Source organism: Papaver somniferum, chromosome 9, assembly GCF_003573695.1.
Source record: "Papaver somniferum cultivar HN1 chromosome 9, ASM357369v1, whole genome shotgun sequence".
Taxonomy (NCBI): Eukaryota; Viridiplantae; Streptophyta; class Magnoliopsida; order Ranunculales; family Papaveraceae; genus Papaver; species Papaver somniferum.
Genome location: NC_039366.1, coordinates 14,375,758 through 14,442,320, shown reverse-complemented (window position 1 = coordinate 14,442,320; position 66,563 = coordinate 14,375,758). Strand labels below are relative to the sequence as shown.

General features: G+C 37.2%; 2 protein-coding genes and 1 long non-coding RNA gene across 3 annotated transcripts; 1 reads left to right on the top strand and 2 right to left on the bottom strand.

The window, feature by feature from the left end:
• Window positions 1-4,693: 4,693 nt before the first annotated feature.
• LOC113311193 (monooxygenase 1-like) lies at window positions 4,694-7,647 on the bottom strand. Its single transcript, XM_026560040.1, has 6 exons — window positions 7,486-7,647; window positions 7,232-7,378; window positions 6,904-6,954; window positions 6,447-6,615; window positions 5,581-5,809; window positions 4,694-5,472 (listed from the first exon to the last, which is right to left on the bottom strand). Exons 1-6 carry the CDS (start codon window positions 7,584-7,586, stop codon window positions 4,946-4,948), a joined length of 1,224 nt encoding a protein of 407 aa, XP_026415825.1. The 5' UTR covers window positions 7,587-7,647; the 3' UTR covers window positions 4,694-4,945.
• A 20,462-nt stretch (window positions 7,648-28,109) lies between these two features.
• On the bottom strand, window positions 28,110-30,646 carry LOC113308434. The gene is made up of 2 exons (XR_003339791.1): window positions 29,221-30,646; window positions 28,110-28,305 (listed from the first exon to the last, which is right to left on the bottom strand). It is a non-coding gene; the product is annotated as an uncharacterized LOC113308434 (long non-coding RNA).
• A 14,413-nt stretch (window positions 30,647-45,059) lies between these two features.
• LOC113311435 lies at window positions 45,060-45,626 on the top strand. The gene has a single exon (XM_026560274.1). The coding sequence runs from the start codon at window positions 45,060-45,062 to the stop codon at window positions 45,624-45,626; it is 567 nt and encodes a 188-aa protein (XP_026416059.1).
• Window positions 45,627-66,563: the final 20,937 nt, after the last annotated feature.

Genomic DNA, 66,563 nt, shown 5'->3' with positions numbered 1-66,563 from the left:
TGTCGCACAGAAGGTTCTTGAATGACGGCTATGGAGTGGCTTGCTTATAACTATTTAGTTTTCTCGGATGAAAAAAAAATAAAACTACCATTGTAAATAGTATAATAGGGCGTTGAACCTATTTCATGCTACCGGAAGGATTAGCCGCATGATTTTAGATTTCCCATTCTATGTGAGACTAATTAATCTTAACACATCCCTTAATGTAGCCTCTTAGGATTTAATACATGAACATCGAATCAGGTAAAGTGGAGTAGAGGTGATGTCGAAATGACTCGTCATAATAATTGCCTAGCTCTGGTACCATATTGTAGTCCATGCGCATAACAAACAAAAAATCCATGGGCCTAACCAACTAACCTCTAGAATAAGTTAAAAAATTAGTATTGTCCTAGGTTTATAAACCGCAGGATTTTAAACTTTTCATAATTATGTGAGACTAATCTCAACGCATGCTGAGGTGTACGAAAATTATTAACTCTGCATGTTGAGGTTCATGTTCATATGCAGCGCATGCATCACGACGAGGCTTCCACAATAATATTGTTATTGTTTTTTTTTAGAGTCTAGCGGTTTCTTCAATTGAATATCAGTTCTTCTTTTAGGTTGCAGGACATTAGATAACCACCTCATCAAGAGGGTCACTGAGATACAATAAAGAGTCGATTGAATAATTAACTGGCATCTGGCTAACCACCTCATATATCGGTCACCTCATTTACTTCGTTTCTTGTTCGGTGCCGGGTAGCTATTTAGCTAGCTAGCTAGCGTGTGTGTGTTTATTGCGTTATAACTATTGAGTACCTCGATTTGCGATCCTCTTACGATAGCGGATGGTCGAGATTTGGGATAAGACGTGGCACATTCTCAAAAGTGGAGAGCGGAGCGACTCTTGCATTGAATTGGTAGCGCGGTCAAGATGGAATGGATGAAATGTCTGGATTCATTGTCCACCATAACTTTTATCACGGCTTTAGAGTTTTTCCCTCGATGTGGGTCTCTGTAACTAATTAGGTACCACCTGTATATGTCCGCACGGGGTGCAACCACTATAGTACGGAAGCAAGTAATATTAATCATTATTTTTTAACCAACACCTATTCAGATATTTAGCACATCCAACTGCATCATTATCCGTATGGGGCCATGGGCCATCAACAAGAACGAAATTTACAAAGTTTCCAAAAGGAGAATCTTTTCGCAATAATGTAAGCGATCTTCTCGGTGACGGGATACGGATAATGAGACTTGGCGTAGTGCAAGGAAGATAGCAAGTATTGAGTTTCACCCATCCAGGTTTCGGAAGTTAACTACTGAATCGCTGGTTGAACTTGTTCATTCTCGATTTTTGCCGATGTCAACTCGTCACAACGATTGCCGGTTTTGATACCATATTGTAGCCCACGGGCCTAACGGGAAAAAAGTTAATAAACCTTACTAAGCTCGAAAACCAGTTTACAAAGTTAGGATTGTCCGGGATCTTATATTTCTCATAACTATGTGAGACTAACGGAAAATTGGTCATTGGTCCAAATATTTTTAAAACATGGTTCAAATGGACGAGTAAAAATTATTATGGGCGAAATGGACACCAAAAAAATAGCAAGGATGAAACTGGATTCATCCTGACTTAAACTTAAAAAATAACAAGGATGAAACTGGATGCATCCTGATGCAAATTAAAAATAAGATAAAGTATTTGAAAATGTGTAGGATGAAACTGTTTACATCGTGACTATTTTTACATTTTTATCCATTTAAACAGTATCAAAATCTAAATGTCTCTTTCATTCAGAAATTGTTGATTTTGATCTTTTTAACCAATTTTATGAATTATTAATTCTACCTGTTGAGATTCATGTGTTATATGTAGCGCATGCATGATATTGTTGGAGACTGTCGGTGAGGGGTCTCACAATAATAATGTTGGAGACCGTCGGTTTCTCCAATTGAATATCAGTGCTTCCTTTAGGTTGCAGCAGGAAACCTCATCTATTGGTCATTAAGTACTTGTGTTCACTTTCTTTCATGTTCGGGGCCGGGGTAGCTTTCTAGCTAGCTAGCATGTGTGTTCATTGCGTTATTAACTATTGAGTAGCTCGATTAGGTACCAACAGTATATGGCCGTAGGGGTGCAACAACCACTAGTACTGAAGCAAGTAATATTAATCATTATTTATTAACTAACACCTATTCAGATATTTATGACATCCAACCGCATCATAATCCGTATGGGCCATCAACAAACACGAAATTTACCAGATCTCCAAAAGCTGAATCTTTTCACAATTATGTAAGCGATCTTCTCGGTGATGGGGTTTCGGAAGTTAACCACTGAAACTGAATCATTGGTTGAAACTTGTTCATTCTCGACTTTTACCGGTTTTAGATGAATTAATCAAAAATTCTGCCTCAGTTGATTTACAAGATGTTCTTTTAAGACTAACTTTTGATAATGTATGTATATGCTAGCATTTGGTGTTGATCCTGGTTGTCTTGGGTTAGGTTAGCCATAAATTCCATTCGCTCGCGCCTTTGAAGATGCAACAGAAATGACGGTTTCACGTTTCATTACACCATCCTTTGTTTGGAAAACAATAAGATATCTAAATATTGATTCTGAAAGGAAACTTAAGGAATCAATACGTGAAGATAAATTTGCAGATAAAGTAATTCGTACAAGGAACAAAGAACTTTCATCACTGGATTATCGATAATAAGCCGAGTTCAGATATTTTAACGGCGTTAATGAGACTAAAAGATTAATTACGATGGGAAGCCATGTTCTAAATATTTCTTGACATATTCTGTGTTAACTTCATTATTCATTTCTTGCACCATACTGGAACATTATGCAAATGCACGGGCTACTTCATCGATAGATTTCAGGAATTTATGGGGCATCTGGTGTAAATGTTTCTTAACCAACATTTTAATATTTTAAACTTTTGTCTAACCGAAACTGTACACAGTGCTAGGTCCTTATGTGATATGTTGTACTAGCCATCCTAACCCTTAGACAGTGGTCATTTACCGATTTCTATAAATTGAGAAAACCATTGTTAAAGGAACCTTTGGTGTACGAAAAAAGGAAGAAAAGTGGAAATTCAATGCGTGATCAGAGTATTAAAGCACACATGTGTTCGTTTCTTTGATGTATTTCAATTTCGTTTCAATATTACTTAATGTTATAAATTAGTTTCAGTAGCTAGCCGGGGCGAATTCTTAACCGTTAGTACAGTGTGTTTTCTGTTTCTCTGGTTGCTTTTATGCTAACCCGTTTAAACCTACTTTCTAAGAACAATGAACTATAACAAATCGATTACCCCTGGTGTTAACTCCCTAAAGGACATTTTCAAACATTAACAACAGCTTTAAGCCCATTGTTAACAAGTGCATCAGAACTTCCACACTACATATAAGGCACCATTTATGGTAAAATTTAGACATTATTTGTTCAGGATACCGATCACTTATTCGATCCTTTAGAGGTTTTATATCCTGATCGTAAATATAGGTTATGCTTTTTGCATCGCTCTGACCATATTTCTTTTGGACATGGAGTCATTCTTCGTGCTCAAAGAGAATATTCTCCTAATATGTTGTAGGTACACGAAATAAGATCCCCACGTGTCACACCAAGAAGAAATGGAAGTGATCCATATATGGGGCAGATTAGTAAACTCATGACATTTCAGTCTCCGATTATCGAAATTAGGCGAAAATTTTTGATGGGGGCAAATGCAGATGGGGCATGGGGGACGAATAGGAATTCAACACTTATCCCTCTTATAGTTACCGTTTTTAACTAATTAATGACTTCAGTTTCTAAACCCGATATACCTTTCCACAAACGGTTGACAAATGGTGCCACAACTGATGATATTGCTGAAGTTGATTCTTCTCCTCGAACACAGAGAAAAGACTTATTTGAATTTGGGGTTTCTGTGAATTTAAAGGTGGGTTGATGTTTTTGTTTTGACTTATATTCGGTAAAGATTTTAAATTTTAGGTTTTTGTTTGCTACTGTTTTTAGGGTTTTATGCAAGAAATTGCTGATTTGTCGTCGTTTTAGTTTTGAAACGGAACAATTTTGGTTTGGATTATGTTTGGTTGGAATGCTGGATGAATATATTTGTTAGATTTTGAAAATTGGATGGGTTATTTTTATTTTATTGTTTCTAGGATTTGCAGATTTAAGGATTTTTTGTTGGGTGTTGATTAGAGTGAGTGATGAAATAGTGTATTTTGTTTCAATGATGGAATATGAAAGTTGCTTAAAGAAGATGAAAAATGATATTGATTTCTCCAGGGGAAGTTTTTTCCTGGAGAATATTAAAGTTATAGTAGAAGATAAAGATACTGAGTTATTAAAACTAATTGATAAAAGGGTTTCTTTTGATCTTATTATCTCAAATCCTGATAGGGAGACTGGAGAAGTTGTTCTTAATATTTTTTTCGCCGTTATCATGGGTTTCTTGTACGCCGGAGGCCCAGGACCAGTATGTTCTGAAGCTAATGGAACTGACCCTACTTCTCCTCAAACCCCAAAACTTTTCAATATTACGGGGAAGGGCAATTTGGATGTAAAAAAATTAAAATATTAATTAATTAAAAACAATAAGTAAAAGAGAGACAATGTTGAATTCCTATTCGTCCCCATACCCTATGGGTATTTGCCTCAATCAAAAAATTTCTCGAAAACTAGCCCATCTTTTTATTTTTATTTCTTAACATATATTCAAATAAGAAAACCACCTATTCTTTAGAAACCAAGGAAGTAACACATAACTTAATAGCGACGTAGACGAATTATGTTTGCAACAAAAATAACAACTAATACAACCTACACATGTGCGTATAACAGACGACCCACACATATGTAAACAAACTATAGCAGACTCAACGAAGATAATGTTTTGGTTTTGTGTACGCATCTGTGAAATTAGAGATGACCACAGTTGTACTTAACATGGCCACTTGGATTGCTAAAGAAAACAACTAGGGCAAGAATAATCAATAACTTTGTGAACTTGCCAGATGATGGTTCTAACAGCATTCCGATGAGATAAGTCTGTGAAGACAGCTGAATTAGCCTCATTCTACGTTCTTTCACGTAACGATCTATCGCTGCTCCAATCTCCACCTGCAGACTTTGTTTTCCGGTTCTTTCAGACCCGCACATTTTTTCTGCCAAATTTCTTGCTAAGACAACAGCATCTTCTAGAGCTGCGGAACCACCTTGGCCTAAGAATGGACCCATAATATGCATGGCATCTCCTGCTACAACAACTGTTCCTTTCCGAAAATTTCCTAGTGATATATCCCATGGTGGGCGGTATCGTAAGTTTGTAAGAGTCAATGAATCAAGATCAGTTTTCTTTACAAATTCTATAACGTCTGGAGGGAAATCCATGATCGATTTAATGGTTGCTTGCTTGATGAGTTCTGGTTCACTTGACACTCCTAAATCTGTTTTTATTCGTACACAGAATTGTAATACATTAAAAACATTTAGCAAGAAAAATTGATCCGAATATAGAATTTTTAAAGAACAGTAATAATTTTGTTTGAACTTACCACATGATGTGCATGGAAGGCCTACAAACCAATACATGAGATTCTCATTGACTGGGTTTCTACAAAAGATACGATTGCCTTTCCGAATTCGAATAAAATCACTGCTGAATCCATGACCAGATGGATAACTTGTGAAACCTCTAACTCCACGTGTAGAGAAACACCTTGTAGTTTTTAATCCAACGTACTCAGAGACAACTGAATTTACTCCATCGCATCCAATCACAACCTACTATCCAAAAAACAAATTTCGCATATTATTGGATTTAAAATGTCTCTCTATCTAAGACTGAAATTTCTAAGATATCTCTAAATGTTTCTTTAATAAGAATTAAGGTACTGATTTGAAATTATGTATATCATCACGCCCAACGAATCCCCTTTTGTAAAGTGGGTCTCCTAATGGAAAATGCAGCAAGGGAAGCTTGATAAGAATTTGAAGCAAACTAGGATGTCCACAACAGGAATTTGAAGCGGATATTGAGAATTGGATCGTGTATCCATTCTCGACAAATCTTAATGTCTTCCTGTGAGACGAACTTTTGTGCATTTTCCAGTTAACAAATAATTACTAATATTCTTTTTTGGCTTCTACAAGTAAAAAAAAGGAAAAAAAAATTCATATGGATCCTTTTAAAAAGAAGACTTTTTCTGGTAAAACTTAAATCAGTTTATCTGAGAGCCAAAATTTTGTTGTTCTTTTGATTTCTCCAGAACTAACATTTCCATTAGAATTATCATACAACTTGTTACCTCATTGATTTGAAAGCTGGTTGGCTTCTAACTACTTAAAATTGCTTCTTGTAATGTAAAAAGAGTTTTGTAGAACCGCTTCAGTATCCAAAAATAAGGTTAAAATCAATTACCTTACACTTGATGCTAGTCCCATCATCTAGTTGTACAATAGGTTGACAAGTTGAGGGATCCATCTTGACAGCCACTGTGTGACATCCAAAACGAATTGTATTAAGCGGTAAATTATCAGCTAAGACTTGTACAAGCTCAAGCCTTTTCAAGCATCGAAGTTCTTCTTTCCTGCAATAGCAAAAAAAAAACCTAATTAATTACGTACTGCTTTAATTAATGCGCGTCAATTGATGGTTGGAAACTAAACCCCTCTTAGCCCCTCAAATTAACCCTCAGATGTTCGAAAACATTTGGAAGGGCTCCATCTGAAAAAGGGTAATTAAAGCGCACACCCCTCGACAATCTCTTTCAAAATGTTAACTTTACATTTAACATTTTGTTCCAACCAATTGATGATGGGACCTTGCAGTTAAGTTTTAGTTAAGAGAGATATTTACCAACATCTCACAAACTTACATTAGTGATGCCTCTTCTTTTTTGCCATCATCGAGTGAAATATCGCAGTACCTGAACAATCCACAATTAAACTAATGGTATAGATGTCTAAATAAAATGCAAAGTAAATTAAACGTCCACCTAAGGTTGTGGACTTCATCCACGATTGGCGGGTTTTTAAACAGCAACCAGTATCATCTTATAATAGGGAAAGGATTCGTTATCCTGTTAAATTCTGGCCTAGTTATAAGTTTCTTGTAAGTGCTTCCTTAGAACTTCTATTTTGAAAGAATTTATTTTGTCCAAAAAAAAAAGAAAAAGAAAAAGGGAATGAAATAAGCTGTTATACGCTGTGATGAGATGGCCTATCTCTCTAAGCTGCTCACCCACGCCAAGTTGATCTAGTGCGCGCCAACCGTTGGAATGGATAAGAATAGTTGCTCCAGTGGTTCTTAGTTTGTCGGATCTCTCTAACACTACACTCTCGAGTCCCTTCCTGCAAGATTAATATATGATTGTAAGGTTTCAGAGATAACCGCATATGATTTATGGTATTGTGATAAGAATAAGATGGAGCTATATAAGAATAAGATATATACATACTTGTGAAGTGCAAGAGCAGTTGCAAGTCCACAAATTCCCCCTCCAACTATTACAATCTTATTCTCTGCTTCTATGTAATTGTTATTTCTAATATTAGACATCTTTCTCTTTCCTTCCCTCAAAATTTAAATTTCTTGATCTTATTCGTACAGGTGCTCTGGCTGCATATATAATTGCACAAATATGTACTGTATTAATATTGCTCGGACTGAGCAGTTGGGAGTTTTTCTTCAGTCATTCTGATCCATACAGCTGTCCTTACAGCCTGTCAATAGTTTCTAGCTCAGCTACCTCACTATTTTCTGTTAGTGTTGTCCGATTCTTTATTACAGGTCTATTTTCGTTTTAGATATGTCTTTTGGATAGTAAAAGCCATTTTCTCTTGTAACGGTTAAGTCCTCGTATTCTTCTCAAATTCTCTCGGAAGATAAAAACAGAAAACTTGAGTGAGCCTTAAGGGTGCACAGGAACCGAGCCGGACCGGTGGAACCGTACCTGGTTTTGGACCGAACCGAGGTACAAGGTACAGGTACCGGTCCAAAAAATAGGAACCGAGGTCTGGGGGTACAGGTACACGGTCCTGTACAAGTACCGTGTCATACCGGACCGAATGTCCCGAATGATTAGAGCCGTTAGATTTAGGGGATAAGGGATCAGTATTAGCCGTTAGATTAGAGGGGGTATATAAGCGAACATTATAGGGTTTTCGTTTCTCTTCTCTTTTTCTTCTTCTTTTTTTCCGTCTCCTCTCTGTCTGAGAAGGGACGAGCGACAATCTTCTCCATTACAAATGTTGATTAACAGAGACGAGCGACAATCTTCTCTTCTCCATTACAAGTGTTGATTCAAAGGGTAAGTGTTGATTCAAACGGTAAGTAATTAAGATTTGTAAGCGAACTGAACCTACTTTGAATCTCAAGTATTGATTCAAAGGGTAAGCGAACTGAACCTAGGGTTTTGTAATTGAGATTTGTAATAATTATGAATCTTCTGAGAATCTGAATCTAATAATTCTACCTTTAATCTTTTGATTTTTCAGATTTGTAATTAGGACTTGTTCATCAGATTTGCAAGAGTTGATTGATTTGGCTTGGATTTGGTAAGAATTCTATCTTCTTAATCTTTTCTTTTGATTTTTCATTATTTTTGTTAATGAAATTAGGGTGTTAAATAAAATCTGGGTTTTGCTTTAGTTTTGTTGTTTAATGTTTGAAAGATTGAGATCTTATCTAATTGATGTGTGTTTCATTGAATTGTGATGCTATGCTCTGTTTTATGTTACTGAATTTGTGATTTTAGGGTTAGGGTTTTGTTTTTGGATTTGTTTGGATGAGAATTGATCAATTGAATGATGTTGAGAAGATCCAAATGTTATCTTGATTTTGAGTATGAGCTGCAAAATCTTTGGATTGAAAGTTTAGCTGAATTGCTAATAACAAGCTAGTACTTGTCTTAATTCAGGGTTCATGTTTTGTTATTGATCTGGTAATGTGTATCTTGATGTGTGTAGTTAATTTGAGAAATTAGGGTGTTAATTTGTTTTGGTGGTGGTTTTGTAGTTCTCATCTTAATTATGAATTGAAGTTTGGTCTTCTGGATGTTGATCATTCTAGGATGTTTAGCTGATTAATGAATTGAATCTAATGAAGAGTTGTTATGTATGTTGATGGGTTAAATGAGTTGTGATGCAAGCTGAGATGATATTGAGTTACTAAATACTATTATTTGTTTGGCAGCGTTACTTGGTCCTATCATCACTGATGACACCAAAAGTGCTGCTGATATGGATTAGAAGATCAAGATTCAAGACTACTGCATCACTAGCTGCACTGCTAGTTGTTCTTTTTTCAGATTTTCTCATTTTCAAGACTTAGTGTGTGTGTCTGTGGCTAATGCCTACTGCTAATTGTTGTTTTTTCGGATTTCCCAGACTTTAGTGTGTGTGATTGTGAGATTGTCAGTTTGTGTGCTACACTGCTACTGCCTACTGCTACTCAGGTTTTCAAGACTTTGTTTGTTTGGTTTGCTAGTAATATAGTTACTTATTAATTGTTTCTTTGTTCTAAGTATGAGTTATTACTTAATATATTGAAAAACAGGTAAAAAACATGTACTTAGATTGTCAGAGAAAAAGACATATTTCTGTCTGGAAAAGAACCGATTGGAACCGGTACCGTACCTGGTACCGAATGGAACCGGAACCGAGGTACAAGGTACAGGTACCAGTCCAAAATTTTGGAACCGAGGCTAGGGAGGTACAGGTACTCGGTCTCGTCAAGAACCGAGCCGAACCGTACCGTGTGCACCCCACTGAGCCTACAGGGAGTGATTTTCAGATTTCACACGTAAGATAAGCTCAGTGGATGAGCGGAACTACGGAACGGGTTAAGTTTCCTTCATCTGGTCACATGTGATGTGGATACCGAAATACGAACCGCCACGTGGACATAGGAAAGAGGCGAGAATCCTTCCAAAAGATCTTATACCGTGTCCCAAAAACCTTCGTCAGTGAAATATGATCTGCGAAGAATCAATGAAGTACCCTGCAAGATACCAACCACGAAGCTGAAGTGGGCGAAATAAACTAACTTGGCAAAAAAGATAACCTGTGAAGTAGATATATTGGGGAACAAGAAAAGAGACAGGTGTCCCGACAAACCCATGTGAACATAGAGAAAGAAGGGGAAAAACTTTATGGAAAATGGCATGGGTGAAGCATAAAGCAAATCCCGAAAGAACTCGGAGAAGTAAGATGAGCTGTATCCCATTAGCGTTGATTGGTCTATAAATAGAGGTCTTTGGGCAAGGCATGAGGGATCGGATTTTGGAGAGAGAAAAGAGTATAGTGTGTAGAGTGAGATTAGGGTTTCCTTGTGTTCAAGAACTTGTATTTTGTTTCTTTTGAATTCATCAATAAAGATTATTTAGTTCATACAATTTAAACATGTCTTAGATCTTAGTTGTTTTCCTTTTGGGTGTACTACTAGATTTCCGGTAGTTACATTTTGGCGTCCAGAAACAGGGAACTTAGATTGGGGATTCATCCTCATCTAAGAGTTTGAGAGAAAGAAAATCATATAAGGACCGTAATAGCTTGAGATCCAAGCGAGTTATTTTATGTAGAAAGATTATTTAGATTTAGCAGCTTACCCGCGTCTGAAATATAAGATCCGGAAAAGAAAGTTGGAGAGGCGGCAGGCGGAAATTCAGATTCAACCGAGACCAAGCAATGGCAGGAAAAGCAAGACAAGCGAAACCCCTAGCGGTGGTGAGAAGGAGCAAGCGGTTGGAGGCCCGGAAGGGAGAAGAGAAAGGATAGGCATCCGTAGCAGATGAAAGACGAGAAGTCATAAGGCGAGGAAGAGACAAGTCGAGCGTTGAAGAGCAATCCGTGGTGGAACCTATCTGAATCGTGAAAGACGGGGCTATTACGGAAAGAGAAACGAGCCGAGAAAAGGTGGAGGAAAATGGTGGAGATAAGGACATGATACCGAAAGAACCAAATAGGACACTTCGTCGATAAAAGAGGCATACGAAACAAGAGGAATACGAACGTGACAACAGAATGGAGGTCGGAATCTCACAAGAAGAAAATGCTAATTCGGAAACGATAACAGCTTCGTCTCGGAAAATGACTTTATATCGGGAGGAAAATCCTTATGAGGATTACAAGGAAGAAGATGGACGAGGATTGCAGAAAAGAAGGCTTCTAAAAGGATATAACCGGGAAAGAGATCTAAGGAAGCTGCTAGTAGAGGCGAGATATGAATATCATAAGCTAAGATACGAAGAAGAAAAGAGATGCGAGGATGAAAATAAACGCAAGGGGAGGGAAAGAGATCTTACATGATCTATGAAGATTGAGAACTCAGATGGGGAATTCGCGAAGGAAAGATAGGTCGCAATGAGTGGAGGAGAAAGTCATTATGACCGCTGTGATACGTGTGGGGATGCAAACAAGCCCGGAGGAGAGCTGAAGTGGATTGGCCGAAAGAAGGAAAAATCATTGCAAAAGGGTCGAAAGCCGCGAAGTGATGAAGCCGGAGGAAACCAGCATGAGAATTCAAAGCCCACGAAGCAAGGAGTAAACGCATGGACAGAGTTAGGACTCCCAAATCTTAACACGACTGTGGAAAGGATATGGGAAGAAGTGATACTGACCGAGGAAATTCCAATGCCACCAAATTTGAGAAGAGAACCAGCTCATGGGAATAAGAGTCACGAGTTATGTAGATATCATAGCTTTCACGGACATCACACAAACAATTGCAGGAGCGTCAGGAAGATCTTAATTCGCCTCATAGGACAAGGAAAGCTCGCACATTACGTAAAAGGCCGGTAATTACCACCATTGACACATCATTATGGGGACCTGACAGAACGACATCAAGTCAAAGCAAGCCAGGGAGGGGAGTTGATTGTATGTAATCTTGTAGTGCATTCGAAGGGAGATTTCCTCAACTTCCAAGATAGCGTGCTCTCAAGGATACACAAGGTAGATTATGAAGGGAACGAGATATTTCCGGCGGAAAAGGAAGAGAAGTTAGAAGAATGGCAAAAGAGAGACATATCGTTTTCGGCACAGGATGCACCAGAAGGAGGAACTCAACATATGGACTCACTGGTCATCACCCTAACAGTTTGTAAACATTCGTTTAGGGGGAGAAAACCTACATAGTAAAGAAAGAGCATGGGCCGTGGACAAGATCTTAATAGACATGGTAAGTTCAGTAGATTTTATTTTTTATCATGTATTCAGAGCTTTGGGGTACGAGAATTTTGACCTGGATCCTTCGGCATATACACTATACAGATTCAATGGGGTGGCGACGAAACCAAAGGGAGATATACGCATGAGGATCTTTGCAGGAGAATTGGAGACGACGGTTACGGTATGTGTGGTGGATGTGGAGTCACCCTATAATGACCTCATGGGGAGACCTGATCAAATTTTGATAGTGGTAAATAGGTTGTCGTTCACTCGGACTTTGTTGAGATCGATTCTAGGCTTTAATAAAAGAAAATACTAAAAATAAGAAAATATATATACAAAATAAGGTCACAGTATGAAGAGAGACCGGGACTCGGGATTCCACTGCTTTTCATATTCATGGGATTCATAAATTTATCCTAGGCAATTATAGCTCAAAACAAAAGAAATATCAACTCTATTCTTTGCCAAAATAGATTTCATAAAACATCAATTGTAAATTACAAGCATAGTATATCTAAAGCACCTAAGACTAAGCATACACTATCTAACAAGATAACAATTGATTAATAGAAATCATAAATAATTTAAAATCGGTGCAAAAAGTAAATAAGGGATTAATTAAATTACCCCAAGGATGAAATACAGCTTCCTCCGTCGTCCCAGTGTTGGGGTCTAGCTCCACATGGTGAAAACATACTCAAAGGAATTTTTCATTGCTCAAAAAGGTGTTTACAAGGAGAAAAGGTATAAGCAGTGAGTTTGTAACAGAAATAATTGTTACAAAATGAACTGTTACAGAGAAACACTAACAGACTGTTGCGATTTCGAAATAATTGTTACAGAAACTGTTACAAAGATATTGAATCTGAAACTATAGGCAACGGTCTCTGCGACTGTTCTTGACTGATGTTATGTGTTCTTCTTCTTCTTTAATGGCAGCAGCAGAGACCAGCTCTGCAACTCCCGATTCTCACCCATATTCCGTCCCCTAACTCTCCTCTCCCCTTATCTACTTCCACAACTCCCTTTTTATACCCAGCAGCGACAAGGAAACACTGTAATAACTCCGGAATAATATGCTTTTACTCTTCATGCAAGATACATGAATTTCTTCCCTCTTTTAATTCCTCATGCATCCAGCTTGTGTTTACACGCTCCAAACACGTACAATGCAGGGTCGAAGGCCATCGAACTCTTGAAAACTCACCACAACTTCTGTTAACAACACAGTAACCCCGGGAGAATTCCCGATATTTTTGTGCCCTGACTTATCCAAACTCGGCGAACAACCTCCCTTCTTATTCGAATCTAAAGCCATTACCATCTTCATTTTATCACGACAGGTCATCCTCAAAGAAAAACAACGATAAAATCTCAAGGAAATCTTTTGTAATCACTTCCAGATATTTGCGTATTTTGCACGTCTCTGTTTACTTTAAACTAATGATTTTTCCTATTTCTTCGAGTCTAAGACGTGTATCAGTCTGTCTAGCCTTAACAGGCCCAAATATATCCAACTCAGCGACTGAATCTCAACAAACCACGTCCAATTCTGCTCTGGAAAATATCGCAGTGCAAAGAAAACTTCCCGCCAAAATCCATGTTTAAATGGTGAAGATGGATTGTCCCTAACCAGAGTAGGGGTGCCCATATCCTTGGGTGTAACTAGCTCAGCTGGGGTGAAAATAGCAGTAAGGTTCCCCTTAGTAATTGAAATACCCCTTATCCAAACTGAGATCCCGAATAGTAGGCGTCCTCCGAGTGCCTTTATCAACTTTTCGAGCCGATTTCTCCAAAAACATTTATTGCCCAAAAATACCTACAAACACATAAAACACCATAATAAGTACAAAATCGAGTGCCAACAATATATAGTATTGAGAAAAAATTAGACACAAAATGTGTCTATCAAGACCATGGATCCATGGAATAAAAGGAGTTGCCTCGACTTACCATCAATTGTTGCGGTTTCCCATGCCTACTGGAATCGGAGAAATACGTGGAAATAGCGTGCACGCGGAGGAATGCAACCAGAAAGACATTGAGAATCACGAAGGAAGATTGAAAAGAAAGAAGGAGCGAAAGAGAAAAATACTTGAGTTGGAAAAGGAGGAAGAGTTAAGGGTATACATGGCGAGAGCTAGAGAAGGATGGGCAATACCCAGCGAGATACCTGAAGAGGAGGGAAAGCCTGCGAAATCATTAAAGGAACCAACACCGTTAGGGGAACCGGTCTTAAACTTCGCCGCAGTAGAACCAACGAAGGAAATAAACTTAGGGAGTGACGATGAACCCAAGATCCTAAAAATTGGGAAGAAAATGGAAGAATAAAAAGAAAAAAGATTAGTTGGATTGTTAAAGGAGTATGCTGACATATTTACGTGGAGCATGGAGGAAATGTCGGGGATTGATCCACGAGCAGCGTCTCATAGGCTGGAACTAGATCCAACAATCAAACCGATAAGACAACGAATAAGGAATATCGCGATCATCAGACCAGCGAAGTATCCAGATTGGATTGAAAATATGCTGCTCGTTCCCAAGAAGAACGGTGGTATAAGGATATGTATTGACTTTAGCGACCTGAATACCGCGTGCCCCAAAGATATCATTCCCTTGCCAAACATCCCACAAATGGTAGAATAGGCATCTAGATACAAAAGGTTGTCATCTATGGATAGATACTGTGGATACAATCAAATACCGTTGGCTGAGGAAGACCAGGAGCACACAACTTTCTTCGCTCCCCGAGGATTATATTGCTACACAAGAATGCCATTTGGACTAAAAAATGCAGGGGAAACTTACCAACAGATGGTGGAGAAAATATTTGCAAAATGGGTACACTCGAAGTTGGAAGTTTATGTAGATGACATGCTTGTTAAAACAACAGACTCGGCGGATCATGTGGAGGATTTGAAAGAAATATTTGAGAAGATGAGGAAATACAAAATGAAGGTGAATCCAATAAAATGCATCTTTGGGGTTAAATCGGCGAAGTTCTTGGGCCACATAATTTCACGAAAAGGCATAGAAGTTGATCCAGCAAAAGTCCAAGCCATATTAGAAATGCCCTCACCCGCCACCATCAAAGATGTGCAGAAGTTAAATGGACAGTTGGCAGCACTGGGAAGGTTCATTTCGCGGTCGTCGGATAAATGTAAAGACTTCTTTGACATTTTGAAGAAGGGAGAAAAGTTTGCGTGGACTCAAGAGTGTGAAGAGGCATTAAAGGATATAAAAGAGCACCTCGGTAATTTGTCAATCTTACAGAAACCAGAACCCGGGGAGGAGTTGTTTCTTTATCTTGCGGCAACATCAAATGCTCTTAGTGCAGTCCTACTTCGGAGTGAGAAAATCCAATCTTTTACGTCAGCAAAACCTTCAACTCCGCAGAGAGAAAGTATCCAAAGATTTAGAAATTAATACTGGCATTGTTTTACGCATCACAAAAGTTACGGACCTATTTCCAAACCCACAAAATAAAGGTCTTAACAAGAATTCCCATAGAGTCTGTTTTGAAAAACTCGAAGAGAGTCGGGAGAGTAGAAATATGGAATACTCAGATCAATCAGTTTGGGTTAAAGTATGAAGTACAAACTTCTACGAAGTCACACATAATCGCAGAATTTCTCGCTGAATTCCCTTTGGAAGAAGCTGAGGGCGTAGAGGAAATGATGGATATAGACGAAAGCCGTCCGGACCCTAAGGATTTACTGCACGGTCCATCCCAGGAGGTGGGAAATATTCTTCAACGGATCCTCAAACAGTTGTGGAGGAGGAATAGGGATAGTATTCACTTCGCCCACAAGAACTAGGATAGTGTTCTGCTTTCGGCTGGAATACAAAGCAACAAATAATGAAACTGAGAACGAAGCAGTGATACAAGCTCTAAGGATTGAAATAAAAATGGGGTTAGATGAAATACAAATTACCAGTGAATCGCAACTAGTGATTCGTCAAATCGAATGAAGATATAATGCAGTTGGTCCGCTGATGCAAATGTATCAACAACTCGTGAAGGAATGTTCAATGAAGATATGAAGCATTATTTGGAGAAACATAGGCCGAGACATTAAAATACATGCGTACGCCCTTTCTTTTATAGCTTCAATGATTGAGGATCCAAAAATCGGCCATATCATGATTGAACGCTTAATGCGACCCTCAATAAGCAGAGAGGAAAGGTAGCCTAAGGTGATGATCATAGAAGAAGGGAATATGGAAATAGATAATGATGACAGGAAATCCCCCATCTATAATTACTTGATGAAAGGATATCTCCCGCGAGATACGCAAGAGGAAAATAAAATTAAAAGTAAGTCAACGAATTACGAGGTGCGCGAAGGAATCCTCTACAGGAGATCGTACATGGGTCCGATGATGAGATGCTTGTCGCGGAAAAAGGGGATCGAAATCATGAAGTCAATACACTACGGGGACGCTAGTAACCATAGCGGAACCAGGTCACTAGCTCTAAAGACCAGGACACAAGGGTACTTTTGGCCGTACATGCAGAAAGACGCGAAAGATATCTCCACGAGGTGTGAATCATGTCAAAGATTCGGGAAAAGAATACATGCACCATCCACAATCTTAAATTCTATGTTGAGTGTATGGCCCCTCTCCATGTGGGGAATAGATATCGTGGGACCGTTTGTTACCAGGACAAAGCAAAGGAGATATCTGATAGTGGCAATAGATTATTTCACGAAGTGGGTGGAATCCAAAGCCTTACAGCACACGCGAGATAGCGACGTATATGATTTCATTATTGAGCACATTATTAGTAGATTTGGGATACCAGTCTTGATCGTTTCGGACAATGGGAAGCAATTCGAAGGAGAGAACGTGAGAATGTTATTTAACGCATTTAAAATTAAATCCGGAAGAGCAACGGGCAAGCGGAGGCTACAAACAAGACGCTGGAAACCACATTGAAGAAAAAGCTGGAGGGTCATCATAAAGGATGGTGTGAACAAATTCTAAACGTGGTATGGTCATATGGGACCACTAGGAGAGATACAACCGGAATTTCACCCTTTTGTTTGACATATGGAGCTGAGGAGGTGTTTCCTGCTAAAATCATCCTTCCAACCATGAGAAAAGAAGCATGGGAGAAAGGGCTGAACTCAGATTTGATTCTATCAAAGTTAGACGATCTTGAGGAGAACAGAGAAATCGCACTACAACATATGACAAATTAACATCAAAGGCTATCAAGAGAGTATAAAGAAAGAGTAAAGCCCCGAAGTTTCATACCCGGAGAGCTTGTGCTACGATAAATACACTCATATCAAAAGGGTTCAGGAGAAAAGCTATAACCAACGTGGGAAGGCCCTTATATCGTAAAAAGAGTGGTTCGTAATGGGTCATATGAATTGGAAGATTGTGAAGGGAAAGATACCGATGAAGAGGGGAAGATAATACATGGCGAGATCGAAAGGAAAGACCGGAAACTAGATCATCCCTGGAATCCCGTGTATATCAAGAAATATTACCCATGAATGTAAGTTATGATGCTGAAAGGACAATCAATGTGTAATTGAGTGGAGTTTATTAATAAAATATATCTTCAATGATCAACTTATATGCGAATAAAACCCACGAGATAAACAAAGAGAAATAAGACCTCACATTAGGAGGTAAATAAAGCTCACGAAGTAAACAGTTTCTAGGGAAACTTAAAACCTTCTCCTAGGAAGGCTGGGAATTCACGACATGCACCCTAGTTCGCATGAAAATGCAATAGGAAAGACCTAATGCATGTCGTGAACAACTCTCAGAGAGAAATTTATGGGCAATGATAAGACCTATCCGCGAGGGTCCCTTTTATGATGGCCTTCGGTAAGGGGTCCAGAAATATGACCAAGGCGCCGACGTATTCGGTTGAGCTGCGGGTGCCTGGGACGTATGGAGCGTTACCGGCTATGTTCGTATGGCAAGTCTTGGCTATGATGCACTCGATCCCAAATAAACCTCACTTAGGGTGTGACTTCGTAATTTCAAGTCATATCGGCGAAGGAGATAAGAAGTCACGAAAACAACTGAATGTCGTAATAACTTGATGGGAGGAGACCAACATGCATGTTAGGGTTAACCTCCTTGAAGGGGAAATCAGGGGGAATATAAACGGATGGCACCCTCCAGATTAGGGATTTCTGTGACCAAAAAAGACGGCAATATCATGGGACTAACATTCATGGGAATGGCTAGACCTGTCGCATTATCGAGAGATGGGGAAAAGATAAATGTTAAGGCGAGGTTGATGGGTTCGAAAGAGTAATAAGCGCCTGAGACTTCGCCGAAATAAAATCCTTAAAGAAGGATGATGCAAAATAAGACCTTAATTAGGAGGCACAGTGAGACCTCGTAGAGACACAAGGGAAACACAAAGTGAAAACAAAATAAAAAAAAATTCGACTCTGTCTTGAACAGCTAATGCTGAACAAGAACAAGAGGAAAGTATATACTTTTATATTTTTATGTTCTTATCCATCATTATCCTTACAAGATTCAGCGTCTCTCCGAAGTATATACTTGATATACAGGTCAATATTGCGAAGGCAAAGGCACGAGGAAAGGTCAAGTATACAAAGGCACAAGGTAGAGGAAAGTATATTAGTAGGCAAGTATACAAAGGCACGAGGTAGAGACAAACATAGAGGAAGAGGCACGTACATTATAAACAAGGTGATACATTCTTGAAACATTTTTCCCAATAAGATTGGGAGCACCCGACCAAGATAAAGCTAAAAAGTTACAAATATCAGCAAAATAAAAGAGGAAATATAAAATCGACGAGGGTCATGCGTCCCTAATCATCATCATCTTCATGATGTTCGTCAGTTTCAGTATCCTCGCCAGAAGAAGTTGACTCATTAACATCGGAATCGTCATCTTCACGATCCTCATCAGTTTCTGTATCTTCGTCAGCAGGAATTGGTAACAAGAGAAGTTGTCTCCTTGACAGTGGGTTCATGTTCATCATCAGAAAATTCTTCAAGAACTAGAGGGACACGAGGAATGCCTTAAGAATCACAAAACTCATTAGAGATTCTGACCTTCTCGTTTTGAGCGTTTCTGGGAAGTCGTTTCGCAATTAAGGTTGCATCTTTCACCATTTGATCAAGATCTTCATTCAAACCTCGAACATCTTCTTGAAGAATGGATACCTTGTCGAAAAGATTATTTTTCTCGCAGGATAGAAGAGAGACTTGGTCCTTAAGCCCTTGCTCAGACCCTGAAGAATAAAAAAATCGAACGGGTGAGTTACTTTAGAGAATAAAGAGACACCTCAAGTGGATAGGAAGGAGGAACTCACGGCGAAGCTCAGAAGAAGTTTCCTTCTCCTCAGCGAGTTGTTTCTCAAGTTCGAGGATGTGAGCACTTGACTTCTTCATTAGCGCCCGAGTTTCCCGAAGCTCCATGAGATGGGCCATGCTGCGGTTTTGTTCCTTAAAGAGGGAAAGCATCCTTGAGAATTCCGCGAAGTATTACAAAAAAAAAGAAAAAACGTAAGTTCAGATCAACTTATAAAGATTACCAAGCCCGTTATGGTAGAATGCTGCTGCAGAGAGAGATTCAAAGAGACTTTCAGAATAAAAGATTGGTCTTCAGCTAAGAAATCGTCAAAACTGAAGGAAAACAAAGACTCGCTGGCCGCAGATCTCAGGGAGGGATTTCCACGAGTTGTGACAAAAATCTCCCTTAAGAATTTCATGTCAGGAAGATACTCGGGATCATCTGCTTCATTATCCCTCTGACCACCCTTGGACGAAGTAGGTACAGATGAAGGAGTATCTAAACTACTAGACTGATGCTGGCAAGGTGGATCAGGTTGAGGTAGGTCTGACGAGGAAGAAGGGACGTGGGTAATGTCATCTACCTCCAAGACACGATGACGCTGTGAGGCATGAGAGGTGGGAGAATCATCCTGAAATCCACGAAGTTAAGAGACGATGCGAGGAAAAGACGGAGAAGTTAAGAAAGAAAGAGATACTTGAGCATTGGCAGCAGGAACTTCAGAACGTTGACATTTCCTCAAATTCTTGGAAGGACCGCCTGTCGCCTGAGGCTCATTCTCCTGAAAGATAGAAAGTTAGAAATTAACAAAGATAAATGACCAGAAGAAGGGCCACGAGATACAGACATGTGTTTAAACTGGTTTCTTGGAGCAATTCGTCAACATACCAGGCTGGGGAAGCGGATACTGAGACAGTTATAAAGATGTAAGGGAGCATTATAAGGAGAAGACCCAGAAGCCAAAGTAAAATTATACTAACCTTGTTGGGCATCTTAATCCAGCGAAGTCGACCCGGATCATATGCCGCGAGGTGGTCATGCTCAGGGAGAGGACCAGTACAAGGATTCCAATTCTCGTCAAAACCCCACACCAGAGGACCCTCGGCTACCAAAGGGAACATCATCCAGTACTCATCGTTAGAAAAGCGAAGGTACCTGTTTCTTTTCGTGCCAACAGGATAAACATCCAAGAAAAGGGCCTTAGACTGGTCAGGCAAAGACTTGCGAGAAATATTGATGCCCCACTCCTGATAAGACCTCTTGGTTATATCTCGGCCAATGCAATTCGCAGAGAAAGAAGCAATATTATAATATGTAGGAGCAAAATCTTGCACCAAGGTTGGAATTTGGGAAGGACCGCCATTAGACCTTCTGACGAACTCATTAGCAATAGGATAGTGTTCCCAGACAGTTGATAAACACCTGTTGAAGATTAACAAGGATTTCATAAAAAAGAGGGTTCTTAGGATCATACAGGGGAAAAGAAAGGCCTGCTTTCAGTTGACCGGCGGTGATCAACGTTCTTGTAGAAGACCAAGTGCCCAATTGAATCCAACGGTAGTTTATCTCCATGAATTTGGTTGCGGTAATCGGGGGAGAAATAGTGGAGTCAATCGCCGGTGTTAAGGTAATGCCCAGCTTATCAAGGTCGACTTTAAACTCTTCATAAGTCGAAGATGTAGTAGGATTGGGGACTTTCTTAGGAGCCATGAAAGGAGAAGGGAACAAAACCTAAACTTACAGAAGGAAGAAAAGATTAAATAGAAGGTAAAATTCAAATGGACTGAGAGAATGGGGTATTTATAGAGATGACTGGTCAAAACAGGTTACCCACGATCGGAGAATATGAACCGATGATTAGCGGCTACACGAAGAAAATGACCACGTGGAGAACAATGATGGGGAAGAGTGGCGGTTATTTAACTCCAGACGGTTCTTATTCCCCTCTCACAATGATCGAGTAGAATAAGAAAAGGCAAAATGTGGATACCGAAATACGAACCGCCACATTGACATAGGGACGACGCGAGAATCCTGCCAAAAGATCTTATACCATGCCCCGAAAACCTTCGTCAGTGACTTTTCAAATCAAGTCAGGATCACCAGTGTTGACTATTTGGTGAAGAAAAATTCATAAGCGAGATAATACCATGCGGCGAGATGATCCATTAAGAAAATATGATATGCGAAGAATGAATAAAGTACCCTGGAAGATACCAACCACGAAGCTGAAGTGGGCGAAATAAACTAACTTGGAAAACAAGATAACCTGCGAAGTAGATATATTGGCGAACAAGAAAACAAACAGGTGTCCCGACAGACCCATGTGAACATAGCGAAAGAAGGGGAAAAACTTGATGGAAAATGGCCTGGGCGAAGTATAAAGTGTTAGAACATAGCTCGGTCAACCTCGCATGCATTGCTATATCAAGCATGTTTGTCAATGTTAGTGATCAAAACTATAAAGTCTTGATTTCTATCCTATTAGCTAAGTCTCGGACTAGGATAGGAAAAGTGTAGTTATGCTCAAGGACTTCATGGAAATTCAGCGACAACGACGAGGATCTACACAAATGAACCGTGGAACTTCATAAACAAAAAGGTATGTGAAGACTTGAACTTATCTATCACTCGAAAGTCTATATATTCTTCTCATACTTATTATGAGACAAAAGGTGTATGCTATATAGACTAGATCATATACACTTGATATTTCGAGCTGAGTATTCATTGCTTATCTTTTACTCGAAATCATGTGTTGGTAAAGTGTTTCGCTTTGATCAGGTTTATCTTCACCTAGTGACGAAAGTCATGAAAGTTTGTATCACTTTGGAAATTGCTCTGACGAGAAAGGTTTATTGTTCATCACGACTGAATATCGCCCTCTGAGAATGTTTCAATGATTGCAATGAGAGTTTAGATTATATAACCATGTATTCCTTGAACCGAAGTTTTCGAACTTTGTTAATCAAGAGAAATCGGTAGGATTGTGGAATTGGCTTGCCAAGTCTGCGAAACAAGTCCGCAGACTCAGTCCGCGAACTGATGGAAGTTCTCGACCCAGAATTTCTGCTGGGATTTCCAAAACTCGTTTGTGTACTAAGTCCGCGAACTGGCGGAAGTTCTCGACCCGAGAATTTCTGTTGAGTTTGGTAAATTCAACCGATTAACTTAAGTCCGTGAACTTGTTTGTGAGCTTAATAGGTTATGATCTAAAGATGTTCTCTGAACATGAAACATTAATTATTAAGGAATGCTTTATGCAAACCGTGGCTATAATGTTCATGAGCCGATTCTAATCGAATCGAATCATCTTTGTTTCAATTATGTCTTGTGTAGTTACATAAGATTTCATAGCAATTGAAAAACTCTTAACTAGTTCATTTGAGTCAATTGAACTAGTTATGGTGAATAAGAACATGATTAATATGCGATGCTCATATGGTTGACCTTTTGGGTTATCATGTTGAACCAACATACGTGTACTCGCTTGGAAATGGTTTTCTGAAACCCAGTAAACGTGTACCCAAGTGTGTGTGACAAGATATGTCTCTCAATCTAACGGTTGGTATATATTGGCTTGAATCTAAATCAGGTTTTCATCTAACGGTGGATAGAGTTTGCTTTGTACCTAAGGCAAAACCCTGATTTGAAAGGCTATATATAGGAGACATCTAGCATTGAGCAAACCTAATCCCCACACGTCTGTGTGCTACTAGTGCGCTCGTTAGAGTCGATCTCCATTAACTCTTGAGTTTCTTCTCTAAACTCGAGTTAACGACTTAAAGACTTCATTGGGATTGTGAAGCCAGACCGATACTACATTTATCGTAGTTATGTGATCTGATCTTGCATCTTCTATCGTACGAGTACAATCGATTGATTGGCTCGAGATCGTGAGAGTTCTCCGATAGGCAAGATAAAGAAGTCTCAAACATCTTCGTCTCACTGTTTGTGATTCCTCGACAATCCGCTTTTGTAGTCAGGAAGGATTGTAGAGAGGTGATTGATTAATCTAGGTTGTTCTTCGGGAATATAAGTCCGGGTTATCAATTGGTTCCTTTTACTTTGATTTTATATCTAAAGATGGAACAAAACCTAAGGTTTATCTGTGGGAGACAGATTTATCCTTTCGATAGACTTTTCTGTGTGAGACAGATTTATTTATTATCAAGTCTGTGATTTTGGGTTGCATCAATTCTTTGTTGTGGGTGAGATCAGCAAAGCGAATCAAGTGCGCAGTATCCTGCTGAGATCCGAGGCGTAGGAGTACAACTGTACCTTGTATCGGTGGGGGATTGGTAAGGGTTCAACTATAGATCAGTCCGAAGTTATCTTGGAGTAGGATAGTGTCTGTAGCGGCTTAATACAATGTGTATTCAATCTGGACTAGGTCCCGGGGTTTTTCTGCATTTGCGGTTTCCTTGTTAACAAAACTTCTGGTGTCTGTGTTAATTCTTTTCCGCATTATATTTGTTATATAATTGAAATAATACAGGTTGTGCGTTCGTGATCATCAATTGGAAATCCAACCTGTCGTTGTTGATTGATATTGATTGATCCTTGGACATTGGTCTTTGGTACCATCCAAGTTATCTCTCTTTGATAAAGACTCGCTATTGATTTTAGCTTGAGTAAAGATCAAATCGAGAGATTGAGATAATAACTCCTTGAGATACTTTTTATCTAGATTGAGTCTGAATGTCTAGTTGATTCTCTAGCAAAGTATTTCGGATTTAGTCCATGCAGATTGCTAATCGAAATATTGGGTGGTGTTGTTAGACCCCGCTTTTTCATAAAGCAAATCCCGAAAGAACTCGGCGAAGTAAAATGAGCCGTATCCCATTAGCGTTGATTGTTCTATAAATAGAGGTCCTTGGGCAAGGCAGGAGGGATCGGATTTTAGAGAGAGAAAAGAGTATAGTGTGTAGAGTGGGATTAGGGTTTTCTTGTGTTCAAGAACTTGTATTTTGTTTCTTTGAATTCATCAATAAAGATTCTTTAGTTCATACAATTTAAACATGTCTTAGACCTTGGTTGTTTTCCTTTTGGGTGTATTACTGGATTTCCGGTAGTTACTAGTGATGAATACAATACTCTCAAATGGTCATCGAATGATTTAGTTATTTTATCAACATTACCAATTACCTATTTCCCATCCCCACTTTTCCTAAATCCCATCCTAGTTACAAAAATTAAATTTTATCCAACTCTTTTTAGATTGGGTGAACAAAACTTAAGATCCTCTCAATTCGAACTCTTTTTAGTTGCAGATGATCAAACTGCATAACTTTTTTTTCTTATTTCTTTAATAACGTGGACAACTAAAATAAAACAAACTCGGTCGATTTGAAAATCGATCGGGTTTGATGAAAACCTAATTGAATTAAGAATACCAATGAAAGTAAAGATAACCAGTTCAAGGTCAATCACACGTTTCACTCCTATCCATATAAAAAATCAATATCGTAACCAAACTATAGTTCTTGTGATGTTTCTCAATTTGGGCGCGAATCCTTTATTATATTATATCAACGAAATAATACTGGATATATATGTATGGGGGTAGTGATGATAATATATATGCAGCACATGATTTGCAAGAACAGTGAAATTAGGTTGAGATTTGAGAAAAAAGAAGAAGGAAGATGGTGGTTGATGAATCTGATTTCTGAGCTCTGATTTGTGAGTTTTGTTTACCCAACTTAGAAAGGGTTATACAAAATTAGATTTGTGTCGTTGGGACAGGGACGGACGCAAGAGTTCCCTTAAATTCATTTTGACCTGGGCTAAAGGCTGTAGCCAACCCTAAAAAAATTTCATTTTGTTTTTTTTACACCGACGGACCAGAGGGCTACCCGGGCTAAAGCCCAGGTTAGTCCTCTCAAAGGTCCGTCCCTGCATTGGGATAGGATTTTCTTTTTCTTTTTTTTTTTGAAGCATGAATAGGATTTAGGAAAAGTGTGAATAGGAAATAGGTAAAATCCATTGCCAATTAGAGTAGAGTAGTGACAAGTTGAAGAAAGTAAAAGAGCCTCTAGTTTTTTGACTCGAGTTGTGTCAACATTTCTCCAATCCGGATTGCTAACCAGGATCTAAAGACTATCTCTATACAAATAGTGAAAGATAAATTTGATAGTGTAAAAGAAGCATCGAGTGTGTTATCAATGAAAGCAAGAATCAGCTGACCAACCCTTATTCCGGAGGCTAAGGGTCCTTATTCATAAGATTTTGTGATACCCAAGGATTACATTGGTTAAAATACATATGTATGAATTCTACTACAGGGGTTTGGCCCGTTTGGGATTGCCGCTCTTTATGATAGTCCAGTGGGCTCTTTAGATAAATTGTGAATACGGTATCTACACGAAATCCTTTTACCATAAGGGAGTTGGAGTTTGATTTTATGCACACTCCTCTAAAGAATGTATATTTGAAATGTTTTTTTTCTGAATGGTTGATTAGTTTACTGTTGACCTCGGTATTCTTCATGTTTGAAATTTCGATCCTCATTATATAACTCCTTAACTTGAATCACTGATGACGATTGAAATGTTACTCGTACACCCGTTTAGGAGTGTCGAAAAATTGAACACAAAAATACGTAATAAAACTTCCATGTATGCAACTATCATGATCCTTATGCTTCAAAGGAAAAAGACTATCATGATTTGACGATCTCAACACCAAATTTATGTTTGTTAAACAGACTGGTAGTTCTAACGTGTACATTCAGGTTCCACTAGACCGCAGTATACATGCTAACTAATTCCATTCAGTATTAGGTAATACGTGCGGTTCTTTTTTGTTAAGGACACTGGTTTAAATGTGGACTGGACCACTGTATACATGATAATTAATATATCCTATCTATATATTGACTGCATGAAATAAATTGCATCGCAACTTGCAAGTGTTATGATTTTGTTGGACCATTGTATACATGCTAGCTAACCCATCCATGTATTGATTGCATCTTAAATAGCAATTGCAACTGTCACGACCCCATTTGGCATTCTCAACGCCAACTTCATTTTTGCTAAAAACACTTGTAGTTCTAACGTGCATATGCAGGTTCAACTAGACCATCGTACACATGCTAACTAATACCATTCAATTGATTGCATCCTAGATTGCACTCCGACAATATTTTTAGGTGATCCGTATGGTTCCTTTTTGTTGAGCACAGTTGTGGTTGTAATTGTGTACATGTACATAAGTTCTATTGGGTCCGAATTCCGTAATGAATTTTTCTGGACATTATTTTCCAGATAGACAGCATCGAAGGATGAAATTCTTCCAACAACTTACATCCCCTATCATAAGTTTTAAGATTGTAGATAGGTGACTCGAATCAAATTATTGAGCAACCGACATTCATGTTTGTGAACAATGTAAGCGCACGTTCGTATGAAGTCTTTTATTGGCCATTAACACTTATTACAAACGGACGGAATTGGATTTCTAGTTTTTGACCATTAACCGGTCAGTATACCAAAAAATAAGCTTACAGAGATATACCGAAAGGAGAAATTGGATCGATTATCTAAATATTTTTAAAATATGGTTCTAATAGACGAGTAAAAATCAGTATGGGTGAAATTAGGGCTGTTAATGGGTATTCATTACCCGAAACGGAACCGGATCAGGTAGACTTGGGTCCAGTTCCGGGTCCTAAAGTTGGACCCATTAACAACTTAGGACCCGACGGGTATCGGGTACACGTTTATTCATACTCTATTCATGTTTTTGCTAGTTTTAGCTTTGAAATTTTACTCGTTTTAAATTTTTCTCTTACATTTAATCTTTATTTAGTACATTAATAATAAATAATAATAAATTTTTATAAAAGTTATTTAAATCCAAGCCAAAAAGAGAAAAATATTAAGTTTTTGAGGTTTTTTTAATAGTTTTCTTAAGACCCAATGGGTATCCCGAACCGACGGGTACCCGGATATTTAAACGGGTCTGGTTCTGGGTCCACAAATTTAGGAACCGGACCCGGAACCGTTAGGACCCGGACCCGTTGACACCCCTAGGTGAAATGGACAACAAAAATATAGCAAGAATGAATCTGGATTCATTCAGGCTAAAACTTAAAAAATAGCGAGGGTGAAACTTGATGCATCCTGGCTATTTTTACATTCTCTTCCATTTAAACAGCATCAAGTTTTACATGTCTTTTTCACCCATGAATTATTGTTATTGGGTTAATTGACCAATTTTCTGTAACAAAAAAAAGTACCTCAGGATATTTGACTCCTTCTGCCTACTTATCTAGCCTTTAAGCCCGTGAGCCATAACACTTCCCCTTAAATTTCATCACATTTTTTATTTAATTTCATGATTTTCTGTTGATCTTTTTTGATCCGGAAAAAATTCGGTGTCAACGAGTTTCGAACTCAGGCCAGTGGCGAAGCCATTTAACAGCAAGTTTCCCAACTGGTTTCCATGCCTAATTTTTTTTATTTTGATTTGAATTTTCAAGCCTTTTTTTTCATTTTACACCCTTAGTTGGACTTTGCTTCCCCTTAGTGAGGTTTCAGGCTCCGCACCTACTCACGCTATTCATATTATTATCCAAGCACTTTTCATTGTACTATCGTGATATCGCAATTCCATGATATCTATAAGTATATATTTACAAGATGATGCAACCATGAAAGAGATAATGTAGAGGTGTAAATTGAGTCGTGCCAGCACGAGCACATCCCAGCCTGACACCCTAAAATTTGATACCAGCCCAGTGCGGAACAACCCGGTAGCTTCGTGGGATGAACATGGCTAGGATAGATTAATCACTGTGGCACAGTACAACATATAACAGGGGTAAACATGTAAACAAAGCACGTCATAACGTGGATAAAAACACTGCACAATATGGCACAATACATGACATTTTGTGTATATTTCACTAAGAGTTTTTGTTCTAACCAATTTTTGATACTTTATGTTCATATGTTGAGGTATTTTGACGACAAAACATATAATACCTAAATATTTAGAAAATGTTTTCTTTACAAAACATATAATAAATGTGTGTTGTAAAGCACAACACGACACAAAACGCTTATTTTTATGGCATATCATAACTAGCACAGCGTCCAGCATAACACAACATGACATTCCTTAAACTCAGGCGTAGCAGAACACGACATGCAACACACTGAACACATAACTTTGTGTGTTGGGTTTGTGCTGGGTCGGGACGTTTTACACCCTTAAATTTACTTACTTCCATGAAGTTTTAGTGATATTCCATTAATGAATATTTGATTCACAAAGAGTTTCCGTTTGTTTTTTTTAAACTACTCAATGAATTAAAGGATCTTTGGCTACAAGTAGGACTATTCTACATGCCATTTTATTTGTAGCGTCGCAACTTCTCTGCACTATATGAGACTATTATACAAGTTCTCTCAAGTGTAAATTCATTGGGTCTGATACCTCGACATTTAATCTTTATGCATGTAAGGACCGTCAAGCGCGTCAACGCTATAATACCAATCAAATGACGAATTAGCCGCTAATAACTCGATTAGTTTAATACGAACGTTAATTAATAGGAATTAATATAAAAATTATCTAGACTCGAATTTAGTACCACTCGATAGATCTTGAAAAATTATGCGAAATGGACTACTCGAACGTGCCATTCGGATACCGGACGAGACATATATCAACAGATTACTATGAAGGGTAAAATCGTCATTTACCGAAAAATGTTATTGATGCAATACAGACTCGTTGTGGCTGCACGTGTCTCAGTGAGTTGGTGTAGCGGAGAAATTCTTTGGCCTGATAATATCACCAGAACTCGAGCTAAAAAGTCATTCTTCTTCTTCTTCTTCTTCTTTCTTCTTCTTTCCTGCTTCTTCTTCTGTTCTTCACCTCTGGTGAATTCTTCTGAGTTTCTGAGGCTGTGAGGTCGAGAGAATTGCGAAGGACATCATGGGTTGCTTGTTGGTGGTAGTACTGTGGTTGTTTGAAACCGGGAAGAAGAAGATGATGTTGTAAATCGTGAGAAGAAGATTAGGGTTTCCGAGAATTGGTCATGGAGAACAAGATCACTAGACTGAGATTAAGAAAAGAGAATTATAATCAAGATCAGATGGTGGTGCTGATTTTGGTTTAGTTATGAGAAGAAGAGGAGATGTCGATGCTGCTGTAAATTGGAATTAAGGATTCTGGAATTCAATTAAGGTTCGAGTAAAATTGATGCTGGTTTTGAGTTCCTATTAGATGTGTAAGGATGGGGTCTTTGTTAATTTGGTGATATGAAATTGTTCTGAAGATGAATTTGAGAATTAGGGTTGTCCTGTTCTTCCCCAATTTTATGAATTAGGGTTCTGAAGGTTGATGAGTATGAGACTCACACCAGAGACGAAGAGTAGAGTTGGTTTGGCATATGGTGGTGGTTTTGAGATGATTTCTGAGTCACGTCAGAGTAAAGAGGAATCTAATTCATTTGCTTGAGTTGAATTGGTATATGTTTGTACAAGTAAAGAAGAAATCGAAATCAGTTGCTTGAGAGGATGTATCATGAGGTAATTGTTTGTTCTCAGTAAATATAGTTCGGTTATCTACTTTGGTTTTGAGTTTATGAGATTACTAGTCATATTATAGTTGAAATGAGTTACCTGAGATGATGTGATGAATGTGGAGGTAGCTATTTATATGGCTATAGGGTGTAGATGGAGTTATAGTTGGATTGTATTGAGTTACAGATAATTGTCTTTTGTTGGAATGAAAGTATGCTTGAGTTACAGGTTGAATGGTAGTGTTGTATTACATGTGGTGTGGTTATTGGGTTACAAGTACACAACTTGGAGATGTTGTGGATGTATGAACTGTTGATAATGATTATAGTGTTGCAGAAAGTTGTGTTGGGAGTTGATGTACAGGGATGAATGTGTTATGCTGATGGTGATTATATGAACTGAGTTGAGCAAGGCTGTGAGAGTTATAATTGAGTTGTTCAACTGAAGTTGCAGGTGATGAAGGTTTGGTAAGTGTAAGAGATGTTAAGAGAGTTGGAATGAATGAGTGATTGTAGATACTAATGATACACAGAATTGATAAGTTGTGGTTGGGTAAATATTAGTGACTGGAGAAGTATGAGTTTAAGTATTGGAACTGTATTGGTAGTGTATATATTGCAGGTCATGAGAATTATTGGAGAAGGTGTTTCTTAGAGCTGCAATTGCAGGTAAACTGAATTATCAGTTGTAATTGAATTATGAAGTTTGATTTGAGAATGTGTATTTATGAGAACTTTGGTTGTCGATAATTATAACTGACTTGATATAGATAGTGTTGTTGATTATAAATAGAGATGAATGCAGTTTGTAATAGGGTTTTGGCCTATAAAGTTCGTTGATGTTGTACCATGATGGAGCAGTAGAATGTTTGGCCTGAGCAAGGGCCTGGTTTGTATAACGTGAATCAGTCTTGTAGACTGAGTTTCCCTATCTTGACCTGAGTTGAATCATTGACCGAATCATGTTTGACTCATTTGACCATTGACTCTGGACTTTGACTTGACATGGACTGTTAGTAGACCTGTGACTGTTAGCGACCGTTTGTTGACCTAATGGACCGGGCCTTAGGTTAATGGGTTGGTTCAGTAGACTTGGGCTTAGAGCTATTCTTCTTATTAATCAGGAATTATCCCTTTGTGGTCTGAATTAGCCTTTGCTTCCTTTTACAAAATTGTAGATGTTCATAAGTCTTATTTAATAGACTATAGAACCAATCTAATTGAATTAGTAAACCTTTAGATATGCAAGAGATGGATACTGAAGAGGTGTAAAACCATAAATGGGCTTAGAACCATTAGTTAGACTTGTATGATTTTTGTGTGAGCCTTTTTGGCTAGTTTCTTAGACTTCTTGTGTGATTAACAGTTAGTCTATTAACAACAATCGATTCAAAGGATGAACCAGTGGATCGTGGATTTCGAGGTAGGCGTGGCTTGTCATCAAAAGAGGTGGGAATACATTTGACTCTTTTGTAACCATTATTGTTGTTTTTACAAAAGTTTATGCTTAACAAACTCATGCATTGTTTGTTCGTGCATTCCATGCTTTGTTTAAAATGCATTATGATAATTCTGTTGTTTCTGTGAATCTTTCCACGATTTGGAAAGGACTTGTAATGTTTTATTTGTCATTATAAATTGTTAGGGGAAATAAGAATTTCCATTTGTATGCCTAATAGGTGTGTAAGGAATTGGTCGACACCTATTAGGAAATTGATAGGTGTACAGGTTACGCTCCTTCATTTATATCTACATGAATTCTGTTTTTATGCTTAGTAGGTGTGTAAGGAATTGGTCGACACCATATAGGCTAATAGGGTGTGTAAGGAAATGGTCGACACTCAATATATACATTGTTTGACGAAGGAGTTTGTCCATACACATGTTTGTTTATTTTAGTGACTTGGTCACTATTTAATGTTTCCGAAAACATGTATTGTTTTCCAAATCTTTCCTATGATTACTTAGAATTTGAATGTTAATTATTCCCACTTTCAGTTTCAGAGACAGACCAGAGTTGCACAGCGAAAGCTCTAAGAAGTTGACTTCTTTAGTTGGTTATAATCTGATATATTGTTATGTTGTATATTTTATTTGTAAACCAAATGATTATTGTATATGTATCATTTGAGAGGAGATCTTATATATATATTTCTGAGCGGGGTTAGTTTTGGGTTAAGTTTTATAGCAGATTCCTTAATTAAATGCTTAAGTATATGATTCAGATTCTTAGTGCCTTTTTATTTAGTTAATCTCTTGGATTAGTCAGCTGTTAGCTTAGGGGGCGCTGCAACGTTGGTATCAGAGCTCACTATTAAATCTTATATGGGGAATAATAGGAATAGCTAGTGCCAGTTAGAGAACTAGAATAGTTAGAACTGGGTTGGGTTTGTGAGATAAACCTTAATCACTAAAAGCTATCGATAATTAAAAGATTTATTTGGTAGATTGATTTGTTGCTTGTTTGTATGTATATGGTAAAAATTGTAGGGTACACCAATAACTTTAGTTGATAAAAATTAGAGATTAGTCTAATAAAAATAATTTGAACACATAGACAATTCAATACTAAAAAATAGTGAGATTAGTATTATTGATAAATCTTGAAAGTCACATAGACACTTACTGAGTACCTTGACTCATATATAAAATCAACAGTTTATAGTTACATAAATGTTAATGATATTTTTGGGACTCAATAATATTTGTAAGAATAGTTAGAACAATAGTTTGACCATTAATGTTAATTATAAAAATATTATAATAGTAATTATAAATGAAAATAATAGTAATAATAATTTTAGTAAAGTGATGTTAGCATTTATCAATTAGTAACATATTAAACTTAATTTAAATAAAATTTCAATACGGATATATAACGATAAAAATAATAAATCGTGATTAAATAGGTATGGGAAAAATTATTAGCGTTTATCTATGGTTAAGTTATGTAAATTAAACTAATTACAAATTAGGATATATATTTTGCGTCTAAATTAGATAGCTGATATAATACATATTAGGCATTAGACTTAAGGAAGCGAGGATATAATGTATAAATAAAAAGACATTTTTTAGAAATCTTGTACCGAAATTATCTTTAGGCTAACAAATGATCCAGTAAATCTCTAAAATGGAAAATATACATGAAGTAGTAATAATAGTTTTCGACTAATTAGATTAGTAGCAAATCTATGTAAATAATTTTAAGAAAATTTATATCTGGTATTACACTAAAGTTAAAATTATCAAATATTATAAATTGACGTAAATTTCGAATTTGAATTACTTATATTGATAACATAAATGAATAAAAATAATGTTGAATAAAAATAAAATAAGATAATTAATTCAGATAGCTAAACTGCTTAAAATGCTGTGAACTATTAATATATGTTACAAGGTAAATTTATCAGACTTAAACCAATTACGATAAAAGTTTAGAGACTAATTAATCTTAATACATTAATACTTAGTTAATCCAGCACTGGAGGTTGTGTTTCCTCTGTTTGTAGGAAGGCATTGTTGGGCTTGGCCAACCTTGACAAGGCAACTGCATTCAGAGATGACCAATCATAGAAGTATGCGGTAATATAATTTAGAAAAACCAATGGATGTAAGTTCACTTAGAAAGATTCATAGGAATCTCCCTTGTAATTAGAAACATGTATTTTCTAAAATAGAAATCAGTGTAAGGAACTTAGAGACTAGGATTTATAGTTTCCATTATATAAATTAGTGTAAGAAACTTTGACTTCCCTATTTGGATGAACTTAAATCAGCATAGTTGAGCTTAGAGCCACAAATTCTAGTTGTAGAATGCCATTTAGGTTTGTGCTTTGTTTTATATTGTTTGCGCTTATACAAGAGATAGGATTATCCTTTAAGGTGGGGAGTTTTTGAAGACCAGAAGGATGGTTTCATTTTCGAGGACGAAAATGATTCAAGTGGGGAGAATGTAAGGACCCTCAAGCACGTCAACGCTATTAGACCAGTCAAGTGACGAATTAGCCGATAATAACTCGATTAGTTTAACATGAACGTTAATTAATAGGAATTAAATAACAATGATCTAGACTCGAATTAAGTACCACTCGATAGATCTTGAAAAGTATGCGAAATGGACTACTCGAACGTGCCATTCGGATACCGGACGAGGCAGATATCAACAGATTACTATGAAGGGTAAAATCGTCATTTACCGAAAAATGTTATTGATGCAATACAGACTCGTTGTGGCTGCACGTGTCTCAGTGAGTTGGTGTAGCGGAGAAATTCTTTGGCCTTATCACCAGAACTCGAGCTAAGAAGTCATTCTTCTATTTTCTTCTTCTTCTTCTTTTTCTTCTTCTTCTTTCCTGCTTATTCTTCTGTTCTTCACCTCTGGTGAATTCTTCTGAGTTTCTGAGGTTGTGAGGTCGAGAGAATTACGCAAGACATCATGGTTTGCTTGTTGGTGGTAGTACTGTGGTTGTTTGAAACCGGGAAGATGATGTTGTAAATCGTGAGAAGAAGATTAGGGTTTCAGAGAATTGATCATGGAGAACAAGATCACGAGACTGAGATTAAGAAAAGAGGATTATAATCAAGATCAGATGGTGGTGCTGATGTTGGTTTAGTTATGAGAATAAGAGGAGATGTCGATGCTGCTGTAGATTGAAATTAGGGATTCTGGAATTAAATTAGGGTTTGAGTAAAATTGATGTTGGTTTTGAGTTGCTATTAGATGTTTAAGGATGGGGTCATTGTTAATTTGGTGAAATGAAATTGTTTTAAAGATGAATTTGAGAATTAGGGTTGTCTTGTTCTTCCCCAATTTTATGAATTAGAGTTCTGAAGGTTGATGAGCATGAAACTCACACCAGAGACGAAGAGTAGAGTTGGTTTTCCATATGGTGGTGGTTTTGAGATGATTTCTGAGTCACGTCAGAGTAAAGAGGAATCTAATTCATTTGCTTGAGTTGAATTGGTATATGTTTGTACAAGTAAAGAAGAAATCGAAATCAGTTGCTTGAGAGGATGTATCATGAGGTAATTGTTTGTTCTCAGTAAATATAGTTCGGTTATCTACTTTGGTTTTGAGTTTATGAGATTACTAGTCATATTATAGTTGAAATGAGTTACCTGAGATGATGTGATGAATGTGGAGGTAGCTATTTATATGGCTATAGGGTGTAGATGGAGTTATAGTTGGATTGTATTGAGTTACAGATAATTGTCTTTTGTTGGAATGAAAATATGCTTGAGTTACAGGTTGAATGGTAGTGTTGTATTACATGTTATCTGGTTATTGGGTTACAAGTACACAGCTTGGAGATGTTGTGGATGTATGAACTGTTGATAATGATTATAGTGTTGCAGAAAGTTGTGTTGGGAGTTGATGTACATGGATGAATGTGTTATGCTGATGGTGATTATATGAACTGAGTTGAGCAAGGCTGTGAGAGTTATAATTGAGTTGTTCAACTGAAGTTGCAGGTGATGAAGGTTTGGTAAGTGTATGATCTTGGAGATGTTAAGAGAGTTGGAATGAATGGGTTATTGTAGATATTAATGATAGACAAAATTGATAAGTTGTGGTTGGGGAAAGATTAGTGACTGTAGAAGTATGAGTTTAAGTATTCGAACTGTACTGATAGTGTATGTATTGCAGGTCATGAGAATTATTGGAGAAGGTGTTTCTTAGAGTTGCAATTGCAGGTAAACTGAATTATCAGTTGTAATTGAATTATGAAGTTTGATTTGAGAATGTGTATTGCTGAGAACTTTGGTTGTCGATAATTATAACTGAATTGATATAAATAGTGTTGTTGATTATAAATATAGATGAATGCAGTTTGTAATAGGGTTTTGGCCAATAGAGTTTGTTGATGTTGTACCATGATGGAGCAGTAAAATGTTTGGCCTGAGCAAGGGCCTGGTTTGTATAACCTGGATCAGTCTTGTAGACTGAGTTTCCCTATCTTGACGTGAGTTAAATCATTGACTGAATCATGTTTAACTCATTTGACCATTGACCCTGGACTTTGGCTTGACATGGACTGTTAGTAGACGTGTGACCGTTAGAGACCGTTTATTGACCTAATGGACTGGGCCTTAGGTTAATGGGTTGGTTCAGTAGACTTGGGATTAGATCCATTCTTCTTATTAATCAGGAATTATCCCTTTGTGGTCTGAATTAGCCTTTGCTTCCTTTTACAAAATTGTAGATGTTCATAAGTCTTATCTAATAGACTATAAAACCAATCTAATTGAATTAGTAAACCTTTAGATATGAAAGAGATGGATACTGAAGAGGTGTAGATACATAAATGGGCTTAGAACCATTAGTTAGACTTGTATGATTCTTGTGTGAGCCTTTTTGGCTAGTTTCTTAGACTTCTTGTGTGATTAACAGTTATCCTATTAAAAACGATCGATTCAAAGGATGAACCAGTGGATCGTGGATCTCGAGGTAGGCGTGGCTTGTCATGAAAAGAGGTGGCTATCCATTTGACTCTTTTGTAACCATTGTTGTTTTTACAAAAGTTTATGTTTAACAAACTCATGCGTTGTTTGTTCGTGCATTCCATGCTTTGTTTAAAATGCAATAATGATAATTTTGTTGTTTCTGTGAATCTTTCCATGATTTGGAAAGGACTTGTAATGTTTTATTTGTCATTATGAATTGTTATGGGAAATAAGAATTTCCATTTGTATGCCTAATAGGTGTGTAAGGAATTGGTCGACACCTATTAGGAAATTGATAGGTGTATAGGATACGCTCCTTCATTTATATCTACATGAATTCTGCTTTTATGCTTAATAGGTGTTTAAGGAATTGGTCGACACCATATAGGCTAATAGGGTGTGTAAGGAAATGGTCGACACTTCAATATATACATTGTTTGACGAAGGAGTTTGTCCATACACATGTTTGTTTATTTTAGTGACTTGGTCACTATTTAATGTTTCCGAAAACATGTATTGTTTTCCAAATCTTGCCTATGATTACTTAGAAGTTGAATGTTAATTATTCCCACTTTCAGTTTCAGAGACAGACCAGAGTTGCACAGCGAAGGCTCCAATAAGTTGACTTCTTTAGTTGGTTATAATCTGATATATTGTTATGTTGTATATTCTATTTGTAAACCAAATGATTATTGTATATGTATCATTTGAGAGGAGATCTTGTATATATATTTCTGAGAGGGGTTAGTTTTGGTTTAAGTTTTATAGCAGATTCCTTAATTAAATGCTTAAGTATATGATTCAGATTCTTAGTGTCTCTTTATTTAGTTAATATCTTGGATTAGTCAGTTGTTAGCTTAGGGGGCGCTGCTATACAGAGTAGGTGTAGTCATATTATACTCAACACAAATGTCCTGCTTTAATACCATATTGAAGTCCATGGACCTAACTAACCTTGAAATACGGATTCTAAAGATAGGATAGGATTTTCCAAGGCTTACTAACCGCAAGATCTTGCAAAGTCACTACACCATTTTCGGGGATTAGCAACGGCTATGCGGAGTTCCAAAAGGGACTTGCACAACAGACAACCGTTGCGAAATGTGGCGTTGCATTTTTTACAACAACTCACAAGCCGATGCGAAATTTTTTCTCAACAATTTTTGGTTGAGCCAACTGTTTTTTTTTCTTGACTTTGCAACTATTTCATGCTGTTGTGAATAGGTTTGCTACACTTTTTGCTATTGCAATGTTTTTGTCGCAACTACTTCAAGGAGTTGTGAAATTAAGAATTTGCAACTGTCATGTAGCAATTGCAAAATTTGGAACCAAAAAAACTTAGAACGTCTTCTTTTTGCCAGAGTGCGTTTTGTTCTTCTGGTTCAAACTTTTGCAACAGTTGTGAACTGTTGCTTAAGTTTTTGCAACAGAATAAAAAAATCAAGCCAATCTTTTGTTGACTTAATTAATGGTTCCTGCGATTCAGGCCAAAACACTAACCTAGTCAAGGGTTCCCTGCAATTCAGGCCAAAACGCCGAAAACGTATGAACAAATGTTAACCACGCAACTTTGAGAATACCGCCAACCATTAAAAAAATTCCAGATACACCAGAAAGAAGAAAGATAATGCAAAAAAAATCATACTTATTACTTCGATATATTCCCGTCGTTCTAGATAAATTTGTAACACAATATTACATCCAACAACATCTTATAAAATGTGTTGAAAAAAAACGGAAACGTAACAAGCTTTGTAATCTGAACATGGTGCAGTCTCGGGAAATCTGAACATACCATATATGTTTGTGAATCTTGATTTAGTTCAACACCATAAACCTAATTTGGGTGCATGACAATCATAAGTGACGAATCAGTAATGCACATTATGCTACTTACTAGGTAAACTTTTTCAAGTGACAATAGTTGCTTGAAAAGAAAACTAAGAGACACAAACCCGAGTCACATGATTCTCCTTGCCTTTTTTTTCAAGTGTTTGTGCCCGAACCAAATAGGCATTTGAAAAAAAATTAGTGCAACTAGTGAAACGGATAATCTCCCTCCATGGTTCGAAATATATCACATGATTGAGTGAACAGAAAGCTAAATGTCTTAATTTACAGATACTTTTTTTTTTGAGTTGTCTGATCCTTAGGCCATGAACTCTTATATTTGGATATAAACTTATGATGGTTCAATCCAGTAATTAGAATAATAAGAGGTTGCTATGTTCATCTCAATGATTTGCAGAGAGGTGCAACAAAATAGCAAGGGGTCAACCAAGAACTATGTTGTTTCACTTCCGCAACGAGTAAAAACATCTATATTAAGCTTAATACTCGATTATTATTGGTTCTACCAAGTACCTAGTCGTTCTAATAAGGTTTAACTTCTCTTTTATAAACATTTTTTTATCGTTCATTACAGTGGCAAGTCCTGATGAAGTAAGTTGTCATTTTTCGCACTTGTTTCATAAATGTGCACACTCATATCAATTTTATTACAAATAAAATATTTGTCTGCTAGATTGGTTTGTATTGAATTTTTCGTGGGTGACAACTCTATATGTGGCATGATATAAAACAATGAATCTTAGACTTATGCAGAGCATCGAATCCAACTTAATTTGTTATTTTATCTGAGCATTTATGATAACTCATAATTGTCTGAAACCCACTCATGATTGTAGAGGTTCTTGGGATTCTTGACTCATGTTTTTCATTATTTTGTAACGTTTCCTACCATGTCATCTTTCTTTTCAGGTACCAATAACCTTTTGAGACGCAGATAAGTGAAATAATGGGTTAGTATTCCAGGTACTTGATCTTAGATCGCTGACGTTGTCCAAACTGAAAATACAGATTCATCAAGTATTTGATCAGCTGGTTGAAAACAACGTTCAGGAAGATCTACCTGCAACATCGGGTCACATCCCGGTAAGCATTTCAATACTTCTATGAAAGATCTGTAACTTCCCTGAGATCCATAGTTATCTTATTTTTGCAACTAATAATTTACCCATTGCTCCCCAATTCTGTAATGCCTTTGCAAGTCAAGTGGGGAAGCAGGATTAATTCTTTTTCTAGGTGGACATTCAAAAGAGTTATCTGCAACAACCATTCGTTGTCCCCGTCTGATAACACTAGATTTTTACTTTTGTGGATAATGCTATTTCTTTTATTTTCTATTCATTTCCTTATGTTCTTTCATTAAGTGTTTTGCTCAATCTAATATCTGTAATTCGACAGCCAACTGAACGATGATTGCTTTTCTGCTGCCACAACTACAACATGCCCTTTTATCTAGACAACTATTGGTCATGATGGCGTTTCCTCTGTGTTGGCTATAACATTTAACATTTCTTGATTTATCATGTACGTTGCAACCTGTTTTCGATTCATGCTTGCAATTGAAGGTAGTTTTCAACGTTGATCCCTTCTCCCATGTCTTTAGTAAACGAAGGCGTAGATGGTGAGGTCTTACCTTCAACTTCGTGTTGAAGCTTTCTGGTAGTTAATCTTGCAATAAAATTATAAACTTTAGCATCTGAGTTCTAAGATTTTGAACTTGAGTATTTTAGATGGCCAAAGTTGTAAACTGCAGTTTCTAATACAATTCAGTTTTCAGTTATTATCAATCTTATTTTTTAATTAATACAGTTTTGGAGTAAATATTAATTTAATAGCGATTCAGATTTTGTTTTTAGATTCAACTTTTGATTCAGCGGGATCAAATTTTTTTTTTTGTAAAATATGTTCAATATTAACGTCTGCTTCTATCAGCATTCTTTATAATCTGTTCAAGGAAGTCGTTTCTGGAAAGATTCAAATGCCCCTAGCAGCAGTCGTTTTGAGAAATAAGATTACAAATTTAGGGGTCCCAGCCACAGTCGCTTAAGTGATTGTAAGTATTTTTCTAGCAGACTTTTTTTTTTTTTTTTTTTTAATTTTACACTAGTGGAGATATTTGGGAAGCACAATCTAAAGGCTTTTATGATGGAGATGATGAACTACAAGTATTTACTCTCAATCAACGAGCGTTTTCAGCAAACCAAAATAGCATAGCACTCTCTATTTATTACGGAGAGATAACTGAAATCTTTGGAGAGTTGGATCATCGTGATAAAGTGGTTATGGAGAATACAAATAATATTGAAACATATCGAAAATCAATTCAGCGGCTATAAGGTTTCATATCTTCCTTGTTGGGTTAGATGAAAGTTTTGAGCAGATCCGTGGTGAAATCTTGAGAAAGGATCATATTCCTGAATTAGAATTATGTTACGCACTTGTTTGTCGTGAATATTTTCAACGTACAACGATGGTTAAAGAATCAGAATAAATTGAACCTTCTGCTATGGTAACTCGAAACTGGTATAATCAAAAGGGATCCTTTCATAGACATTTAAAGGATGTGGACAAGTCGACACTCAAGTGTACCCATTGTAATCAAACTGGTCATACAAAAAACATTTGTTTTGAGCTGGATGGATATCCATAATGGTGGGATCAACATCTCGAGAGAAAGAAGGAGTCAAAGAGAAATTATAATGCTGCTTCGGCTTCAACAAAGAAACAAAAAGATTCTATGGTAACATTTGTATCAGTTGCAAGAGAAGGTAATGATGGTAAGGTTTTAAATATCTCTTCACTTGTTTCGAATAATTCATGGATAATTATCCTGGTGCTACAAATCATAGGACATTTGATTCTAGACAAATTTCATCCATTAAACCATCTATACCAAAAACAATCTCCACTGCAAATGGCTCACAAGCTCCAATTACTGGTGAAGGATCAATATCCCTCAATGAAACTTTGAACTTAGATTATGTCTTGGTAGTACCCACCTTGGATTATAATCTGTTATCAGTCTCCCAAATAACTAATACTTTACATTGTGTGGTAATTTTTTGGCCTGACTATTGTGTATTTAAGGACATCAAAATGAGGCACACAATTGGTTATGGTGTTAAGCGTGGGAAGCTATATTACTTGGATCTGGTGTCGAGTAGTTCTGATAAGCTGCGTCAAGCTCTACTTGTTGATGGTTCCGAGGGGGAGAGACAGAAATGTCAAATATTTTTATGGCATCGACGATTGGAACATGCGTCCTTTGGATATTTGAAAAAGTTATTTCCTAGTTTGTTTTCAAAAATTGATATCTCTAGTTTTCATTGTGAAGTATGTGAACTTGCAAAAATCGATCGTGCTTTTTTTCCACTATCTTTTAATAAGAGTCATGTTCCAAAATTTTTTATATATTCTGATGTTTGGGGGACGTCTAATGTCACTACTTTGGGTGGTTCAAAGTGGTTTGTTACGTTTATTGATGATTGCACCAGGATGACTTGGGTGTGTCAAATGAAAAACTAAAAGTGAAGTTACTTCGTTATTTCAACGGTTTTATAGTACTCAGTACAAAAAATAAGTTCAAGTACTGCGTAGTGGTAATAGTGGTGAATATATGGATTCTGACCTTCAACATTTTTTGGAGGGACATGAAAGTATTCATCAAAATACATGTTGTAATACACCTCAACAAAATGGAGTAGCCGAGTGAAAAAATCGTCACCTATTAGAAATTGGTCGTGCCTCATTGATAGAAGCAAATATGCCATTGTCATACTTGTGTGAGGCACTTACTTATGCATCATATCTTATAAATAAAGTACCTTATAGTACCATTGTGTTTCAGACACCATATATCAAGATCTTACTGAAGCAGTTGTCGCTCCAACTGTTCCAAAATTTACCACATCGAGGGTTTGGTTGTGTAGCTTTTGTACATCTATACAAGTGTGTGGGTAAAGTACCCGATGGCCACGTGTCAGCATCTTAAGGGATGAACATCTGATGAGGTGATAAGGTAGGAGCACCGAATCATCCTCCAAAAGGTAGTTTTGTCTCAGTCGAGGCAACTGCACCAGCGCCACATGAATGACGCGTGTAGATAAAGGTCTGATCTGCTCAGACGGTCAGGTCTAAAAAGCAAGACCGCATTTAATGAAGGATAAGAATAGAGACGTGGGTAGTTCCGCATCGTGATGAGAGACTCGGCGATCCATACTGCAACCCAGAGACGATAGGGCACCAGGTTCTCCACAGAAGGCCAGCACGATCCAGGGGAAGGCAAGACAACTCGTAGGGAGAACCCAGCAAGCCATCGTAAGGAGTAGTATGGATGTCAGTCCGTGGAAACCATAGCGAGGGAAGACAGCTCACCAAGTTCGGACGACCACACCACCACGAGTTTAGTTAGCCTATAAATACCAGTCCATGTACAAGGAGATGGACAAGTTATGTAACATTTTAGATGGTCTTTCTACATACAATTCCTGAGAGAGATCTATACAGAGATAAAGTGAGAAATCTAGAAGAGATCTGTAACACTTTCAAGGGTAAGACCTTATAATCAATAAGAAAACATCTTCTTCTCCGTGGACGTAGGTCTTCATGGCCGAACCACGTTATATGCTTGTGTTCATATTTAATTTTCATGCTATTTACATCTTGTTCATCTTTGTTCTTGTATGTTTAAGTAGTTTTTAGTCTTTATTTTCACTTGGGTGTAGTAGTCAGAAAATATGCAACTACATTTTGGCGCTAGAAACAGGGAGGTATGAAGATTTAATCTACCTACCTAGTAAAACCCCACTATAGTTTTCACCTTCTCCATAAGAGATGTTTCTGTTGAGATGAATGAGTAGAGCTCGGACTCAAACTCGATCTTCACGATCTGGGTAGTCTAGAAGAACCTCAGGATTAACAGATCTGTGACTTTAATGAAATTTTTTCAAAATTTTTTTTCGTTATCATAAAGATTTTTTCATCTTCCTCAAGAAGCTCAGGAGAGTTGTAGATCAGAGTAAACATGGAGTTTCAAACACTTCGGTGTTCAAACAATTTCCTCCATGAAAGAGTTGGGAAGATTTGCAAGTCAGTAAACTACATAAGGAAGAAATAACCTTATGAGAGTTGAAAAGACAACTTTTTCGTGATGTTCATCATCAAACTCAACAAAGTCCAAGATCTCCTTCTTAAGAAGCTAAATCTAAGTCAAGGGGAAGGATTAATGAGTACATAATCGTTCATCAAACTCTAAGTTTGTTTATAATCAAAAGTCAAAAGATGTTAAGATATGTTTCCTAGAATGGGAAAACGCACTCAATCATCCTGATAAGATTCTTTTCCTAAAAAAGGGAGGTGTAATGATGGAGTTATTTTTTCGAAAATAGAGGACTGGAAAAGCATCTTTCCTTCCGTCATCAATACCTCACTCTTGAAAGGAATGTTTTGACATTTTCATATGTTTCCAAAAACTTATTGCAAAGTCTCCCTGTACTAAACTGTCTAGTCTGAACTATAGATCAGTAATTGCACGTGACCTGCAAACTTAGGGTCCCACTTTTCTAATAGAAAAGACAAATTAAGTATTATTTCATATGTTGCAGGGAAGGTAATGGCTACGAGACGATCCACTGGTACGAGCCAAGGTGAAAATGGTGGATCCCAAACAGAAGGACTCGACGATGTAAAGCAAGGAGGAGATCTGATCCCAGGCGAGGGAGAGCCCGATGGCCAGTGTCGGGCAGAGCTAACTGGCGATTCTAACCCCGAAGGCGAGGGAAACCCCTTCGAGAAGAACGATGATAGCCATCTTGTTCAACCAGGAGGGTTGAACCACTTACCACAGCGAGTATCTAGCTCCTAGGTCGAGAACAATAATTCTTCTGACCTCGACGATGCTAACACTACGAGTGTGATCATACAAAAAGCTCCATAAGTTATGAATGAGAGAACGATGAAACCCAAAGGGCGTAGCAGAAGGCTAAAACGAAAAGCCAAGAGGAGAATAACGCTTGCCACTATACGCGAGGCCCCAGAGGAGGAAAACTCCTTTGAGAAACTACAAGGTGACCAATACGGTACCTCAAAGGCGGTGGCAACAAGCCAGTTCCATAGGAGGAGCCAAGGCATACTTGAACGCGAAGCTAGTTCATCCGAAGGGCCCCGAGACGTTAATCCTAAACGAAGGCGAGAAGGGAGTCAAACCGGTGGAACCCAGCTCGACTGCGAGACCGAGAATCTCGCAGTCCCCAAACAACTAGAAAACTCGAGGAAAATTCGTCTTAGAATTCTATCATATGGTGGGCCACCAGAACGTACCGAATCCCCTGAATCCCATCATTTCCATGGCAGCACGACATGCTCGTGTAGGGAATCGGCGAAGGCCTCACAGAGCGAAGTCAACGAGTCCGAGTCCCAAAAACACAGCATACAATCGGAGATCTCCCCAGCCGCATGGGCATCTCCCCGTTGCATGGAAGTCCCCTGCGAGGAACAAAACATTAATTGCAACACCATCTCGCACTAGACGAATACCTCACCTGTGAGAGAAAATGGAGCATCGCAGGGCGAATACACAAACGTAACTTCCAGGGTGATGAAGTTTTCAGTACGGCTAAGGAACCCCCATTACAGGAATGGATGAAAGTTCCCATAATCTTTTCAGCCTCGGAAGCACCAGAAGGAGAGCATAACCACAACGACCCTCTCGTGGTCACGATGGCCATCAAACTCCCCGAACACGAGGACGTGGGAGCAAAAAACAGAGCACTACCATGGGATATGCCCAAAATCCTAATTGACGGCGGCAGCTCAGTAGAAATATTGTTCTACGAAACATTCAGAAAAATGGGGCTCAAATATGAGTACCTCACACCCTCTACTTATAACATATTTGGCTTTAACGTCTCAACAACTCGTCCTAAAGGCGAAATAACGTTAGAAATTAGGGCTGGCAAGATTGTCACCCCAACCACCGTCTGCATGGTAGATGTATTATTACCTTACACGACAATTATGGGGCGACCTTGGATCCATGGGATTAGAGGGGTAGCCTCAACATATCATCGGAAGCTAAGGTTCCCTACACCTGACGGGGTGGCAGAATTCACTGGAGATCCCGGAGAAGCAAAGTATTTCTACAAAGTAGAAGTCCAATATGGAAAGAACAAAGTGAACTCCGCCAGGTCCAGAAAGAGACGAGCTAAGAACGCCAAACACCAAGCAGAAATCGACGATTACATAGCAGAACTAATGAAATCAGGCAGTCAGGCGACGAATCTATAACAGACTAATGTCTCCCATCGGACTCACCCATGGAACCCATACAAAAACTCTCCGATGTTGGAAGTCTCGAGTCAAACTTCTCAGCCTCGGAGCCAACCAAGGAGGTAAATATTAGAACTCCCGAAAAACCGGGCATGGTAAAAATAGGGACGGTCCTCAGCGAAGAGGAGGAAGAAAAACTGATACGATCCTAAGGGAATATTCCGATGTCTTTGCATGGAGTATGGAAGACATGCCAGGAATAGACCCTGAAGTATGTTGTCACCACTTAAAAATTGACCCAAAGCATAAGCCTATATGGCAAAAGATGAGAAAGGTGGCACCAGAATACAATGAAGCTATCCAAAAGGAATTGAAGAAGATGGAAGCATCAGGAGTAATACGAGAAGTGAAATATCCAACATGGATATCCAATATGGTCATCGTACCAAAGAAGAATGTAGGAGTAAGGATCTGTATTGACTTTAGCGATCTGAACAAAGCTTGTCCGAAAGACAGCTTTCCCCTACCTAGCATAGACCAACTTGTGGAAGCAACATCAGAATATGGACTGCTATCTTTCATGGATGGATACTCTGGTTACAACCAGATCCCCCTCGCCGAGGAAGATCAAGAGCATACCGTTTTTTCACCCCTCGTGGCCTATACTGCTATACCAAAATGCCATTTGGGTTGAAAAATGCAGGGGCCACGTACCAACTAATGGTAGAGAAGATGTTCGATGCTTGGATACATAAATCCCTTGAGGTATATGTAGATGACATGCTTGTCAAAATCGAACTCCTCCAGGATCATGCAGACGATATCAAGGAGATCTTTGCGCAAATGAGAAAATTCAACATGAAGATCAACCCCGCCAAATGTACCTTCGGAGTCACCTCAGGAAAATTCCTGGGCTACCTAGTCACCAATCGAGGTATTGAGGTTGACCCCGAGAAGGTACGCGCTATAGTAGAAATGCCCTCTCCAGCCACGGTCAAGGACGTGCAAAGACTAAATGGTCGGCTAACGGCTTTGGGTAGGTTCATCGCCCGATCCTCTGACAAATGCAGAGATTTCTTCAAGACCTTAAAAAAAAGGTGAAAAATTCACATGGACAAGCGCTTGAGAGGAAGCCTTCAAGAAAATCAAAGAACATCTGGCAACCCTGCCAATTCTCCAAAAACCCAGCCCAGGCGAAAATCTTTACATCTACCTCTCGGCAACCAACACTTCAATCAGTGCAATACTTACTCGCATAGACACAGAACTGGAGCAACCAATTTATTTCATCAGCAAGACTTTGACATCTGCCGAGAGAAATTATTCAAAAATTGAAAAAATGGTACTATCTTTGGTTTACGCAACGCAGAAACTGCGTACATACTTTCACGCACACACCATAACAGTCATCACAAAAGCCCCCATAGAATTCGTGCTTGACCATGCCGACAGAGCAGGTAGAATCTCCAAATGGGGAGCCCAAATTGAACAATTCAGTGTGAAAACCAAGCCCAGACGGCGATTAAGACCCAGGTGGTCGCAGATTTCTTAGCTGATTTCCCAATAGACGACGCTGACGAAGTCGAAGGAATCCCAGGAATGGAGGATGAATTAGCAGACCCTCCTGAACTGCTTCGTTCCGAGGACCCCAATCGTTGGGAAGTCTTCGTCGATGGCTCGTGCAACTCGGAAGGGTCGGGCATCGGAATGGTCTTCACCACCCCGACATGCCGAAGGATTGTCTACAGTTTGAGACTTGAACTCCCCGCCACCAACAATATAATTGAGTACGAGGAGTTAATACATGCCCTATGAGTGATAATCGCACTCGGCATCTAAAATGTACGAATAACAAGCGATTCCCAACTTGTCATCCAACAAATAGATGGGACATACTAAGTCTTCGATCCATGCTTGTAGCGATACCATCAACTCACCAAGCATTACATTGAGCAGATACCAAACATCACGTTCCGCCACTTAAACCGGATTAACAACCGATATGTTGATGCCTTATCATTCATTGCCTCCATGGAAGTAAACCATGAGGCTACCAATGTTAGAATTGAAAGAGTCTTACTCCCTTCCATCCCTTTGGAAGGAAACATGGACATCCTCGTTCTGGACTCAGTAGCCCAGGAGGAAACTCTACCAGAAGATGACTGGAGGACACCAATCATAAAGTATCTAGCCAATGGACACTTCCAAGTGACCAACTTGTCGCCCACAAGATAATATCAAGGTCCGGAAATTACCATCTTCGGGACGGTGTACTGTACAAACAATCCTACCTTGGACCTCTCCTCCGATGTCTCTCGTTCGCAGAAAGGCAGAGCATATTGAAAGAAATACATTATGGTTACGTACGCAGGAAACCATAGTGGGGGATGATCCCTAGCCCACAAAGCAAGACTACATGGGTGTTTTTGGCCTCGCATGAACGAGGACTCAAAACAAATGGCGAAAACCTGCATCGAATGCCAAAAATTTGGCAAAAGAAGACATGCACCATCAATGGACTTAAAATCCGTGCTAAGCCCTTGGCCATTCGCCAAATGGGGAGTTGATATTGTCGGACCACTAAGAGCCGGCACCGGCCAATTAAATATCTAATAGTAGCCACATACTACTTCTCAGGATACAATGGTATCCCGTCTTCCATTGTATCCGATAATGGGGCCAACTAAGCGGGAAAAATATTGATCTTCTGTTCAACTGTTTCAAGATCAGAAAAAATAAGTCCACACCGATATATCCTGAGAGCAATTTCCAGGTAGAGGCCACAAATAAAACCATCGGCGATATACTCAAGAAGAAGCTTGATGGATATGGAGCTAGCTAGTGCGAGCAATTGCACAATGTCCTATGGGCATATCGAACTATCAAAAGGGAAGCAATAGGATTGTCCCCCTTCGCCCTCACATATGGCACAAAGGCAATCACACCCACAGAAGCGATGATCCCCACAACGAAGACAGAGGCATGGGAGAAGAACATGACCTCAACATGATACTCTCCAAACTATACGACTTGGAGGAGAACAGAGAAATCGCTCTCCAAACAATAGAAAAATACCACAGAAGATTGGCTCGGGAATACGATAATCCTGTTCACTAAAGGAAATTTAGCCCAGGCGACCAAGTCTGGCGCGAGATCCCACCCTCCCAGCGCGAGTTAGGAAAATTTGCACCCGTATGGGAAGGTTCACAAACAGTCCTAGCTAAGGCGGGAGATGGAGCATACAGATTGCTCAAATCCGATGGCGTAGAACTTGAACGCCCCTGCAACATCAGATACTTAAAAGCTTACCACGCTTAGTAGGATCATTCAAAAATCCTAGAATGGGGCACACTCCCTACCTGTACACAAGTCACAAAACCTTTCTATAATGTACTAATAGTTTACTAAACTCTCTTTTGCAAAAATAATAAACTAGCACCTTTTGCCTTAATTATTTCCTTTTGTTTGCTTTGTTTTATTGTATCGTTCTTGTTTTTCGCATTTTTTTCTTTTTCTTTTTCTTTTCTTTGTTTTATTAGTCTTTTCTATTATTTCATACCATAATCGCATTCTACTAAAGCCCATAAACCACTATGGCATGGTGCTAGCCACACCTTCCATTCTCTCAAGAATGATGCAGGTAATATACCTAAGCTACCCGACACGGAAACAGACCTACGGTAATGCCATCGCGATCACAAAATCGGGATGATGTCCTCTACATGAGGAGATATCCAGAACCGAGCTACTTGCCCTTGGATGGGGCAGGTATCACCCGGCCGAGATATCACCCTCCAAGTCACCAAGAGGAAACATAACCCAAAGCAAGGGACAAAAAATAGTTGCGAGAGCGAGAAGGAAAAAACCCTATGTATAAACACCCAATATTGTAAGAAATGCCTCATCCAAATAAGAACTGATCACTCCTTGGCTTTGGCACCCATAATTGGACTTACAATGCATACAGAGAATCCTCAGAGCCATACGAATATACAACAATCAAACAAACACACTCGGAGCAACATAAAAATACATATTACATAGTGCCTCCTCGCAGGAGCATCGCACTCGCAGCGGCAGATCCCCTGCCATCCATTCCTCGCCTGAAGCAACGACCACGAGCAGGAGCACGAACAACCCTTTTTCACACACATAGATTATTTACGACGAAGCGAGACGTCACCACTTCCCCCTTTTCACGCAACTAGCCTTCGGTGCTACGTCATAAAACCGTGGCAAGGTATATATATATATATATATACACGTTTGAAATAACAGTATTTTATACCCTAGCACCTCCAGCAGCAAATGTTTCTAAGCCAAAACGAGCGAACACGAGCACGACATAAAGTGTCGCCAAGGCCAATCGCCGGAAGAACTTTAACACATAAAGTGTTACCAAGGCTAACCGTGGAGAGGAAAATGATGCACAAAGTGTTTCCAAGCTTGCCCGTGGAAGGAAAATTTGTGATAAACACGAGATCCCGTAACAGGAGGTACAATCACTTGGTGAACAGACGAGGTTAAAGATGTCACGCGAAGAGATAGGTCTCCCTGAGAAGACATTGGTGATGATCTAGAACAGGATCAAGAAAAAAAGAAGCAATACATGAATCAGAGGACATACCATCATGGTAAAAAATACATGAATAACTACCTTGTTCCCATGGAGGACGAGGAGGAAAACATTTAGCATACATCGTAGAAAAGAATGAATGAGACCATACCCTCACCACTAAAAGACTCTTCTTAAATAGAATAAAAAATCTTTGGAAAACTAAATAGATTTCCAAAACCCAAGAAGGTCAAAGGCGTGGCAAGCTAGACGATAAGATTTCCGGAGGAAAAGTACAAAAGAAAAGACATCTTGTCCCCATGAAATCTAAGATAACCAACGAGAAACTTAGAAAGGGACAACAAGTGCACACGTGGCGGAAAAGGTGGAAAAGGGGGACAGTTACACAGTTTTCTTCCCATCATGCCCTTGGAAAGTTGCAAAGAAAATGAGCAAAATGTGTGGGGAAAATACCCGATGGCCACGTGTCAACATCTTATGGGATGAACATCTGATGAGGTGATAAGGTAAGAGCACCGAATCATCCTCCAAAAGGTAGTTTTGTCTCAGTCAAGGCAACTGCACCAGCACCACATGAATGACGCGTGTAGATAAAGGTCTGATCTTCTCAGACGGTCAAGTCTAAAAAGCAAGACCGCATTTAATAAAGGATAAGAACAGAGACGTGGGTAGTTCCGCATCGTGATGAGAGACTCGGCGATCCATACTGCGACCCAGAGAAGATAGGGCACCAGGTTCTTCACAGAAGGCCAACACGATCCAGGGAAAGGCAAGACAACTCGGAGGGAGAACCCAGCAAGCCATCGTAAGGAGTAGTATGGATGTCATTCCGTGGAAACCAGAGCGAGGGAAGACAGCTCACCAAGTTCGGACGACAACACCACCACGAGTTTAGTTAGCCTATAAATACCAGTCCATGTACCAGGAGATGGACAAGTTATGTAACATTTTAGATGGTCTTTCTACAGATAATTCCTGAGAGAGATCTATACAGAGAGAAAGTGATAAATCTAGAAGAGATCTGTAACAATTTCAAGGGTAAAACCTTATAATCAATAAGAAAACATCTTCTTCTCCGTGGACGTAGGTCTTCATGGCCGAACCACGTTATATGCTTGTGTTCATCTTTACTTTTCATGATATTTACATCTTGTTCATCTTTGTTCTTGGATGTTTAAGTAGTTTTTAGTCTTTATTTTCACTTGGGTGTAGTAGTCAGAAAATATGCAACTACAACAAGAGTCAGCATGATAAGTTGCCTCCTCGAGCTTTGAAATGTGTATTTGTAGGATATGCATAAACAAAAAAAAGGGAAACCATTGTTATCATCCTCCAACAAAACAAATTTTTGTTACTTTGGATGTTGTATTTCATGAAGATTCGATGTATTTTTCATGTGAGTCTGAACTTCAGGGGGAGTACCACAAGGAAATTCAGACTCTTAACTATGATGACGATATATCTGATACTAATATATTTGTTATTACTGGCCCTGATGACATAATCGTCCAATCTGTTGATGAAGAAATTATAAAAGATGAAGAAGTTTCAATAGAGGAAACAAAAACAAGAAATGTAGTATCGGATCAAAATACTGAAATTCAAGAAGAAATTCTAAGAGAAGAAATTGTAGTACTTCAAGAAGATGAAACACCTAACCAACCGTTTGCCGAGGATGTTCCTGAATCATCAAGAAAACAACTTCTGCAGCGCACAAACGGAGGTATTCCTAAACCCACATATGAACCAGAAATCTCTAGTATGGTCAAATACCCTTTGAGCCATTATGTCTCTACCCACCGTTTGTCTGCAACAAATAAGGCATTCGTGAATCAACTATCTACTTTTTTTACTCCTAACAATGTACACGAAGCATTAGCTTGTCCAAAATGGAAGGAAGCTATGGAAGAAGAAGAGAAATCCTTAAGAGAAAATGGTATTTGGGATTATGTTGATTGTCCATAAGGAATAAAGATTGTGGGATGTCGTTTGGTCTTCACAATTAAATACAAGGCCAATGGTGAGATTAAACACTATATAGCAAGATTACTTGCTAATGGATACATCCAAACTTATGGGATAGATTATACTGAAACTGCTGCTCCTGTAGCTAAAATCAACACCGTGCGAGTCTTGTTATCTCTCGCTGCAAACTTGGACTGTCCTTTACAGCAGTTCGATGTAAAAAATGCCTTTTTGCATGGTGAATTATTTGAATAAGTGTACATGGATCTTCCACCAAGTATTCCGATTTCTTATTCCCATAGTAAAAAGGTACGTAAGTTAATTATACAAATCATTGTATGGACTGAAACAATCTCCACGAGCATGGTTTGGAAGATTTACCAAGTCCATCAGGAACTTTGGATATAGCCAGAGTAACTCTGATCATACTTTGTTCATAAAGAAAAGAAAAGATAAAATTACAGCTCTCATCATATATGTAACATGGTAGTGATAGGAAATGATCCAGAAGAGAGAAGATCTCTACATAACTACTTGTCTAAGGAATTTCAAAGGAAAGACCTTGGTTCGCTAAAATACATCATTGGGATTGAAGTATCTTGATCTAGTAAGGGAGTTTTCTTGTCATAGAGAAAATATATCCTTGATTTATTACAAGAAGTAGGAATTTGAGCATGTCAACCATTTCATACACCTATGGAAAAAAGGGTGAAACTATGTATTGAGCTTGATCAAGTACCTGTTGATAAAGGAATATATCAAAGACTTGTGGGAAGATTGAGGTATCTATCTCACACGAGGTCGGATCTTGCTTATGCACTTAGTGTTGTTAGAAAATTAATGCACAATCCAGGAGAGAAACACATGGATGCAGTTATACGTATCTTGCGGTATTTGAAGTCTTCTCCTGGAAAAGGGATTTTCTTCTCCAAATATAAATATTGTTGAAGAATTGTTGCATATACAATTTCAGACTACGCATGAGAAATTGATGGCAGACGCTCTACTGCGGGCTACTTTACCTTTGTGGGAGGTAACCTAGTTATATGGAGAAGCAAAACACAGTATGTCGTTTCACGTTCAAGTGTAGAGGCTGAATTTAGAGGTATGGCGAATGGTATCTGTGAAACTTTGTGGCTAATGTTTCTTCTCAAGGATTTGGGGTTTCTTCTTAAGGAACCAATTCTTTTGTATTGTGATAATAAAGATGCACGTGATAATAAGGAACCAATTCTTTTGTATCTTGTACAACGTGATCGTACTAAACATGTGGAGGTTGATAGATTTTTCATCAAAGAGAAGATGGACAAGAAGATTATTGAGTTTCCACCGATTCGTTCTGAAGATCATCTCGCTGATATCCTTACTCACTCAGTATCAAGTAAGTAGTACTTAAGTTTTCAGGACAAATTGGGCATGTGTGATATCTATGCACCAACTTTAGGGGGAGTGTTGTATTCTATAGGATAACTCATCTTATTTTCTATATATTATTATTTCCTAGTTTATAGGTCTTTCCTATATTGAGAATATTGAGCTCTACATATACCATGGGTTGTCTAACCATTGAGTAACTTAAAAATAAAAGATTCTTTTATATCTTTATCTTTGAACTAGAGTTCCCTGGATGCTTTGGTGATCTTGAGAGATATACTAAAAAGCATCGTTATATAGACTCCCAATAAATCTAGAAGCCATTTACCCGAATTGTGTGGGATGACGAAGGACCATGACCTTTGCCAAATTATAGTCACGGTAATCATTATCAACTTAAAAATCCATATTGCCTATATTGGATATTAGCAACATAGTTTACGCTGCCATATTGAGTAGAAAACGACCTTACTTTGCTATGCAATTTCATTACGATGCTATGATATATAATGTAATGAGAATTTAAAAGTTGCATACAATTGCATTAGGATGTGCATTTCATTACCATTCAGGCAGTTTGATATGCCCTGACACCCTTGATTGATTTCTCCTTTTGGTGAAGTTTCAAACAATATATTCAAATAACACAATGCGATGGTATTTATTTGGTAGGCTTCTAGCGATTTTTATTTCTTCTCTTCTTTTTTGATTTTTAGCAAATTACTCGTATAAGTAATCAATTGTGTAATATGGACACCCTATTACCATGAAAGATAACATTGTCTTCATGGAAGATCGAATTGTAGCTTAGCAGTTAGCACGACACTTGATCGGAAAGCTGGAATTGCCGGCATCAAGAATCAATATATTTTTGAGCACCCCCGGGTAACTTCGATATAGACGACTCAAACCAGCTTTGCAAGTTCAACCCTCTTGCTACTAACACACCAAAGAAAAAAGCCCAAAATCAACAAAATATCAGAATTAATAAAACCTAACAATAAGATAAAATAAGGTTGATAACCTTGTCTGTGCTTAGGGTTGTTTAGTACGAAATTCGGTTGCGGATGCACTCGTCTTCGGTAACTCAAATAAAAAATTACAGGATTTTTATATTTCTATGTAAGGAGTTCTGTAATCTGGTTTCCTTATTAACATAAAGTAATTTGTTTCTCATAAACAATATATATGTTATACATCATTGTTTATTTACTAAGATGTCGTAATATTCGGGTTTATATATAAAATTATAAATAGAGGCGTAATCTCTTATATTTTACACACACATTAATAAAGTTTCTCTCTTTTATTCCTTTCTTTTTTCTTTTGTAAATTAAGAATTCATTCAAAAGAACTAACTAGGGGAGTTAACAACCCTTACATAAAAACTTTTTATCTATTTCACACAGGGGCGGAGCCAAGAGTTGGCTAATCCTGGCTCTAGCCCCTCTCCTAAAATCAATAAAATCATTATAAAACCCTTATCATTGTCATATATTTCATTCAGTCCACATTAATTTTGCATTTAGTCCAATAATGTTTTGTAAATAAAAATTTAGTCCCCCATTTTTAGTGGCTGGCTCCGCCACTGATTTCACAGGACGCTATCATCAAGCTTTACTCTAAGCCCTATAATTGTTCAAAGAACCAAAGACGAAGGGAAAGCCAAATGTGTTAAAATAAAATATTTTTACCTTGTTTTCTATTCTATTCTCTAACTGTCTTTTTTCACGGCTTAGCTCAACATAAAGCATTAGTTTCTCAAATCATATAACTTCAATTATGATTTTATTGTTATTTTCTTTTTCATAAAATTCCTCACTTCATTAGCTGATGAGTGTCGGCACTCGGTAGCTCTAAATGAATTTGATTTGAGTTATTTGTCTAGCTACCATCTCGAAACTTATGAGAGGGATGTAAATTGCTGGACTTCCGTTCCTCGGATCACCCACCAAACACATTTTGGAGTTCCGACTCAGATGAACCCACGTGAACACAAGAACAACCACAGATGTGGTCTTTTGCCCCTCTCTCTCTCTCTCAAAATCATGGCTCCTCCAACTGCATTCAAGCCTGGTATCTTCCTTATAGGGACACTGGCTGGATGCTAGTAATTATGGACAATTAAACCATGAAATGTTGGGCCCTTTGCAGTTGTATAGTGATATGCCATGCCCAACCATATCTGGTCCAGCTAATTAACTAATTTAAAGGACCACTGTATTGTCTGCCTTCCTCCAAAAAAAAACAAAAAAAAAAGAAAAAAAAGAAAAAAGAAAGATGATGATATCTTTGCCTAGCAAGTCCGAGACACGTAATGTGAGGTCTGTGTTCACTCTCCTCAGCTACCATGATTGCAGCACTCCGCCATCTCTTTCTAGTTCCATTACACCATTTACACAACTAACAACTTCGTCGTCGCTATTGAATTGGGCAAAGCTACAGTGACGTCCGTTCTTCAAGAATCATTTTTTGGGGATCTTCATTTTTTTGTGGGGACCATGATTCTATTTTAGGCAAGACATTATAAATAATCCTAAATCACCCTTTATCTAAATATTTTTCTTAATACCAACCTTACCCTTCTTAATTAAATGTGTTAGTTTAATGATTAGTTAGTTATTAGTTAATGATTAGTATGTTTTGTAATGATTAGTGATTAGTATGATTAGTAATGAGTTACCATTAAGAAGTTCTATTACGAAAAAATGGAAAATTTTCTTTGCGAGAAATTTTGATTTTTTTTGCTAAATTAATTTATGACTAAAAACGAACTTAATGATTAATGATTAGTATGATTAGTAATGATTAGTATGATTAGTAATGATTAGTTACCAGTAAGAAGTTCGGTTACAAAAAATTGAAATTTTTCCTTGCGATCAAACCGAACAATATATTTGGTATGACTATTAAATAGTTCGGTTAACAAACATTTTTTGCAACGTAACTGAACTAGTAGGTTCGATTGGGAAATGTTTTTGCAATGTAACTGAACTGTTAGGTTCGGTTGGGAAATGTTTTTGCAAACAGTTCGGTTGGGAAATATTTTGCAAAATAACAGAACTAAGGTTCGGTTGGGAAATGTTGCAACTAACCGAATTACTAGGTTCGGTTGGGAAATGTTTTTTGCAACTAACCGAACTATTAGGTTCGGTTGGAAAATACTTTTTGCTACTAACCGAACTATTAGGGTTCGGTTGGGAAATGTTTTTTGCTACTAACCGAACTAAGGTTCGGTTGGGAATTTTATTAGGTTCGGTTAGTTCGACAAAGTTTTTCACATAATTTCTAGCCGAACTTCTCTCTGCAACTTCCATTTTCAACTCATTTGATGGTTGATACTCATTTTTCAATCGAACGAGGAACGTTAAGGAAAGAGAGAAGAAGAAGAAGGGAATATTTTTTTTTAAAACTAAAAAAATTTCGATTCCTCCTGTTTTTGTTTTTGTTTTTGATTTTGATTTTGATTTTGGTTAATAGATTCATTTAGATTAGATAAATATGATTAGATTTATATATATTATTATTAGGTTAGTTTTAATTTAAATTAAAGTAAAGGATAAATGTGTATTTACCCAACTTTAGGACACCCCTTATAAGTACAGGGAGATTGACCTAATAAGACCATGATCCCAAAAAAAAAATCATGGTCCGTATAAAATGGTGCTTCTTCCATCCACTCTTATCGAAAGAGAATTACCAGGCCTAGATAATCTAGACATTTACAAGTTAATGGTCCTTTATTTATCTTCCCCCATTGATTAGAAAGTCCATGACAACTCCGTCCCTCCTTCCAAACTATTTGAAAGGTTTCACTTGTTTACCACGCGCACCTTTTGTATTTGACACCTCTTCCAGAATTTCCAAAATAATTATATAATCCCTCCGTTTTATAAAGACAGTCCGCTTTGACTTTCTCAAAATATTAAGCAGACCATATTATTTTACTTGACTACTCTAAATTACTTATCTATTTTATTTTAATAAAAATGCTAGCAATAAAGACAATCCAAAATTGTTGTGAAAATATAAATACGAAATATAAAAGGAAAATTTAAAAGATATCGAATGTATGAAGTATAAATTTTATAAGTAATTTAATTTTTAGAGTTAAATGTATATTTTTATTTAAAAGGGATGAATGATATATTTGTTTCCTCAATTATACAAATTTTTTAATATTTTAAATTGGGTCACGTTAAAAATGGATTTATGATTATAAAGAATTCAAGGGTATATTAGAGAGTTCATTGAAAAAGTATGACTATAAATAAAAGTTGTGTTATAAACGTGTAATTATGTTAAAAATATATAGGGTAAATCTCGTTTATTACAGGGAGGCCCTTGTGTCTAGCCCAATAAATAAAGGCTCTAATGTTTCTCTACAATACACATTAATGGAATTTTGTCTCTTCTTCCCCTCTACTTTTATGTCTCCTTCTCTATATTTTCCTTTTACAATACGTTAACTTGCACGTTGCTCTACCGCCGCATGCTCCACGATGAGATTTGGAGTTGGAGTCCACTCTAAAAAGAAAAGAAACAAACGAACAAAAAATAGAAGATTAATCCATCCGTATTACGTTTGATTTGATTTTTATTTTTTCTTTTACTTCTTTGATTTGTTAAACATATTCTAATTATGTTTTTGCTGGATGATTTTTAGGTTGGTTTAACTTTCATGGTCTATATGATGACGATGATGTAATAGCCGTGAACGGGTGCATGGGTTTAAGGCGTCAAACGGGACCATAAGGCATCAAACAGATGTGGATACAACGCCACCATCTCTACCTATACAAAGAGTGACTCTGTTATACAGAGTTCGTTTTTCGTTTTTTCCTTTACATCTTCGCATCTTACACATGTCATTATTTTATTTTTATTTTATATTAATGCTTACTCTATTAAAGGCTATTCATATTTTTTTTAGGTGCAACTAAGATCTTTTAGTTTAACACTAAATAGACTGGATGATGATTATTGGGAGCCAGTGGTCTATTTTGTGGAATAGATTCGGGTTTTTTCTCCGTCTATTTATTTTTATGAAAAAAAAGAAAGCCATCAAAAGATGATTTACGGTTTCTATTCCCCTAATGGAACTGTAATCACCAAAAATTGGTATTTTTTTTCATCTTTAATTTTTTTCATAGGAAAAAGAACATTGAAAGATGGTCAGTCTATTTGTTTAGTGAAACTGTAATCACCAAAGAATTGATGTCATCGCGATTTAGATACCTTTACGGTATTTAATTACATGCATGGTTGAAAAATCTACGGCCAATTAAATTTGGTATCCTTGTCCATTAGACAAGGAACATGTATATGGTTTCTATTTCTTTACAAGAAACCCTACATCGACCACAAAAGTGGATCTTTTCATTGGGACGACTAAAACGACGATTTTTATTCTGTCGATATGAGAGTTTGATAAATCGTATAAAATAATTGGTGTTAATTCTCTCCATTGTTTCCATAAGATTGGCATATTTTCTAAATTTTTGCCAAAAAGAAGTGAATTTTACGACCACATAATGGATTTTATTCTTTCAAAGTCGATACTGACAATGATTTCTTTATTTTCTTAAAAAGAATCATATGAGCCAACCGAAAGTGGTTTCTCTGTAAATCCTAGAAGGATGAGATGTCGTTATCATGTATTCACAATTGCAAACATCAATGAGATGGAGAATTATATTTAGCAATTTTTAGTTCTCTTCCTTGTATTATTCTCCAAAATTGAAGTTGTTCCACTTGTAGTTGGAATTTGACACTAAAGATCAAAGGGTGCGCACCCGGCTTGTTAGCCTATAAATTTCTTGGATAACAAATATAAGTGTCCATAATTTTATCCTGATTTTATTTTTTCGGAGAGGTTTCATATTTTATATGCTTTTGTATCAATCAATTTTGGGTCCCAAACATAATACATGGTTGATCTTAAATATGTATGCCTATTAAGACTATAATTTTATTTTATTTTACGTCGAAAGATATATTTTTTAGTAAGTATATGTCTCGAATTAATCGGATAATACTTTACGAAATTATTTTATTCTTCATATACGAGATAATAATTTTTTTACCATGACCAGGGGGAGACATACACTATCAAAATCATGTGTTAATTAACTTAAAAGTTATATCCATTTCTCTCCTAATATGATCAAATCGAAAAAGGCTGCCACTAATAATTGGTGTGAAAATATCTCATATAGCTTATGCCATTTTTTAAAAGGCAGACTTTATCACATCTAGCAAGCATGTCGTATTTTTCTATAGGCTACAAATATGCTCCAACAGAGTCTATGATAATACGATTCACATTCTCAAAATTCATCTCTCCTTATTTGAATAATAAGATATTATAACGCTCGTAGGCACTGGTACCAGTATTTCTGTGAATTATTTTCAAGATATGCATATATTTGAGAATTCTGATAAGCTAATATGATTGTCGAATATTCGGTTACAGTAGCTACTGACATAAAAAATATGGTGGTTTCGAACCCCTTTAAAAAGAAATATCGACATATGTGATTGGTTGGCATACAATCCAAATTAGATTGGATTATTATTTCTTGGTTAAAACAAATTTGGATCCAAGACATAACACCTTAAAATTGCGAAACCTATTACTTACTGAGAAATATGTTCGTTGTCTGAGAAATATGTTCTGAGAAATATTTCTCATAATGTGATTGGTTGGTGTAGTCATAATGTGTTGTCTGAGAAATATGTGATTGGTTGGTGTAGTCATAATGTGTTTTCTGAGAAATATGTTCGTTGTAAAAACGATTTGAGGGTTCTACTTTTTCTTAGACCCAAGGATTGATTCAGTAAATTTTTGTTCTCCATGTGTGATGCTTTTGGCGTGGTAGTCCTTGAAGGACTCGCATTGCATTTACACAAGAAATGTGGTTGGGAACATATTTAGGCAGCCACCTGATTTGATTATGTCAGGTCGAGCAATCCTCTATGTGTTTTTAGAATTTGGTATAAAACCAAGAATCCGTATTAATTAGTTGATGCTATCAACTTTATGGGTCTCTTGAGGAGTCCTTAAAAACACAAAAATCCACGCTTTAGCAACATAAATTCTATTTTCTTTCCTTTCTTAAATCTGCAGTTAGAATTATGCTAGCTTAAACTCGTCGTTGAGATAGACTAGAGTTGTGATTTTGATGCTCATTTTCTGTAATACTCATATAGTTGAGTTAGCATCCATAACTCTTCAAAAATTATACTCTTTTTTCTTCGTTTCAGGTTTTGTCCCATGTGGTTTTCCTGACAAGGTTTTAACGAGGCAACATGACATTTATTTTGTTTCAAATTGTTGATATTTGTGCTCTTTTTTCTTTGTCCAAGTTTTTTCCCATTGGGTTTTACTGGCGAGGTTTTAGTGAGGCAATTTAATTCAACATGGTGGTCATCCAAGGGGGAGTTGTATAATTTTGGTTATTTGGTGGATTCCCACCATTAACTAGGTCATTCTGTTTTGTTAGACCACATTAACATAAGAACCCTTAGGAATTTGGATATCATTCTGAACCATATATGGTATGATCACAAACTTTACTCATCTATGGTACTATAACTGCATATTGGCACTTTGTTGAAGAAACTACATCAGCTACTTTTCCAAATCATCTCCGAGAAGCTAGGAATTCAAGAAGCAAGTCCTCAATGTACTTAAAGAAGCGTGAAAAATCGAGAACACTACCATTAGAAGACTAACACAAAAGAAGACTTCATCAACTTGGAAATTTCTCACGAAAGCATTGCTATCTCCAGCGTTCAAGAAATTCGTTTACCGAAATTGGCTCGACTCGAATATTTGCAAGCCAAGATTTAACTAAAGTACTTATCAGGGGGAGTATCAAATTAGAAGGTATTTTACTGGACTATCACGTTGTACTCTTTTTCCTTCATCAAGGTTTTTCCATTGGGTTTTCCTTGTCAAGGTTTTAATGAGGCAACATTTGTGTGTCCAAATCTTTTCTAAGTTTTCTCAATTGTACTCTTTTTCCTTCGATCAGGTTTTATCCTTTTGGAATTTCCTGACAAGGTTTTAACAAGGTAATTAGCTTAGACACAATGTCATCAGGAGGAGTGTTATAAACGTGTAATTATGTTAAGAATATCTAGGGTAAATCTCGTTTATTACAGGGATGCCCTTGTGTCTAGCCCTATAAATAGAGGCTCTAATGTTTGTCTACAATACACATATGAATGGAATTCTGTCTCTTCTTCCCCTCTACTTTTATGTCTTCTTCTATTTCACACTAAGCTGGACATAATTTTGAAACTGACGAAAAAGGAATAGAGGACGGTCTTTCAGAAATAGAGGGAGTACATTTTAATTCCAATTTTTTCTATTTATCATCAAATAAATTTTGACTATAACTATTAAGGGTATTATTTATCTTGTTCTTCAACAGTTTCATTATCTTCTTCTTCATAATCGTTCTCCATTTTCATTAACATCTCATTAAAATGTTGTTAACCCTAGATCAAAATTATGTTTAATTATTCTCCAGGTCTGTCGTTAGTGAAACCCAATTTAGTTGAAACCCGAATTTACTAAACAGAGGTGAAACCCCAATTTACGAACAAACATAAATTATGACATCTGATCAATGATGTAAACAGAAGAGTACTTATTCGCCCATTGTGTATCTTGATCCATAGAAAGCCATTTCGCAAGTTATTATCTTTACTTAATTTAGGAGGGGTGACAATTAATATGGATGATAAATAAGAAAAACATGGATGGCAAATAGGTGAAACCTATTCTCAAATGCATTACCAAATGTACTCTTACACCCCCAAAAAACCTTAATTCCACTCCAATTTTTCCTAATGTATTTTTATAATTTTCCAATATAGTGACCGTGCTACGTACCGAATTTTTCCTAATGTATTGTGACAATAAAACCTTGTATGCAATTTCTAGAATAGTAACATTCCATATTTTTCAAAAGATTCACCATTTCAATTTTCCTTTTACCAGGGGTTAGTCCACGAATGAGTTTGGGGGAGTTTAATGTATTTTGAATCTTGGGAATTTTGAGGGAGTGTAAGAGAGTGTGGGGAGTTTGAGAGAGTTTGGTATTTTGAGTGTGGGGAGTTTGAGAGACTCTCCAGAAATCTCTACTTTTTTGAGAGATTTGGAGTGAGGAAAAAATACACTATAAACTCCCTAGAACTCCCCAGAACTCCCGCAAAAACACCAACTCCCTAGCATTCTAATTTTAACAATTAACAGGGAGTTTGAGAGTTTCTTTCAAACTCCCGCACGACTAACAGGGTTTTCTAGGGAGTTTGGGAGACTCTTCTAAACTCTCCCACGACTAACAGAGATTTCGAGAGACTCCTTTGAACTCCCCCACGACTAACAGGAAAAAAATCAAACTACACCCAACTCCCCCAACTCCCTTGAGGACTAACACCTTGTTAGTTTCTTCTGGCAAATAATTGTTTACAACATTCATTTCGACATACAAGTCATGCCTATCAGTATCAGAGCCTCTGTCGTGTCTTAGATAATTTTGAAGCTTGATATAAGATGCCTTTAAAATGCTATCATCAAGAAAATATAATTTCTTCAGCCAGTTATCTAGGTTTTAATTTTACATAGTAAAAGGTTGATTACTAATTCGGAGAAAGATTTGTCGTCCAAAATAATTAAAAAAAGGCCTAACTGATAAGAGACTTTAGGATTTTGTATAAATTAAAATACATGATAGTAGTTTCATTTTTCTTTTCGATGGACGGAATATACAGTAATTAGTATATTTAATAAAAATTTGGTTCGGGCCCTAGGCGACTGCCTATGTGTCCTAATGCTTAGGTATGGCCATGGTATCGTCATTTCAATTAACAAAGTAATTACAAAAATTTATAGATGCCTCTACTTGTGTGTTATACATTCCAACCAAGTTTCTTTTTTCTTCTTATAAAATGATGATAAATTAAAAGTTACACATCTCAAGTACACAGTTTTTATGGGGCACAACCGTTGGATGGATATGAGAAATGATTATACACATTTGATGGATGAGAATAACCAAATAAAATTATGATGAAGAGTAATAGTTTCTCGTACCTTTTCCTTAGATCCTCTAACTAAGGTATTTTTCTTCATAATTTAGTTTTTAAGTATTTTATATATTTATCCTTGCTTCAATTTTTGAAAATTTGTTATTACAGGTCTAGATCTTAATATATCTTATATGAATCTATAATTTGTCTTAGAGATATTGGTAAGAAGCTTGAAATTCTATAGAAATATCAAATTTTATAGTGAAAACTAAAAAATATCATAAAGCTAATATTTAATTAAAATATTGTACAAATTGTATGGCCATTTTGTAATTAAAATGTAAGGACCCTCAAGCTCCTCAACGCTATTAGACCAGTTAAGAGACGATTTAACCGCTAATGACTCCATTAGTTTAACACGATCGTTGGTTAATAGAATTAATCTAACATTATTTTAGATACAGAACTAGTGTCACTAGATAGGTCTCGAAAAGTTATGCGAGATTGACTACTCGAACGTGTCATTCAGATACCAGACGAAGAAATAATCATCAGATATGTGTGAAGGGCAAATTAGTCCTTTTGCAATCAAACTGACTTGGCTTGACCTTATCCGTTTCGTGGGCGCCTTGATAATTTCTTTGGTTTATCCAAAAACCATGCGTAAGAGAAAAACATTTTTTATTGTTCTTTCTCTTTTCTTGTTCTTTTTTTTCTTTTTTCTTTCTCTTTCTCTCTGTCAAATTCAGTTCTGTTGAATTGAAATTAGTTTTGGTGTTAATGATTCATAGTTAGGTTGTAGGGTGTTGATTAGAAGGAGTATATGATGGAGATGTGATTGATTGAACTCAGGGAGGAGAAGAAAGTGATATTTATGTAAATCGAAGTTAAGGTTAGAGTTTAATTCTTGAGATGGAGGAATCAACTAAAGATTGAGTTTCTGATAGATGAAGAAGAAATAGTTAGTTGAACTAAAACTAAAGGATTGTAATGGTTTTTGAGTTACAAGATTATGTATTGGAATTAGAATTGAAAATGGTGATTATAATGTTTGAACTGAATTAAGGAAGAGATGTAGGATTAGTATGTATTGTGTGGATGTTGTAATGCATTAGTTTGTGGCATGAGCTAATGGCTCAGGCTTTGTGTTTTAGCTGACTAGTTGATAGTCTAGTATGACTAGCCTGAGTCAGTTTATCTGCCTGAATCAGTCTTCTGACTGAGTTGACCCTGTAACCAGACTTGACCCGATTTGACTCAGTGACTTAGCTCGTTGACCTGACCTTGGATCAGTTGACTTACCTTGACCTTTGACTTGACTTTGACTGTTAGTTAAACTCTTTGACTTTTAGAGACCGTTAGTTCACTCAGATGGACCAGGCTTTAAGTTAATAGGCTTGTTTAGTGGACTTGGACTTAGGCATAGTTTTCCTATTTTGATGAATTGGACCCTTATGGCCGAATTGACCTTTGGTTTCTTCTACAAAGTTGTAGACATTGTTAAGACTTATCTAATAGACTATAGAACCAATCTTATTGGATTAGTATACCTTAGATATGCTAAAGGTAGAGAATGGAAAAGATGTAAACTCATGAATGGATTTGGAACAATTAGATAGTTCACTTAGCCTATAACTAGAAAATTGTATGAGATTGTGTTATGAGACTTGTGTGAGCCTTTTGGCTAATCTTTTAGATTGCTCGTATAATTAACAATTACTCTTTATTAACAACAACCGATTTAAAGGATGAACCAGTGGATTGAGGATCTCAAGGTAGGAGAGGATTGTCATCAAAAGATGTGGGAATCGATAACGAACTCTCTTGTATTCATTATTGTTTTACAAATATATATATTCTCAAATGCATGCATATCTTTGCTATTATATGATATGTGTATGCATGTATTATTTGTGTGTAATACAAACTAGTTTTCTTTTACATTTTGGGATGGGATTTGATCTTTAGAATTAATATCCGTGTTTTGGGAATATTTACTTATTTTCAAAAAGTGATTATTTCCATTGACTGGAAAGTGGTTACATTCTTTATTTATTGTTAGCATGAAAAGTATAAGGTTACCTTTTGATTGGTATGAGATATGTACCACAAATTTTATATTGTACGCACCAAAATAGGCTTGGTAACGTGTTCAAGTTGAATATTATTAATTTTACGCACCACTACAGGCTTGGTAACGTGTTCAAGTCGAATATTATTTCCTTTTATGTCCGGTAAACTCATGTCTCATACATGAATTTTTACTGTTTCTTTTAAATTACTTTCAAAATCTATTATATTATGTTTTGGTGTTTAGAGAGAATTATGTTGAGAATCTTATATATGATTGTTGGATTTACGCGTGGGTTGACTGAGCACTCTATTGTGTAAGCACTTCGATCCAATATAATTTTGTTACCATTAGTTTCTTTGGATACTTGCTATGTAGAGTGCGCGTACAATAAGGTATTGGTAATGTCCTTATCGTTTATGACTTCAGGCGGAAAACCTTAGGGCGCTTTAATGATCATTGAAGAATCCGCAACAGTCATGCCTTGCTAATCCGAAGGATTACGTCGCCTAACTATTATTACTGTTGTGAATGTGTGCCGCAAGATTGGTTGGTAGACCTTTATATTTCAGTATAACTTATTATTTTATGTATGCTTTATTTGTTATCTGTGTTTTATCGGTTTTCAGTAAAACCTCCATTGTCTTTAATTCATTTTAGTGATTACTTGTAAGTTAGTTGTTATTTCTATTGGGCACCCCTCTTAGGGATGATGTGCTTACTAAATTCCCACTTTCAGTTTCAGACACAGATCAAGATGTACATGTGGCGATGAAAGCTTCGAGGGGTTGGTTAGTTTCCGCTTTTTTTTTTGTATTTATATTCTATTTGTAAACCAACTCATTATTGAATATGTATCATTTGAGAGGATATATTGTATTTATTTCACAGAGGGTTTAGATTCGGGTTAATCTTTGTTTAAAAC

Bases quoted from the DNA above. Each gene is read 5' to 3' on its own strand.
- LOC113311193 (XM_026560040.1), bottom strand. From the start codon at position 7,586: ATGTCTAATATTAGAAATAACAATTACATAGAAGCAGAGAATAAGATT. The intron at 6,616-6,903 runs GTAAGTTTGTGA...TTGCTATTGCAG, and splicing joins AAAGAAGAGGCATCACTAAT to GAAAGAAGAACTTCGATGCT. The intron at 5,810-6,446 runs GTAATTGATTTT...TTTGGATAGTAG, and splicing joins GGACTAGCATCAAGTGTAAG to GTTGTGATTGGATGCGATGG.
- LOC113311435 (XM_026560274.1), top strand. From the start codon at position 45,060: ATGGCCATCAAACTCCCCGAACACGAGGACGTGGGAGCAAAAAACAGA.